Here is a 72,089-nt window from a genome sequence, read left to right on the forward strand (position 1 = left end):
TAAGGAGTGAAACGAAAAATAATTACAATATATTGAGTACATTTATCAAAGGATAATTCAGTAAAAACCCAACACCCCTAAAAACCGGCCCATTACTAACCAATGCAGAAAACCCGGTTTTGGAGAGGTGTATTGCACACCATGTGTCCATTTATCACTACTCTTAAATTAATACCTTTTGTCTGCCAACTTAAAAAATAATCCTTTTACGTCAACAAAAAAAAAAGAAAAAAAAAGAAAAAGAAACACACACACCTTTTATTACGTGACTTTTGCCGGTATTTGTTACTAACATTTTTCTCAAACAAAAAAAAAAGAAAAAGAAAAAGAAAAAGAAAAAAGAACAACTACGTGATTAGTTACGGGCTAAATTTGGCCCAATAGACACTCGGGGTATTCTTCTTTTGAGGCCCAAATTCGATTAGATATATCTTGAAGTTCATTATTCCTTAGATCATAAATCATAAATGCCCTAAAAAATATTTTCTTCTAATAAAAATTGATGAAAAAAAATCAATTTGTTTAATCATAAATTCCCTAAAAATTGATGAAAATAAAAAATCAAAAGTACCATTAGCTAATAGTGTGTCTTCTTAGTATAGAGTGTTGGGTTTGAGTACTTGGGACTTGTTGTATTGGTATTTTTTAAATTTGAAGTTACTAAGGTTAATTATAATAAGGGTAAATATCATATTAAACCTTGAACTATACCCGCTTTATCAAAAATATCCTGAAAATTTCAAAATGTTCTCTAAACCCTCAAAGTATCAGGATTTTATCAAATATATCTCACATCTATTTTTCGATCGCCAGAAATGTGACGTGGGCCGTGGCTCGCCGGATGTCAAAGTGTAATTTATATTTTATTTTTTTTAATCCATGTCATTTTATATTCTATTTTTTTAATCTATGCCATTTTATATTCCTTAATTCTAGAATTTGCTGTCGTGCCCTAAGGATCCCCAATTCAGAATTTAACTCATGACTCCGGCTGAGAAAAGGGAAAATGGGGACTTCATCATCAAGATTACCGGAAAATTCTCCCAAAATTCAATCCATCACCATATCCGATGAAGTCATCAAAATCTAACCTCAAGAAAAAATTTCAAGCGGTGACAGATCCATCAATTCCTCTCTCTACAGCCAACAATAATCTCACCTTATTCTCGCTAATCTTGGTGAAAGAGCAGCTTCACCAGCAATTTCTCGCCAATCTAAATCCACGGCGAAACCCTCTCGCCAATCTAAATTCACGAGCAATTTCTCGTCAATCCCGGCACGGTTCCGCCGCGGGTCACCCACAGTAACACCGATACACACGCACAGACGGGGAAGCCCTATATTTCTTCATAGAATCGTGCCGCCATCTATGTAATTTTCGGCGAGCAGCACAACCCAAAAGTCATCACCGCCACAATCGCTCTGTTCTCGGTTGATGTTGCCTTGTCATTCGGTTGACGGCTCACCGCACATTTATGGCGATCGGAAAATAGATGTGGGATATATTGATAAAACTCTGATACTTTGAGGATTTAGAGAACATTTCGAAACTTTCAGGATATTTTTTATAAAGCGAATATAATTCAAGGTTTAATATGATATTTACCCTTATAATAATTAATATATTTTTATTTTTGGATTTTTACTAATCATTTCTGATTATTTAAAAAAGGTTATCAAAATCATAAATCTATTACCATTATCAGTCCAATATCCAAATATTAAGTATTTGGTAAATCAAAATTGATCTGAATACACCTTGATTTGATAGATACTGATTTATCGAAACCGTTTAGACAACCCAGTATATATATTCTTCATTGAAAGTGTAGTTTTCAAATCACAAATTAATATGAATTTAAAAACCAATTGAGGGTTTCTAATTATTTCTTTCTTTTCCACGTCTATATAGATTTTGGAGCAATTTTTTTGTTTTTCTTATTCCAAACCAAAAACACCCTCTCTAATCATAACATTTTTTGTCCAAAAGTTATGCATCTAAATGTCCCAAATGCACGGGAAGCATACTAATTAGACAAAAAATAATAACCCAACGAATTGTGTAATTATAAATCTAATTAGACAAATAAATTAATATGCGCACACATGTATTATGGCCGTCATAGTATCCTTAAAATTATATGGAAAATATTTATAACTAAGATGCCCTCAAAGTATTTTGGATATATTATTATTTTCTTAATTATCAATTATTCGTCATTTCATAATTGTATTGACATATATAATATTATATGCTAATGAAGATAGGATACAATATTTTATGAGATTAAAATTATGAAACAATCATATTTGGAACCAAAGAGATTTTTCAGGCAAGGGTAAAGAGGTTCTGATCAAGGCGGTCATTCAAGCAGTTCCTACCTGCTATGTTATGCAGTGCTTTAAACTCCCGAAATTCATTTGTGATGATATTCATCGTCTTTGTGCTAACTTTTGGTGGGGAGACAAGGATGATAAGAAGCGACTCACTGAAAAACTTGGGATTTCATGTACCGCCCGAAAGATGCAGGAGGGATGGGTTTCTGAAACTTGAGGCACGATCAGTGGATAAGAAAGTTTGGAGTCGTATGATTTGGAATCCCTCGATGCCGCCGAAAGTTAAGATCTTTATCTGGAGAGCATACAATAATGTGATACCAATTGGTAGGGGTGGGGTTAAGAAAACATAGGCCCTATGCGAATTTTTAAATTTGGGCCCTTTATTTATAGTTGAAAAAATTAAATATTTGATTAAATAGTATATTTTTGTGTCAAATTATTTAATAAATATACAAAAATTTAGTCATGCTCTTAACAATAATTAATGAAAACAAAAAATTGAAAATACAAAATATAATTAAATTTTTTAAAGAAACTACCTTACTCTAAATTTTAAAAATTATTGGAAAAAACTTAGGGTGCGTTCTCTTTGGTAGTAAATTTATCATGGGAAAATGAAGGATAAACAAAATTTCACCATTTAAATACTTCCTTTCTTTTCCCACATTTCCTACTTGACCCTTACTCATTCCTCATTTACACTACAAAAGAGGGATAATATTATCCCTCATTTGTAGTGTAAATGAGGAATGGGTAAGGGTCAAGTAGGAAATGTGGAAAAAAAATGAAGGATTTAAAGGGTGATATTTTGTTTATCCTTCATTTTTCCATGATAAATTTAAAACCAAAGAGAACGCAGCATTAGAAGAAAGAAAATTAAAGTTAGAAATTTTAAAAAAACAGATCAAAATTTAGAAGCTTGTTAAATTTTGTTAATAAGAGAAGCTTGTTAAATGTTAAAATAGAGTACATTTTTGGGGGTACCTTCGAAATTTTAAAAGAGACTAAAAAACGGAGCTTAAACAAAAGCTATCTCTTATGGGCCAAAAATTAAAAAAGAAAAGCTTTAGATAAAAAACCATTGAATTTAAAGAGAAAAAAAATGCATTAGGCCTACAAAAACTTGGCAGAGCATTGGGGGGCCTTCAGAAAATGCTGCAGTGAGGATTCGAGCCTGGGACGAAGCAAAAATTTGAATATGCTCTCTGCCACTGAGCTATACTACACATAGATTTAGTTTCAAGGGTCGCAATTATTATATTTAATACCTGTATGGATTTATATGTTTCGGGGGCCCTATTTTTTCGGGGCCCTATGCGGTCGACCACCCCGCGCATGGCCCAGAACTGCCCCTACCAATTGGGTGTAACCTTCGTATATATCATGTGCCAACGAAGGGCCTTTACGTGAGGTGTTTTGATAGGTGGGATACCACCGAGCATGGGTTACTTTTTTGCCCAACGGCCCGAAAAATTTGGAAGGGATCGCGATTCATCAGTACATATGCATTGTTCATCAGTATATATGTCTTATTCATTACCAATTTTTTAAAATTTATTTTTCAACAGTATATACATCTTGTTCATTAGATATACGTTTTGTTTATTAGTATTATATGTCTTATTCATTGTCCTTATGTTACACGAAAAATAGGAGGTTTCATTGGAGCGCGCCCTTATATGCATATATGCAAATAAATAGTTAAGACTCTATAATTCTTACCTCTCTAGTAATTAAAAAGTATAAATGCTACAAAAATGATTTTTTATATTATTATTGAGGAAAAATTAAATCATGAAATAAGTGGAAAAAAAGATAGAGATGCTTTGATAAACTAAAATTACACAATTATATTTCCACAATAATCATACATAAAAAAAGTTATGCGCAAATGAAGAAATTAAAATAAAATCAAAAAAGAAAAGAAAAGAAAAGGAAATGAATAAAATAAAATAAAAACAAAAAAAAAAGAAATAAAAGATATTAAGAAAATAGAATAAATCAAAAGAAAACAGTTAATTTAAGAAAAATAAATAAAAGAAGAGAGGAGAAAGAAAATAATTTTGCTTAAAACTTTTAACTTGCAATAACTTTCTTATCATAAATCTATTTTTTATTTTTTATATCTCAAATTAAAGCTCTTGTCATGAACTTTAAATTGATATGTATATTAAATATTTTATTATTCATATTTTTTAGAAAAGATAGATAAAAAGAAAAAAAAAGAAGAAAATATTAAGAAAGAAAAGAGAAAGTGAATCAGCGGAAGCGTAGCTTCATTCTCGTCGCATAATCTCTAATATGGCGGCTTTTTTTTTTAAATCGTTGAACTGCCTTATAATATTATACTAGTAGTACATTTGCCTGTGCGATGCACCGCGAACATTGTTTTGCATTAAAATTAAACGATGTAGCGTGTGTATCGGTTAAACGATTAGGGATTAATGTCTAAAACCGAAGGTCTTGGGTTCGAGCCCCTGTGGCACGACCTTTAAATTTCTTTATTTGATCATGTTAATTTATCAAAAATAAATAAATTAAATGATGTATCAAATAAATAAAAAATAAATATTAAATGTAGTTAGAATATAAGTAAATGTAAATTATTTTTTCTTAAAAATAAAATAATCTACATTAATTACTCAGTAAAGATCCTTAATTTTATTTTATAATTTTGAAAAATATCATTTTTAATTTTCCATCTATTTGATGGGAAAACTTTATTTTCTTCCTTAAAATTATAGAATAAACACATCATTCAAATTAAAAGAAACGAAGAAACAATAAAAAAAGAGTTTTTACATCACAATATATAGTTTTAAAACAAAAGCTAATCATGCATAAAATTAATTTTTTCTAAGTTAGCTCATTACCTATGTCATCTTATTAGAAAAGCTTGAATTGATAAGTAGGAAAATAAATTATATTATTAGAATTTATTAGAATACTAATAAAAGAGTTGAATAATTATTTGATACCAAATCAAAGATCTTGCATTCATCTTTAATTTAAGATATATATAGAATATTTTTTATAAATAAAATTTGATTTTTTTAAAAAATCATCAAAATATGAAAAGGAGAATATAAGAGAAAGAGAGAGAGAGAGAGAGAATAGAAAATTGAAGAATGCGTATGATGAAAGAGAGGAGAGAGAAAATATATGGAATATGAGATTTGTTGAGTTTTATAAATATCCCTTGATTGATTCTTTAATTACAATTGGCGGCCACTCGTCTTAGATCTGTGAAATTTTAGGGTTTTCACAGTAACCGACGAACACCAGAAATTGGGGAGCCGACGAACACGGGACAACAGAAATTGACCAAAGCGGAGGCGGCGCCTGTCGATTTCGACCGGCGACTTTGGGATTTTTGGGAGAAACGAGAAGAGGCGGCCAGTGGAGAGAGAGAGTCGACTGTGGTCGACGCCGGTGCCAAATATATGCAATACGTTGCCCAACAATAGCCGACGAGCACCGGCCACCAACAGAGGGGGAAAGTGGTGGCGGCGCCGGTCGAATGGGGCTGACGATTTTAGGGTTTTCTGGAGGATGGAACGAGGCGGCTGAGAGAGAGAGAGAGCCGAGTGTAGTAGGGTGTAGGAAATAAAAGGATTTAATTAACAAAGTTAATTAAAATTGTGTTTAATTAATTTTTAATGAGACCCCTAATCTATATATTATATAAAGAAGCAGTTTAACGGAAAAATATTAAACGTTAAATTTTTAACAGAATCTTTCTAATTATTTAACGGCAGTTTTAACTCACATATAATTAACTACATCCCACTAACCCACAACATTAACCAATTTAAAAGATAACTATCAAAATTAAACACGTATCTATATCTATATCTATTTATTATATATGAAAACACCCTTAAAATTCTCTCTCACACGTTCTCTCCCTTCTGTCTCAGTAACAACATTCTCTCTCTCTCTCTCTCTCTCACGCGATTCTCTCACAAAAAATTTCTGACTCTCTCTCGCACGCTTCTCTCGCAATATCTCCATAGCAACGACAATTTATCATAAATCAATACAATTTCTCCAACTGCTCTCAATCCATTTATAAAGAAGAATGGAGTTGCTCTTCATCTTCCGGCTCTCCGCTCGCCATTGTTACATGTCGTCTGCATCAGGAATGTCACCGCCATTAACACCATTTTTCCATCTAATTTCATCAATGATATTGTCGAGTCGTGACCTCGCCGATGCCCATTGTAGCAGTCCAGCGTTGTTTGACCGCCACCGTCAGAAAGAACAACCACCAGTGTCCCCTCTTTTATCAGCCAATCGATAAAGAAGCTACCATCATCATCTCCTATTTCTTTTATATTTTCTATTTGAGTTTCTTTAAATTCTTGATTAATTTCTTAATTTTGCTGAATACAGGGTTTTGATGTGTGTTTATGGGTGAAGTTTTGAAGTTGGTAGGGAAGCTTATGAACTTTGGTGGAGTTTTAAGGTATCTCACATTTATTTTGAGGTTTTTATTATTTCATTTTTTGAGCTTATGAACAAGATGTTTAGATTTTATGGTTACTGCATCCCCTGAATGTTTGTAAAAATGATGGATATCTATAATGATTTTCATTTGTGTGTCACTTGGTATAGTTTCGAAAGGATTTTGGTAGTTTGAGCCAAACTTCTGCTTTTTACGTACTTAATCCCGAGGTTGGCTCACTACTTCATTTGGGAAATAGTTCATTAGCGATATTGTTATATTTTTATTGACTAATATATATATAATCTTGAACAAATTGTTAGACTTGGCCAATTTTATATTGTCTGGAGATTATTAACTCATGAACACGTTGATGTTGTTCTTAGTTTGGATTATATACGTGTCGCAACCTTTTAGTGCAACAAATGACATTAACCTGACTCCCATCTTTATCTCACTCAAGATTCAATGGAAAAGTATATTGCACTTTGAAAGAGCGATCCGTTAAATGCGGTACTGCATTGGAAGAAGCCAGAGGCAAATTAAAGGAGTGGAACTTGCAACTGATTATATTATTAGCCACACTATGAAAATTGTTCTTGAAGGCTGCTCTTTCAACCGTCTCTGTGCTTTTCTTTGAAACTCTACGGATGGTTTTTTTTAGATTTGCATGGATAGGTCCGGTTTCCATGTAGCTGAAACGGCCAACAAGTCTTTGGCCATACACCTTGAGGATGACCACAACCACTCTCTCATCATAGAGACATTATTCGTTTTGTTTGAGGTATTGCTACTCTTAGAATCACTTATTGTTAATTCGAAGTAATAACCGTCTTGCAGCCAATGGGAGATATATCAAAAAAAGTTCATACAAGTTAAAACAACTAAAAGAGTTCGACATTTAGTGAAAAAAATGCTTACAGTCATTTGATGGAGGTAAGATTTCACACAATTCACTTTTGGGACATGTGATTTTGCTTTGTACTAATAACCTTTCTCCTAAAAAAATTATTACCCATTTTTGCAGGTCATCTTGGCAGTGGACCCTGATACAATTTACAACGAGATATCGATAAAACGTTAATATCTTGATTTTATTTGTTATGTAAGGATATATATATATATATATAGGGAAGGGATCAATAAAGAATGCTAAATGTAGAAGGAAACAACGAAGGCTGAATAACTCAATATATTTACTGAATAAATCACGCGAGCGCATGAACGAAAAATGTATGTGTTTATTCAGTAAAATAACTATTCGTGCGGTCGCGTGATTTATTCGGTAAATTTATTGACTTATTCAGAACGAAATATAGTTACTTCTTCATAGATCACAACCCTATATATATATATATATATATATATATATATATATATATATAGGGTTATCACTTGAGGTAGTTCCTCAAGTTAATTTATACGTTCTTTACAGTTTTGGTTATATATACTCTTATTCTTATATAGTTTTTCCAACAGAAGTAGAACTGCTTTGATTGTAACATAATATATAAAACAATTTTCAGTTTGGTTTTTGTTGAAAGTAGAGGAAGCTTTAGAAAACTACTGGTTTTTTGGTTCACTTTCTTTTTTGTTTTATATTCTGAAAGAGGATCTACTTATCTGCTATTATTTGGCCCTCATATGTTGTTGAAAAAAGAAACAGAAATTACTTCTTTAGTATTTTTTTTTTTTTTTGGAGTTGTTCACTATTTTTTTAAAAAGAACATCACATGTTTTTGATTTTGTGGTACTTTTGGATTCAATTAAGGATACATGTATGTTTGAGAATTTTGCATCGTAATTCTTCCAATTGTAATTATTTCTTCTTTTTAATTTTCGTGAAAATCATTTGTAATTATTTTGTTATTTTAAAGATATATTTTTAAAATTGACATACATAGTAGAATTAATTCTTTAACATCATAAATCCTAATCAGCTCTTTTTTTCGGTCAATTTAATTACAATTTTAATAATTATAATTATCTTTTAGAGCAGTTTATAAAAAAGATGATTCAGAAAAAAAATGAAAGTTACAATTATTGAGAGGAGAGAAAGAGGAGAAAGAGAGAGAGAGAGAGAGATAGAAAACGAGGAAAGAGGAGTGAGAGAAAATATTTATTATGATTTTTTAAATAATTATATTTTAGTTATTTCTAATATATTTTTTATTACTTTTACATCTAATTAAAGATTGTTTTCATAATTTTAAATTTAAGATGAATGTAAATATATTAGTTTATTTTATAACTCCTTTTTAAAATAATTTTTTTGTATTAATATTAATATTAATATTACTTTAAAGATGAATAATTAGTTTTATATATTAAAAATATAATTTCAAATATGACTTTTTATTTATGCTTGTGTATGAAAATATTTATTTATTTATTATGATGCATAATACTCTATAATATGTAATGCTAATTTTTATTATCAAATAATTTTTAGTTGTTTAACAACTATAATTATCAGTATTACATTTTTATAATGTTGAAAATTTATGTTTTCAAATTCAGGTTAGTATTGAGTAATTCATGTGGATTGTTTTATTCTATTTTTAAAATATGTCTTGCATTTGTTTATATTTTAATTCTGTTAAATATTTATATTTATTTATTTAAACATATCGTTTAATTTTTATGCTCGCCGTGCATCGCACGGGAGACCGTACTAGTTTTTACTAAAAAAGGAAATGAGACAAGATTATTGGAACAAACCAAAACGGAAAGTGGGACAAGTTTATTGGGACGGAGGGAGTAACTTTTTAAATGCAAATTTCACTCAATGATGATTTTATAATAAAATTTAACTATAAATTATTATTCAATTAACAAATAAAGCATGTTAACAAAAACAACATGCATGTCAAAATAAACAGATACGTGTATGTTAAAATTGAAAGGGTGTGGTTAATTTTTGTTTGGATTGGTGACTTTATCTTTCAAAAAGCCCCGCCAACTTTGCGTTGGCTCTACACGCATATCTATATATATTTACATTATGCATCAATAAGAAAAGAAAAAAAACAATACTCGACGCTGAGAACACGTTGTGGCAACGGAAATCCGGAGCGTCTCAAGTTCTCTCCGCGCTGCTTCCCGTTGTGGTGGCTCTGACCGCCGTCGCCGCCCTCTCCAAGCCGTCGACGTTCACTTGGTGAGTAGTCTTTTTTTGGTAGGCATTGAATTTTAGGAATTAAGTGTTGGTAATGTGTTTGTGGAGTTTCTCAGGCGAAGTTTTCTATTCTTGGGAATTTGTATCCTCTTTTCTTTGTTTGGAGGTTTCCAGTTGAGGAGTTCTTTGATTTATTTAATGATTTGTCTGCTTATTGTTGTTGTTGTTTGGAGGTTTCCAGTTGAGGAATTCTTTGATTTATTTAAAGAAAGAGGAATTTTGTATCCTCTTTTCTTTGTTTGGAGGTTTCCAGTTGAGGAGTTCTTTGATTTATTTAATGATTAGTCTGCTTATTGTTGTTGTTGTTTGGAGGTTTCCAGTTGAGGAATTCTTTGATTTATTTAAAGAAAGAGGAATTTTGTACCCTCTATCTTTAATGAAGAAAGAGGATATCATTCTATTGCTTGGTGTTTGTTGTTTATAGTTGATACACACACACACACATCTTTCGTCATTCTATTGCTTGGTGTTGAGGATATTATTTAGCAGCAAATCTCATGTTTTTGCTTTTTTGTTTTAATTGCATAGATCTTGGAACAACCTTGCGAGAAACAACAACACATGTAAGATTCTCTACATTCTATGGGCGGCTGCATATTTCTGTTTCTGTTTTTCTCCAAATTAGTTTATTGATGATGCATAAAAATCTGAAATTATTTTTCAGCAAAAAATCATGTTTCATGTCTTTTGATAATCTCTATTTGTTGCCTACTTGTTACAAAATATACTATCTTACAATGCTGTTAAAAACTATGAAGCATTAAATGAATATTTGCTTAAATGATCAGGTCATTGTGGCGTCTTTGATTCTAGAAGTCTTGCTCCACTACATTCAAGCCTCAACTAAGTATCTGCATAGCAAAATTCTGAAATATTAGCAATAGTATCAAGTAAAAAGTAAAATAGATAAATAGTTTGAATTTTATTTTCATAGATTATGTATAAGTAGAAATGAATACTGTAATACTTCTCTAGATAAATCTTTGAATTGTAATTGTAATAGAAAATAGGAAAAGTATATACAAATCGACAATGGAAAACTCAAATAAAATATAACAGACTAATAATGATGAAATTTGAGCACATGAAAAGAGAATTGAGAGAGTTAACATTGAGAATAACTTATTGCAGACTTGAGAGAGAGTTTACATTGAGAGAGTCTCCATGGCAGGTAGCTAGATAGCTTTTTCAATGTTCGGTAAGTCTCTTTAATTTAGATTTTTATTTATATTTCTTGATTTCTTGATTTTATTTATTTATTTTTATTGAATTTTATACAGGTAACAGGTTATATGATTTAGGCCCGTACTAACTGTTTACAATAGTCTTCTTGGATTTACCACAGGTTCTCTTTCTTTCTTCCAGTTCTATTTTTCTTGTGCATTACTAAGCTGCCAGTTCTATTTTTCTTGTGCATGCAATACACTTCTTGGTTCCTAGTTAGTTTTCTTTGCTTCCATTCTTTAATAAGTGGGGATGTCACAGGCTAAGAATAACAAGGTTTTGTTTGAACTATGGGACTCTGTTTCTATTAATATTTGGGCTAATACATCTGTCCTGCTGCTGTTTCTATTAATATTTGGGCTAATATTTGAACTATAGGAATTACTTTAGACATTCTTTAATAAGTTGGGATGTCATAGGTTAGAATCTATTGCATGTGGTATCATAGGTTAGAATCTATTGCATATGGTATGAAATTTTAAGATCAAAGCTTTCCATGAATTTTGCAGTTTATACATGTCAACAAGGCTTCGTTGAACTATGGGACTCTGTTTCTATTAATATTTGGGCTAATACATCTGTCCTTCTGTCCACCTATACACTATGTACTAGGAATTACTACTCAAAGTTTTTATTTGGTGTAAACTGCATCCTAACATTTATGGGAGTTGTAGTTTCGTGCACTAGGGCTCCTTAATCGTGGAATATACTCTAGATGTTATCAAATGTGATGATTTTTCCCTTCAATAACACACTGAAGTGGCAAAAATGCCCTTGAAAGGCATGCCTGCATCATATATGACAACATCTTGGCAGGATACTTTTGCTGCCAGGGAGATCTAGGTGATAAAATACAACTCACTGTTATTATGACATGTTGTATCTCTAGCATACATGTTAAGGGTCATACAGCGCTTCGTTCCTATTTAGCATCTTTTTTTTCAGGATATACAGCGGAAGATCTTGGAGGCAGCATTCTCCGGGCCGATCACCTTGAGGGCACTTTTGCGCCTCTCATTCTGCTTCCAACTTTGTCGAGAGGTAATTATCGACAAACTGAAAGGCCCTCAAGTTCTAATACTTGAGGGCAATGGCCATCGCGTGCCCAGCTCTAGCTGGAATTGGTTTGAAAGAAGGTTGCAGGCGATGGCATGCGGCCCTCAGATGGAAGTACTCTTGGCGAATGAGCCAACTGCAAATCTGTTGCAGCCCACCATCTTGCCGGTCGATGCCACGTATTATTCGTACAGACAGAAGTGTTTCTATCTAGGCAGCAAGGCCAGCACACAGCCCAGTACGTTGCAAATCCGAGATGCATTAGATTTTTTACGGGGCCGAACCGCCGTGTATAACGGCGTGCTGCTTTTTCCCCGGTTAGCTGGAGCAGGAGCAAACACATGGTGGGATGTGTAGCTTTTGTGACCCATTGGGATGTGTAGACATGGTGGGATGTGTAGCTTTTGTGACCCATTCTTTTTCGCAGACATTTTTACTGATTTCTAGATATTGTTCTTTTTCGCATTCGATTGATTTCTATTGTGGGATATGTAGACATTTTTACTGATTTCTAGATATTGTTCTTTTTGGCATTCGATTGATTTCTGTTGTGGGATATTTAGACATTTTTACTGATTTCTAGATATTGTGACCCATTCCTATGTTTTGTCTTTCATAATGAGTATATATCATTGTGCCCTATGTGATTAAATTGCATCTAAATGAAGTTCAGCCTTATCATTCATAAATCATCGTAATCCCATCTAATCAAGAGAAAAACAACCTTGATTCCGACAATTCCAAGATAAGGAAGTAAAGAAACAAAGATAAACACCAGATTAAAATCAAAAGTTGATTTTTCTTTAACATGAAATGGAAAAAAGTTGCGATCTTCAAACTTTGGAGTTCAAGAATTGCAGTTTCAACTTCTACTCGAGAAGGAACCGGCCTACAAAAGGTGTCCTTTTCAGAGCAATAGTATGGTTGAAGTTGGACGCAAACAGCCAGAGTTGGATTGGGAGACGAAGGCGAGGCGGCGGAGAAAGTGGCTGAGTTGGCAGAAAACATGAAACCGCCTCCCATGCTGAGTTGATTTTAAATCTGCATGAGAGAGAACCCAAGATAGCTTGCAACAAGTGCTACTTTCAGTAATGCATATATATTAGCATAATAGAAAAAACAAATAGCCAAATAATCACTAAAGATAAAGAACATCTTCCAAATCAGTCTTAATAATGTGGTATCAGTCTTTCAGTCCTATTGTTTTACAGAGGGATTGCTGAGTCCATTTGTATGCAAGAGCAAGAAAGCAAGAAAAAGATTACACATATTTACTTAGTATATATGACACAGGTAGGTTTTAACACTTGCAAGGACACTATTAAATAATTGATTCAGTTCATATTGAATAACAAACAAACAAAACTATCTGGATTACTTTGTCAATTTTATTAACATTTATGTCATGCACACTATATACATGGCATATAGCTCATTCATGATTTCCATACAATGAATGGCATGCGATACATGATATGAGTACTCAAATGCCAAGAAATGACTGCTAAATACAAGTGAGAACATATGGATAACACATAAGTTGGATATACATATACATGCCCAAAGTCGTATAAAATCTTCCCTTAAATGTTAGGTGCTGTAAAAGAATGTTTTCACACCTACAAGAGGTTGATTAGTTGGCATAGAATCTACAATCATTTCGTGGTGCACCGTTTGCTCAAATGACTTTTGTTGGTTTGAAGACATCACTCTCACCGGTCATTAGCTATCCTATATCAAGTCAAAACCAGCACTCACCTCACGAACTTTAAATTTCATTGATATCATAAAATTGAAATATGTGCACAAATAGATTCATATGCTTCCTTATGACTTCATACTATATCCCATCTAAAAACATAATTGTAAATTTGCTATGCTACCTTCAAACTAAAGCATAAAGCAGCAGATTGTACCTGTAGGCACCCAGCATGTCGTGTATGTTTCTAATCACCTTCTTACGCACGCCCCCACTGGCTGAAATGCTACCACAGGAGGAACTAAAATTAATAGAAAACTGTGAATGACAGATAAACTCAGACAGTAAAGTTTGGGATTCAAGAAAAACCATAAGAAATTGCCCAATGCCAAACTCAGAAAACAGTTTCTCAAATATGCTATGTTTAGGCCTAAAATCCCATTGCTAACAGAAAGATTTCTTCATTATTTTGGTATTTATTTCCCTATATTTATTTCAAGATCATTAGAGACTTTGAAGGACATGAGCTAAACAGCATAACCAGTAAATTTACTCAACAATTAAAATAGGAAAGGAAAAATAGTATACTTGACTTGACACCCAATCATGATTGCTATTTTTTTCTAACAGAGGCGAACTCTTCATGTTGAGAGACCAAAAGTTAGTCAACCAAACTTACACCTTAGACATAAAATCTCTAAAGTTCTTTACTAATCTGGTTCATCAGAAAGAGAGAAACTTTAAGAGCAGAGCACCTTTTCTATATTTTGACAGGTTTTAAATGCTCAAAAAGCTTATTCCAACCCAATTCAAATAATATTAAGATCTCCATAAATCCAAACTTACTAAATCCATCAAATGGAAAATGACGCTATTAATTCCTAGATCTCCAATAACCAATTCTTGGATGTTATCATATCTATCGCAAACTTTAACTTTTAACAAGCTAGTTTTGTGCAGTCTTACCCTCACTTCTCCACTTGCAAGCTTCAAGTCCATAACGACTGAGAAAGAGCAAAATTCTGCAAAGTAAATGTTACTTTTAGAGAAAATTATTTATTAAACGATAAGCTTATAACCAAATACGTCAAAATATAATTATATTCTTATAATCCTTACCAGAAGATGTTTAATGCATGTATTAGTAGCCTGGGGATGCGTCGATATCAGAATCCCATTCAGAGATTAAAAGAGTACACCAATCCCAGATAAAAACTAAAAAAGATTCCTTAGTACTTAATTAGTTAAATGCCATTTCAGCAATAGAAGATAAGCCAACAAGGATGTAGACAGTTCGGTCACAGTCATAATTATTTTCACATATTACCAGTTCTGTACAATCAGCATCAGAACCAATTAATTACAACAGTTGAGCAAAGATACATAGCACAACCACAGGTAGGGCCTTGGTATAGCTTTGAGGAGCTCATTACAAAGACGAGAGATTTCACAAATTAATGTTTCACAATACAAGAAGAGATCTTCTTTCTTGAATATAACTCATTTCCATACAATCAGTCTCAAACTAGAAAACCAACTCACACAACCTCAGCCAGAATGGTTAAGCCAACAGATTAGTGACATTCAAACAATTACAAACATAGCAGAGAAAAACAAGAGTTTTCATGGTTACAAAACCAGGAAGGAACTATAATAATAGAGTGTATAAAGAGATGGCATGGAAAATGAGTTTGGAAAATCAGATACAACTTCATTAAAATCTTTGTGTCTCAAATCTAGCTTGCAGTGTAACCAAGAGCAAAAGGTCATATTATTGAACCAGAAAGCATAAAATCAGCCCATCACACTAGGAAGTACGCTAAGGGTGAAAGCATATCACAAAGGTTGGAGAAATATTTTTTCAATAACAAAAGTAATCAGATATAAAACACAATATGCAATACAAAAAATGGCCATGAGCACCAATTCTATACCCAGAACCTGAGACACATCGCAAACAACAACAAATATGAAATGGTGCAGGGAACTAAAAAATGAAAGAAATATCAACGTAGATAAAAGCATCCCAATCTGGTGCAAAAGAGAGAGTTGGTGCACATATATTTGGCTACTATAAATTCACATAATTACATAATTTAAGGCTCCTACCGAACTACCAGAAGTGTTGTAGTTGCGATTGACACTCAAGCTATTATATCATAAGTATCTACCATGTAAGTAAATACAGGCAATTATGAATGATAATAAACGGCTAACTATAAATACTTAACAATCATTAAGTCCAACTTTCTGGAAAAAGAAGATACGAGGCTATAGCGATACACATGCACACATTTTAACATTATAAGTGCCTCTACTGAATAGCATAAATACCAATTAAAGTTGAATGGCCAACTTCCACTTGCACAAAGCATGGGATTATCAAACCAGGGTTAAAACAATTAGAAATTGTCAGCACAGAGCAGATTAAAGTATATTCAGAGAAGCCAAAATGGCTATACTTTACAAATTACATGCAATACAGACACCTAAAAGGCTGTTACTGTGATTGTGAGAGGCTGAGAGCAATCAAACTGTGTACTTAAATGTACAACCCACTTCCAACAGTGAATTAAGGCGAATAGTACCAAAAAACTCAGTTTAAGTCAGAGTGGGTTCAACAAGATGGATAGTTTCTACACGATCTCCCCATGTCTGAATCCACCATCTTCACAGTCAGCACCCGGGTCCAGTCCACAAGGAGAGTCAAACCATTTAGGATTTTCGGGGTAGAATCCATCTACCTGTATACCAGCAAGACCCACATCTGGATCTATTGCTTCATCATGCCTTAAGGGCTTGGTCAGTTTAGGGTTACTGCACCCAAGAATTCCCTTCTGATCAAAGTCACCACATTTCAACCACTTCTCCTCTTTACAAGTCTCACCAAGCAGATCCTTCTCATTCCTGCACTCCGTCCTCATCCGATCCCAAGAAGCAACCTCACCAAGAGTTCTCCCAAAGCTGTCCTCATCATCTTCTATAACATCTGCATCCTTGCCATCGCCATAGATCCTAGTGTGGTGGTCATCAACCCAATCTGGCAAATCATGCTCCACCACCAACACATCATCCAGATGCTGATGCTGCTTCTCTGACAGCAACCCAACAGACTTGGATCCATCATCTGCAACATTTCTAAGCTTATTCGCGAAATCAAAGAGTTCACGAGACACAGAACCCAACAGTGAAGGTGGGATTTTACCAAGCCTACCCTCAAGCAACCCCAATTCATTCCTCACTTCCTGCAGCTGCTGCAAAACTGAATGTTGCAAGTCTCCAGCATCCTTTCCTAAGAACCCAAAACTCTCATTTTCCCCATCCTCAGCCATCCCGTATACGTTCTCTTGATCCATCAACAGACCCCCTTTATGTCCAACCATTCGATGCATAATCCTAGCATTTCCATCCAAGGGCCCTGGCTCATGTCCTGAATGCACCGCATAAAGCTTAAAGACAGCTGTCCCCTCTTCCTCGTAGACAAATGTCTTATCCTTCTCATTATAATTTGATATTGGAACTATCGCCCTAATACGAAAGCCACACCCACACCGCTTAGACGTATACGGCTCCCTCTTCAGCATACGTGATTTTTTTGAGGACGCTGGCTCCCCTGCCCTATGACACGCGTAGTCCTTGACCTCTGCCATAAATGGTTTATACCTAATATATTTCTGCCGTATGCACAATACAACCTTATGCTTCGCAGCCAATTGTTGCAATTGTGATGGGACTTCCTTGGCGGGCACATCAAAAGATTCCGTGTATTCAAACCTACGCCTCTTTGACCTTGGAGCACACCCAGAAGACTCGTCTGAGCAAATAGGGCAAGCAGCCACGCATGTCCTAATGTAACTCTCAGGAATGCCATAAAATTTTGCCCCTACAGTCCACACCTGCTTAATTCTCTCTATAGTTTCTTTCAAGCCTAAGTGTTTGAAGTCCGCATCACCATGAAATGACATGACTATGTCCTGCCACTGATCAACATGCGATACATATTGACTTGTATTGTTCTTGAAACAAAGAAAATGGCTACTATTACCAGTTATGCCGGAAGCGGATTCCGACACGTGGACATTGAGCTTGTCCTGAATGCGCTTCCACGCCGTCAGATAGGCCGTGTCCTCGTTCCGATCCTTCCACACCGAGCGCCAACTGGAGAGCACGGGCGGCGGAGTCGCGACTCGGATCTCCTCCGGCGTGGCCAATCGGCCCTCAATTAAGCACTGAATCATAAGAGCATGCGATTCCTTGTTGAAAGTGTAGAATTGGGAGGAGATATGCGGCTCGGGGCTAATGCACAACGGAGTCTGGTTCACCGGCCGCTTGCTGTGGTTAATTGAGGGGGGATTTGGCAAATTAGGGTTCTGAAACTGAACGGTGCCGTTGGGCGGTGGGAGAGGGATTTCAGTGTCGGACGACGTGTGGCTGCCGCCGTCGTCGTCTTCGTCGTCGCGGAAGAGGTCGATTTCCGCGAGCGAGAAGGCGTCGTCGTCGATTGAGGGCTGCGATTGCGGGTGGTGGTGAGGGTCCATAAACTGCTCGTGGTGGTGGTGGTGCGGCGATGGGCCGAGGTGGTGGAACAGATCCTCCTCAATTTTGCCTGGATTCATTTGCGGGAACGAATTGAGCTATAGTTACAGTAGTAGATTTATGTCAATGGAAGCTATGAGTCAGTGATTCTGACATACAGAGATGAGGTGTTTTTGAGTTTTTTCCCTCTCTCTATCTCTATCAATATATATATACATTTGATTTTTTATTTATTTTTTTGAATTAATATACATTTATTTTTTTATTTTTTATTATGATGATGACATAGAGGAACTCAAAGTGCAAGTTTTGGATCTTTTTGACTCATGTCTAACAAGCACAAATTTGGCAACTCAATAATTCATTATTACATCACAGCTTTATAACAAATAACTCAAAATCAACAAAATTGATTTTTAATTACTATTTAACGTCTTTAAAGATGAACATCCGTAAATAAGTTATTCTATCCCAACTTATTTTTTAATAATTCTATACAAAACAATTATTTCATAAATATTATTCAACCCGCAATTTGTTATTTCTACATCATATAATCTTTCAAGTTTTTCTCTCTTTGATTTTTTTTTTTCTATAACAAAGATTTGTTCTCTCTAACTAAAAATGATTTTTATAATTTGTAAGCTCAATTATTCAAATACTTTTATGATTTTTATAAACTGTTAATAACTACATTTTATAAACTCGTTGAATTTATAAACTCTTTAAAATAAGCTTAGGCAAACACCGAGTCTCCTTTATTGTATCTAGAGTTGATGCTAATTTTATCCCACTGACTTTATTATTCAAATCTGAGTAAGTGATCAATTACTTTGAATAATTTCATTATCTTAGCATGATGAGTAGCCACACTCTATGATCAATTATTTATTAGTCTCTTGATATTTTTTGTAATGACCAACTAACTAACATAATGCAAACCAATGTTTTAGGAAATCGAACCTGTTCAATGCTGATTAATCTCAAATGAAATGATAATGGAATATATGAATGAAGTAGTACAAAAAATAGTACTGTAAAATAAAATTTACTACCCCTCCGTCCCAATAAATCTTTTAAGCAAATTACAAAAAAAATATAAATTAATTAAAAGTAATAGGACTCACACAGTTTGAAGAATAAATTACTATTACATTTTATGAAAATCAGATAATATTATAATAATGGGACAATTTAAAATGGTAAATAAGACAATAATATTGAAATAGGTCACGGGAAAAATAGTAATTTTTTTTGTGGCTGCCACCAACATATAGTTAATTGATTTATCATTTTAAATTCATTAGACTCTACATGAGATAGACTAGGGTTTATTTACATCATCGACGGCAAAAGGTTTAGCTTTATAGTTTTTCATTATAGAATTTAAAATTCATGTATATGTTTTTTTTTTATCTTCATGGAATGTATTTTCATTGGCTTAGGGTGTAAAATATGTGTTTTTTAATTAAATTTAATTTTCATTGATATTGTGTTTTAACGCGTACATACTAAATATATGTGTGAAAAAATAAAATATTAATAAGCCATTCGATATATATTTGTATTTATGAATTTAGGGTGCTGGGCCTGCTGGTAAATGATCGTGTATTCTTTTCAGGTTCCACCATATGGGCTTATTTTGGGCCCTCTTAGTTAATGGGCTGCACCAAAGATATATGGATACTGGACTAGTATTAATGAGTAAATTGAAATCGAGTATTTTTACATTCATGTGCACCATATAGTTAAATCTTGTTTAATAATGTGACACAATATAAAGGTATTGAAACATACTATATCTTACAAAAACAAGTTAATTTAGTTGAACAAGCAATCAATAACCACTACAAAATTAAAACAATTCAAACTAAAAAGTAAAATAAAATTACTGTAAAAAATAAGAAAAGTGTATCTTGATTTTTATATACTCATTATAATTTATAAATCCACAATAAACCTTAAACTGAAATTCAACTTTACTATAAAAAAAATAAATATATATATCAACTAAAATAAAATACTACTCCCTTCGTTCCGTGAAGCTTGAGCAGTATTTCTTTTCGGGTTATCCCGCGAAACTTATCTTTCCTATATGACAATTTTTTTTCCCTTTATTAACCTTTTCATTTTTTCACCTACGCCGCATTTAACACATAAAATGTTACTTCCTCCGTCCCATTAATGAAGACACACTTTCCTTATTGGGCTGTCCCAATAATAAAGACACACTTCTAAATATGGAAAGAATTAGGGCTTAATTATAACTAATTACTTGAACCTTAATTATGGTATAAATTAGTAGAAAATCCTAATCTAGTTCACCTGCCTCCCTCATTTTTCTTCACCCCCATCGCCCATCTCCTCCCCCTTCTCAGCGGAGTCGCCGCCGGCGAACCACGACCACCGCCGAGCACCCCTCGCCCCTCCGGTGAGCCTCCGATCGCTCGCGCACACACTGACGGGGGCAGAGGGCCGAGCCCTAACCCCGCCGAACAGCAGCGTCGCCTTTCCCACGCCCTTCCTCTGCCACCCAGATCCGCCAAACCACCACCGCCCTGAGCCGCCGAACCACCACCACGCGGCTCCGGTCTCTTTCTTTCAAAAACCCAGATCCGCCAAACCACCACCCTCAATTTCTAAGTTCGATTTGAGAGAGGAAGAGAGTGGTGGATCTGGTTTTGGGGCGGCGGAGGCGTCGCTCGAGATACGTGCGCGTCTGAAACCGCCTCTCGTCCCCCTCTTTTCTCCTTCTCCGGCCGCCGTAGCGGTGAGGCCACCACTCTCCTTCTGAAACCCTCCATCTCCGCCGCCATTCTCATGGTTCAAATTTGGGAATCGGAGAGAACAAAATCGGCAGATTTTCATGGATTCGAAATTTCTGGTTGTGTTGTTTCGATTTTTATGATTCGATTTTTTGGTTGTGTTGTTTCGATTTCTGGATTCGATGTTCATGGTTCAAATTTTTGAATTTCTGAATTGCTGGATTCGATTCAATTTTCATTGTTCTAATTTGGGAATAGGAATGTGAGGAATGAGAATGGCAGATTTCGATTTTGCTTTTGTTGTTTCGACGATGGTCGGCGGTGGTGGTCGCCGGCGATTCCGCCGGAGGAGAAAAGATAGTAAAAGATGAGAGCCCAAATGGTGGTGGTTTGCTGTGGTGGTAGGAGAAGATGAGAGCCACATAATCAAATACACTAATGAATTGGGTCATACCACTTTATTTCCTAATCTACCTTACCTTAATCTCCGTGCCCAAATGAAGTGTGTCTTCATTATTGGTGGTAGGAGTAATTCCTTAAAATTCATGATGAAAAGAAATTGCTCAAATTTCGCGGGACGGATGGAATAATAGAATGAACTCTAATTATTCGTCAATACCAATAGTAAAAAATAAAAAATCTAGGCCCTCGTAATGCATAGTAAACTCTTTAACAAATAGTATATACTTTTTTCTGTCAAATAAGTTAATTTTTATTATTATGTTAAAAACATGATTTTTTGCCTAAATTTTGGGATGGGCTATGAGCTAGATAATGTAGATATTAGCATATATATATATATATATATATATATATATATATATATATATATATATATATATTAAAATTTTGAGTTTGCATTAGGCTGGAGATCAGTGTGTCCCAAGGTAAATATGCCCCTGCACAGAACCCTTAATTATTATAATCATGTTCGATCATAAGATAGGTGGTGAATGTAATTTAAATCGACTTTTATAAGAAACATAATTTTTTTAGTACAATAAATTTGACCAACAAATACAATATTTTATAATCTAAGCATAGTGTTCTCATAATAATGAGCCCCTATGTATATATATTCACATTTTCAATTTTGCAATACTATCCTATACATGAACCGATCATAATCAGATTTTCAATTTGGATTATGTAGCAAAACATATATTTTTATATTTTCAATCTCGAAAAAATGCAAGTCTATATATAGACAGGGACGGAGCCAGGGGGGCTAGAGCCCCCTCCCAAAATTTGAGTTTTTTTTTTTTTTAATTTTAAAATATATATAGATATATGTTTATACCTATTATAAAATAATTTTATTTTATACAAGAGTATTTGGTTATTATATTCTCTCATATATATAATTAATTTAAGGATAATTCCGTTATTTAAAACTATATAATCTATGAAATATTGTTTGTTATTATTACTATTATACTTGTCTTTTAATAAAAAATGCCTAATATGTATGAAATGCTAAAAAAAATTATAATGTATTGAAACTAATTTGTAATATATAGAAAATATATAATCTATGAACATGTTGTTTGTTATTATTATTATTATGCTTGCCTTTTAATAAAAGATGTCTTAAATATACGGAATGTCCAAAAAAAGTTTTGTGATATATTGAAACTATATAATCTATGAAAATATTGTTCGTTATTATTAGTATTATGCTCGTATTATAATAAAAAAAAACACCATAAATATACAGAATGCCCAAAAAAAATTTCTCGGGGGCGAAACCCCGTACAGTTTCAGCCCCCGAAATTAATTAATGGCTCCGTCCTTGTATATAGATGCGTGTATATATATGTAGGTATACAATACACGTATGGACACATGCACGCACTCACGCTATTTGTCGTATATTAACGCACAAATGTAATTTAAATAAATAATTAATAGTAATTACTATAAATAAAAAATTAAAAAATCCCATTCACTTATTCAGTTACGTGAGACATCAGCGAATCTGACGTGGCACCTAAGCTTGAAAAACAAAAATGATAGCTGGCGTCGTGTGCTTTGAACGCCGAACTCTCTTCCAGTTTTGACCTTTGACTGCCTTTAAATACATAATTTTCCACATATTTTTTTAGTTTATACACGATTTAAAATTCTATTTTTAAGTATATGAATTTTTATTTTATTAGATGATTTAACATACGATGAACATTTATAATTAATAATTCATTTATGTATTGTTGTATTTTTATAGTGTAATGTATCTAATACTCCCTCCGTCCCAAACGAAATGTCCTGTTTTTCTTTTTGGGCTGTCCCAAACGAAATGTCATGTTTCCTTTTTTGGCAATACACTCTCTCTCTCTCTACTTAATATTTAAATAATTTCCATCAACTCACTTTATCTACTTTATACACATTTCTTAATCTCCGTGTCGAAAAGAAAGAGGACATTTCGTTTGGGACGGAGGGAGTATATAGTAGTATCTAATTAATTATGTCATTTAGAAAGACATTCGTTTCTACCCAGTAAACAATTCTGACTTTATCTCAACATTCATTCATCGGAAATATTCATTTTGTTCAAAATAAATAAAAAATAAAAATTTATGTATTTAAAGATAATATGTTAAATTTATGTACAAAATCAAAAATATGTGAAAATTCGTGCATTTTGGCGATATTACCCTAATATAATTCTATAATTATATTCGGAAATTGTATTCACGAGTCATGCATATTGGGTTGTAGATAATTTGATAGATGACATGATGTAGTATCTCAATTGTGTTCCTCTGTTTTGTAATGCGGATACATATTATATATTAATATATATCCATAACCATGAAATAAAATGTATAATTAATAAAATATTGCATGAAGTACAGAACCAAAATTGCCAAAACCACTTAACATAATTTTAAATTTAGTAAAAGTAGTAGTATTACTTTATAGCTAGGTTCTTAGTTTATATTTATTCCATTCAAACTTAAATAACACTCTTTAATTACCTAAAGAAATGGTTAAATAACTTTGATAATTTTTCTAATTACAACATAAATTTTTAAGCTGTACGAATTACAAATTAACTTTAAACCTCTTCAAAACAATGTCGTTTATCTTGGTTAAATTAATTGCAACAAAAGCATAATGATAATCATGCATGATCCAGCTAACTTAACACACCATTTAATATAATTATAAGATAGTTAATTATTTTTTGTCACTAAATAATTATTTTCTAGCTAGACAAGTATGTGTTAGTGAACTCTTTTCAATTCCATTACTAAACAATTAAAATTGGGTGGTTAAAACAAATCGACCTAATAGTAATTAAGATATGCAATTTTAGAGTTTGAGCTTCAGTTTATTAGCTTGTTTGTTACGTATATTAAATCAAGCACAATTAAACAAATCCTTAGATAAATATTAATTACTTGAACTGCGAATCTAATACTTTAATTCTCAATACCATTGCGAAATATACTTAATCTAGTTCATGAAAGTGAGTGTTTGAGATTATCACTATCATTTTGTAATCTTCAATTTCCTCATTTATTAAGTTGGTAAAGCAGCGCTCTCAACTTGCCATTAGCAATTGGATAAAAGTAGTTAGGATTATGACAACCAAATATAGTGCTTAAAAATACATTAATATATCTATCATGTCCAAAACCCTACACGGTGCAGTGTAATATTTTATTATGTATCTAAGCTTCAAAGTGAGATTATTAGATGAATTTGACCTGCATACGGATTAACTATAAGAGTATGAATGAAATCTAAGAATAATCTTGATTAGAATAAATAAAAGCTTTTTAATTTTGGATCATTTTCATTAGGTTGTTTTGAGAAAACCGTAAGCTGCAGGATGGATATATATTTGGATTTTTTTAGTAGAAAAAGCAATGTGGCGTATCACAATTTGAAGATAATTGAGATTATTTTGCTCATTTATTATTTTGGTGCATATAGTGAGAAAATTAGCAAACTCACTTCATTATTGTTTTAAGGAAAATAAATAGGAATTGCTAATTATTTCTTAATTAACTTTTTTATGTAATTAGTCCAAAGGGCGAGAGTGAGCTTACGTGCAAGGTAACCTAGGCAATGAATTTCAGCCATTTAACGATATACTATATATTTATCTAGAATGTCTATTTTAATAAGGGAAAATCTATTTATCAAATTGATCTGAATCAACGAGGGCAAAACAGTCATAATTTTAAAAAATAAAAATATGTTTACTTTAAATACCCCTAGTAAAAGTTTAGGATTTTAAAAATAATAAATTTCAAATACATTAATTTTATCCTTTTCAATTAAGGAATGAAAAAATATATAGAGGGTAAGACTGTCTTTTTATGATGAAAATCGAATATTTATTGTATTTGATCTGGATCAAATTATAAATATAAATACAAGAAACAAAAGGAATACATCGAATTCATTACTTGAAAAAAGAAGAAGAAATTAAAACAGAAGACTTTCTCGTGTTTGGTTGGGTGGGGGCACTTGCGTCATTACAATAAATAAATTAATAAATGATGAGTCCCTTTGAGGATCAAAAGGGCGCGTAAGAATAAATAAGGATTACTATTATTTATCATATTTATTTCTAATTTAATTTGTGAGGCCGGGGAAGATAATATAGAACTGACAATTTAATTGAAAGAGAGATAGGTTATTTAAGGATGAAATTTATTGTCCCATAATTTTATTTATGTTATCGTGTTCTACTATTATATATGTTGTTATATTAATAATTTTTATACAAATAAATATTATTATAATATTATGAATTATACTTAATTTTTATTCTTAAAGATTAAAATTTTAATAATTATATACCCTAACTTTAAATTTATCAATCATAATAATGAATTATTAATTAATATAAAAAAATAGTTATATACTCTAATTAGATGAAATATACCCTAATTATAATAATAATAAAATTAGGTTAAAACATACAAAATTGATGTTAGAGAAAAAAGATGAAAGAAAATAAAAAATTGAAAGTAAGACACAAATTGAGATTTAAAATATGGTACGAAACTCTAAAAATAAAAAATTAAACACACGCAACAATTTACATTCTCATTGATACATTCCAGCCCTTCAAATTTCACCTTTTTTTTTTATTCCACAAATATCTATTATTACATCATCAAATAAAAAGCAGGACAATATTCACTGTCCATTTACATATATTAATTAAGGGCTTTTTTGCTATGTACGATAAAAGTGAGATATATACCTAAAACACAAGAATATGTTATTTATTTAAAAACTTAAAGCTTTTTATAAATTAATGTCATATTATCTATTATCCGGCCATATCTTATTCTCAAAAAAAAAAAAAAATCTTCTTTGTATCACATAGGTGTAATAGCATAACCCTTTTTTATATATCTTACTAAAAATATCTAATACATTTAAATTAATAGACCCAGTAAAAGATATAATTATCAACATAGGGTGCTGCTCCAATGAGACCCCCTAATTTTAGTGAGATTTAGAGTACGATCTGGTGCGTTTATTTTATCAATCCTATGACTGATATTGTATCTGGAGGAAGATTTTTTTTTGCAGGGTTCGAATACTGGAGGGAGCAAAATATTTTAAATTTTATTATTCATCAGTATATACTGCATTATTCATCAGTATATACTGCCCTATTCATCAGTATATATGTCTTATTCATTACGAATTTTTTAAATTTTGTTTTTCACCAGTATATACATCTTGTTCGTTAGGTATAAGTTTTGTTTATTAGTATTATATGTCTTATTCATTGTCCTAGTGTTTCACGAAAAATAGGGGGTCTCACTAGCGCGCCCCTATCAACATATATATATATATATATATATACGCGTATGTACATAATATTAATTAAATAAAATATACATAAGCCATATAAAATTTTGTCATAGATTATAGATACGTAGGGTGTAAAGAAAAGGTATATATATATATATATATTTAAGCCAAATTCACAAGATAAATGAAAGCAGGTGGCTTATGGCATGTTTGCTTCACGCAAGTTTTGCTCCATCGCGTGGCTTCAAAGTCTTTTTTTAGTGTTTAAAACCACTCTCTCAACACAATGAATTCCACCAAACCCTAAAGCCAAGCCATTAACTACCAAGGAAACAAACTATACCAAATTACAAAATTCAATTCAAAATAAACAAAAAACACATGTCGATTAGTAGTAAATAGTATTATTAGATGAGTAGTAGCTCGAATTTTGCTTGCAGCAGCATGTCGCCGGCGGGAGGCGGAGGAAGCAGCAGCAGCGGCGGCGGAGGCGGGGCGGGGGGCGGGGGGCCGTGTGGGGCGTGCAAGTTCTTGAGGAGGAAGTGCGTGGCGGGGTGCATATTCGCGCCGTATTTCGACTCGGAGCAAGGCGCGGCGCATTTCGCGGCGGTGCACAAGGTGTTCGGCGCTAGCAACGTGTCGAAGCTCCTCCTCCACATCCCGGTGCAGAAGCGGCCCGACGCCGTCGTCACCATCTGCTACGAGGCTCAGGCGAGGCTCAGGGACCCCGTCTACGGCTGCGTCGCCCACATCTTCGCCCTTCAACAACAGGTATATATATATATACTCTCCCTTTCCCGAGCTCCATCGTTGAGGGTTTTGATTTGAGTCGTCTGCTGCAAAATATACTACTTCGTTCGTCCCATTGATAATGATTCATTATTGTTCGACGCGAGTGATTATATTAGACGATAAAACTGATAGAAAGTGGCGGAACTCACAATTTTTTGTGAGGGAATTGAAGGTGATTTTCTTTTTTAGAACATATCGTTATCAACGGGAGAGACAAAAAGAAAAGTGAGTCATTATCAATGAGAGGAAGGAATTGAAGGGGGTATGTTTCTTCTCATGATAAGACTGAGTAAATGAGACGAAACTCGAAATTAGGGAGTGTTAAATAATTAATTGGCATTATTATTAAGATTGGTTATCTAGTGTATGTGAAGATAGAGATAGCTTATTAATTGTTGGTTTCATCCTTAAAATCTGTCATGTCGGAGTTGGTAAAGCTAAAACACAGCCCCTTGTTCTATTCTTGGATTGCTTTATATGTTGCCTCTATTGTCCATCAATTTCTAAAGTATTATACTATATATATAAGTTTGAGATTGAACGAAAATGAATAAATAAAGTAACGTTGAGTTTCGAATTTTGGAAGGATCGAAAATTTCACTACATTAATTGAATAAGACTATTTTTGCATTACATTAATTTATTTGTGAATTTTATCGATTTTATTTGTTATTTTCGTTTTTCACGAAAAATAGTCATTCTCACTAAATTATAAAAATCTACTATACGAATTCATACATATTTCACATAAAATTCATGAATTCGTAGTTTATATTTTAAAAGGGGTATGTGTCCAACTCTTTCCTATATATACACAAACTAGATTAATTAAATTTACACTTAATTTAGGCTTGAAATCCCTAAGTATATGTTGGATGTTGTCTAAGGGATGTATATATCTATATGTATATATCAAAGTTAATTAATATCTTGAATTTGCAAGATGGATTAAAATTAAGGTTTAAGGTGGTAATATATTTCAATGGTGCACTACTATACTTGTAAAGTATGGCATTATGAGTAACACGGTTTTGTAAAGGATGGAAATCATGTCTGCTTAAGAATTATAGCTTAATTAATTAATAGATTGAGTATGTATTAAGATTTGAGTTGGCATGCATATGGTGGAACATCATAGGTTTGATTTTATAATGTGTAGCTATTTTATACAACATGTTAGATAAGTATAACAAGTGTGGACCTCAGTGTGCTGCATTGGGGGAACAGTTATATGCTTCTCTGAATTCAATAAAACTGCTTATCCCAATTCAAACACATATACATACATAGATATATGCACACATTTACATAAATATAATAGATACAGAGAGAGAAAAAGAGAGAACTTTTTATTGCAAAAATTGTACTAAAACTTGGCTGGTATTAAGGAATTTGTCTGTGATTTGTGTACAACCTTCGAGGGGAAATCATGGGGCATGACCCCGAATTGCAGGTTTTTGGGTCCATTATTTTATTGCATGAAAACTATTGTTTTAGCTCCATTTTCTGTCATTTTTGGTATTCATTGTGACCTCATCATCACCATATGTAGTTCGATATCTCTACTTATATACTGTAAATTGTGTTCATATCGATGCATAATATATATAGAGATCAGTTAAGAAAACAAATATTTTTGCGGAATTGAGAAGATGTGAAGAAATTGATACTTGTTATGAATAAATCAATAATTTTTATAAATAAACATATTGGTTTGGAGTTCGAATTCTAGAAGGTTGAAATTTTCAACATATTAAATAGATAAGTCTGTTCATCAGTTATATATATTGGTTTATTCGTAGAATTTATTGATTTGTTCATATTCTCATTTCTCGCGAAAAATAAATTTTTCAATATAACTTTTTTTGATGTAATCTAACCCTATATATATATATAGAAGGGATCAATAGAAAAGCTAAATATTCGAGAGAAGCAGAGAAGCTGAACAAGTCAATAATTTTACTGAATACGCCAACAATTTTACTGAACGGAATAAATGTGCTTGTTATTCACTGAATATATATATATATATATATATATATATATATAGGGTTATTATTATTATTATTATTATTATTATTATTATTATTATTATTATTATGGGTGTGGTTATATATAATGAAAAATGCATTTTCGAAATAACGTGATGAACTCAGGTGATGTACTATCCAACAAGATAATGTATATATTCACCGTAGATCTTGATAGTAATTAAAAGGATTAAAAATAATTATATGGTCTTATTTTATATAATGCTTGTCATTTAAACCTCTCCCTATTATTATATGCGTATACGTAAGTTTATGTGTTATATATAAAATATACAAAATATATATGAAAATAAATAGATAATCCTGTTTAACTGGAATACAATTAGATATGCCGAGCCAATTTGATTTTGCTTACACGTTAATTTCACTATTTTCATATAGATATATATATATAGAGAAGGGTTCAACAGATAATGCTAAATATTTAGAAAATAGAGAATTCGTGAAACAAAAACGAACAAATCTATAATTTTGATGAACAAATCCAATGTACCGCATGAACAACAATTTGCTCCGGGTTCGAATTCTATTGGTGGCGAGTTTTTCTCTATTTTTACTAAATACGTTTGTTCATTACTTATGTTGATCTGTTTGTAAATTAGAATGTATAAATTTGTTCATGATGAACAAAAAAATAATTCTCTATAAAAAATAATTTTCTATGAAACTCAACCCTATATATATATATATATATATATATATATATATATTATATATATATAGTAGTATATATTATATTAAGTTTCTCTCGTTATATTTGGAGGAAAGTTACCATTTTTTACAAAAAAACTGAATCTCATCACACAAATGTATTAGTATTCATATTGAATTAAATCTAAAACTCTCAAAGTATTCTAATTAATACTCTAAAAATATTAAACTTATATAGAAAATAACCAATTGCAATTTTTGGCTTATTTCTTGGTCTAGATTCCATTATCCTCAAAAGTAGCAGAGTACGTATATTTCGTGACATTACAAAACGAAAACAAATAGTACTATATTTGAAGGGCAAAACGAAAAATGAATGAAGATCTTATTTCAAATTATATTTATTGAAAAAAAAAGATACGAGATAATTTATAATCTATAAGTACTGTAAGTCTGTAATACACCAAGAACCATTTTTTACATTTGTGTATTGATCTAGTGGTACGAGGTTCGAGTTTATCGTCACACGATTTTCATAAATTATTTCCTCAAAAGTTGTAAACATTTTGGTGCTGTACAGGTGGTGAATCTGCAAGCAGAACTCTCCTACTTACAAGCGCATCTCGCCACTCTCGAGCTCCCAACTCCCCCGCCAGCGCCGCCGCAGCCGCCGTCGCTACTGACGCCGCCGCCCTTATCCATAGCCGATCTTCCCACATTCTCAGCAATCCCATCAACGCATGACTTGTCATCTCTATTTGATCCAACGGCATGGATCCCTCATCATCAGCGCCACGATATCGACACAGCATCACATTTTCCGACAGCCGCCCATCGAGGCGGCGGCGATCTTCAAGAACTGGCTCGTGAGTTTCTGTCTAGGCGCGCAACTCCGGCGGAGCCATGTAGGAATCAAGCTTCAGCTTTGCCACCTCACTCTAGCGCCTAGAAATAAAATAAAATAAAATATTAATGGAAGAAATAATGAAAATGAAATTTGACATGATGAGAAACTGATTAACTAGTATAGCTGCCATAATTTGGAGGAAATTAACTTCTTTTTTTGTCTTTTTTTTTTTTTTTCCTTCTTCCTCTTTTGTTTTTTGGGGAATTGATTTGATCTGATTTTGATTATTTTTTTATAGTGAACTCTTTTTTTTGGCAAATAGAATTGAGTTCGATTCAGAGATGGTTTTTTCCACGCACTTTTGTAATTAAAATGTATCCAGCTCCAATTTTATGTTTCATTCTATTGATTTACATTATAAATATAAGTGTAATATCATAGATTATGGAGTAAATATGTGAACTTTATGGGCCCCATGTATCGTTGATCTATGATGTATTTTGAGTTAATTTTAAAAATAACTCTCAATTTTTTCATTAAAGTATGCACCAACTTTAGGGATAGTCTGGTTTTGCACATGAGCTTAAATTTATAGCTAACTTGACAAGTTAAAATATCGACGTGTAGTCATCAGACGTTTTAAAATACTAACATTGTATAGGACATATCTAAAAGATATCGTATTATAAGACATCTCTAAACATGTAAATCGTAAGGTTTTTATAAAGTTTGAATATCTAGAAATTGATTTTTTTGTTAATATTGCTACAACATAAAAAATCGTAGTATTTTTTTTACTCATTCAAAGTTTATATGCAAAATCAAACTACCCTCAAAATTGTTGTATTTATGCACTCACTTCTAAAATATTGTTGGACTATTTCTTACTATTTGGCCCAAATTAAATAATGGGCTAGCATTTGTTTTAAGTAGCCCATTTAGCAACCACTTTTATAAGTTGGCGCCGCCGCAGCTGTCGGCGCTACCGCCGCCGCCGTCCCTTATCCATAGCCGACCTTCCCAAGCTCGTGAGTTTCTGTCTAGGCGCGCAGCTTCGGCGGAGCCATGTAGGAATCAAGCTTCAGCTTTGACACCTCACTCTAGCGCCTAGAAATAAAATAAATAATTAAAAAATTAATGGAAGAAATAATGAAAATGAAATTTGATTAACTAGTACAGCTTCCATAATTTGGAGGAAATTAACTTTTTTTTTTCATTTTTTTTTTGTCTCTTTGTTTTTTTTTTTTTTCCTTCTTATTTTATTTTTTGGGGAATTGACTTGATCGTTCATAACTCGATCTGATTTTGATAATTTTTTATAGTGAACTCTTTTTTTTATTAAAGTCCGTTGCCTAAAAAAAATAAAATAATTACAATTACTATTTTATTCTATTGGTTTCATTTTAAATTCAACCTTTATTTTGCGGGGCTTCTAAAACATTGTTGGGCCATTTCTTACTATCTGGGCGAAATGAAAATAATGGACTTGCAAATTTTTTAATTAGCCCATTAGCAACCAATGGGCTCATTTGCTGGGATGAAATCTACGATATACATGGGCCCACACTTATATCTATTATTTTTAAAATATTTTATGTGTATCACTTTGTCCCATACTTATATCTATTATTTTTAAAATAATTTTTTATAAAAATAAAATTTGTTATAATACTATAAATTATATTTATTTTTTATTTCAAAAAGTCATTTTTAAAAATGTATATACTATGACTTTGAATTTATCAACATATTATTAACTAATAAAGTGAAATTAAATGATAAAAAATAATTATATACCCTAAATTGATGGAATAAACCCTAGTTATTAATCATAAAATTAAACTAAAACATATAAAGTTGAAATTGAAGAAAAAATATATAAAAAATTAAAAGTGAGACACAACGTGGGACATAAAGTGTGGTACACTGAATCTCATTTCCTCATTTGCTATACATTATAAAGGTAAGGTAAATACTTATAATATTCTAATATGTTGTTTGCTTTAAAAATTAAAGTCGCTTATAAATTAATAGTTCGTTATCTATTATTTATATCTTTTTAATTTAGTATCACAACTTAAAAATGTGATAGTATAACATTTTTTTATGTATATTTTTTTTTTAAAAAAAAATTTGTTACAACCAAAGAAAGGAAAAAATCCACTCACACTCTAGCAACAGACTGCGCTTCATATTGGCATATAAATACACCAACTTTGGACATATTTTAGTTTTTAATATGAACTTAAAAAAATGTAAAAAAATATACCAACTTATTGATTGTAGTAATTTTAGCACGAATTATATTTTCGGGCAAATTAAAGCTTACTTAGCATACAGAAATATTGATATGGACAAATCGGATTATAGTAATTTTAACACAAATTCGAATTGTCAAATTATATTGAATTATAAGACATTTATTTTGGTTCGTCTCGAATTGTATTTTTGAAAGTAAATAGAATTCATGTTAAAATTACTACAATCAATAAGTTGATGTATTTTTTTATACTTTTTAAAAATCATGTTAAAATCAAAATTTATCCAAAAAATTGATGTATTATATGCCAATAACTCTTAATAAATTATTAGATATCTCAGCCAAATATATCACCCATCATCCCATGCCAGTATGTTACTTAGAATATAAGACAAACTCTTGAATTAAAACATAAATTTTGAATTTTTCAGATCTCAATCATCTGGGAATTGGTGAAGTCGTTGATAAAATCGGGGCAATAGACGACTTAGGTATCAGATCTTGAAATATTGTTTTAAATGCATATTTCTAATTTAGATTTTCTTCTCGAGTTGTTAATGAACATTGATATAGTTACCAATTTCATTAATTTCACTTAAATGATGAAGCTGCCGAGTTGTTATATGATAGGTGCTAATTTATTATTGGATATTAATCATCAGAATTATTATTCGAGGCTAGAAAAAAGAAAATACCGTAATTTCCTGTCTAAACAAATACGTTCAATTTTTTTTTTTACTCTTTCATTTTTGAATTACAACAAATAATCTCGCTGGTAAATCTCGAGGGCTTTTTCGTCATTACGCACTAGCGTATATTTTAGACTTCCGTTCCACTTCAAATCACCGCCGATCAAAATGGCACCACCACCACCACCACCACCGCCATCTCCGCCGCGCTACTGAATAGAATCAAAATTCCGCCGCCACCTCCACCACCACCACAACCACCGCCATCGCCAATCCCAATCCACCCACTCCTCACCTTGAATCTCCGGGAATGGCTTCTGCGGGAGCCGATTCCCGCCTATCTAAAGTCCTACTCCCCGCGCTCGACAAAATCATCAAAAACGCCTCATGGAGAAAGCACTCCAAACTCGCCGCCGAGTGCAAATCCGTTGTCGAGCGCCTTACCACACCCAATCAGCCCTCCTCCCCCTCCGCTGAATCCAAATCCGACTCGCCACGACCTCCACACCCCGGAGTTCTCATCGACCTCTCGCTATCCGATTCCGAGCTCATTCTCAGCCCCCTGATCAATGCGCTCGCGTCCGATCACCTCAAGCTCGTGGAGCCCGCGCTAGATGCGGTGCAGAAATTGATCGCTCACGGCTACCTACACGGCGAGGCAGACACGACCGGCGGCGACGATGCGAAATTGCTTTCGAAATTGATCGACTCCGCGTGTAAATGTCATGATACAGGGGATGAGACTGTGGAGCTGCTGGTGATCAAGGCGCTTCTGTCCGCTGTTACGTCGGTCGCGCTGCGAATCCACGGCGACTGTTTGTTGCAGGTGGTGAGGACCTGTTACGACGTTTATTTAGGCAGTAAGAATGTGGTGAATCAGACGACTGCGAAGGCGTCGCTGGTTCAGATGCTGGTTATTGTGTTTAGGAGAATGGAGGCTGATTCGTCGACTGTGCCGGTGCATCCGATTGTGGTCGCGGAGCTGACGGAACCAATGGAGAAAGCTGATGCTGACGGTTCGATGACTGTGTTTGTACAGGGTTTTATTACTAAGATAATGCAGGATATTGATGGCGTTTTCAGTCCTAGTACGCCGAGGAGCATTATGGGATCCGGGGGCGGGGTGCATGATGGGGCATTTGAGACGAAGACCTCGACGGTGGAAGGCACTAATCCGACGGATTTGTTGGATTCAACAGATAAGGATATGCTAGATGCCAAGTACTGGGAGATCAGTATGTATAAGACGGCATTGGAGGGAAGGAAAGGAGAGTTGGCTGATGGTGAAGGGGATGACAATTTGGAGGTTCAGATTGGTAATAAGCTGAGGCGGGATGCTTTTCTGGTATTCCGAGCTTTGTGTAAGCTCTCGATGAAGACTCCACCCAAAGATGCCCTGGTGGATCCTCGGGCAATGAAGGGGAAGATTCTGGCTTTGGAGTTGCTCAAGATTTTGTTGGAGAATGCCGGGGCAATATTTAGGACAAACGAAAGGTATTGGGTGCTCAACTTCACTTCTATTGTTTGCATCAGTACTTCATCTCGTTTTCTTTTCTTGAGTTGGGGAACTTCCTCAGGTTTCCTTTGCTATCTATGAAACTTAAATAGTAGCATGTATCTAATGACCATGGGGTTTGTGCTTTTATAACTTGTAATCCAGTGGAATCAACTCTGATTGTACAACTTTTTCGTGTATAAATTGTTAAGTAGCAGCCGCAGGCATATAACTTTGGCACTTTGCTAGTAAATTTCCTTCATTATCCGTTTAGAGAGTGCAATTCACTTAGGATAGTTGAACTGCAATTAGTTGTCCCCTTCATAGTCCTGAGTAGATGTTGGTTTGAGGCAGTGGAACATAACGAATTTTGAGCTTTTTTGGTGGGGAAGGGTCGGTGGGATTTGAATATATACATACTCACTATTATTGTATTTTCAAACTTTAAGATAACACCTAAGGTTTGATATGCTAACTATTCGTTTAAATCACATACATATGCACATGTGCATATACAAATGTATACATGTGAAAAAAATTGTCTAAAATCTTGTCAGGGAGGCCCCTGGTGGTTTGAGGTCTTGAGTTGGATAGGAATGCTGCAGCTTTAATATGCTTATTATAAGTGCTCTTTGTTCATGCTAATTTAGTTATCCATACTTAAGTTTTCATTCTCTAATTTTGACCTGTGGGATTGCCTCTAGCGTTTTGACTTTAGAGTCCCATTGTTTACCTGATGTATTGTTATTCCATCTTTCTTTACCATTATGTTCTTTCTTTTCTGTTCTTTTTCTTCGATATTAATCTATGTATTGTATTCTTGCTTTTCCACAGATTTTTAGATGCTATAAAGCAGTATTTATGCTTGTCACTTTTGAAGAATACTGCCTCGACCCTTATGATCATTTTCCAGCTTTCGTGCTCGATATTTGTAAGTTTGGTCTCACGATTCCGAGCTGGACTGAAGGCAGAAATTGGAGTATTTTTCCCTATGATTATCCTGAGAGTATTAGAAAATGTTGCACAGCCTAATTTTCACCAAAAGGTAACGGTGCTTCGGTGTCTTGAGAAGCTCTGTGGTGTTTCACAGATCATGATCGACATATTCCTCAACTATGACTGCGATGTTAATGCTTCAAATATTTTTGAGAGGTATAATTTTCTCATTTCTCTCTTTATTTGATATTGTTTGAGTTGCTTAGTATTATTTGCAGTTATGCTTTTGAGTGCACCTATTGATTGATTCCTGTGATTCTATTCCTGGTGCTACTCACTCGTTAGCTGGCCCTTAGGTCAATCGACGCCTAACGGCTACTTGCCTTTCACTCCTGTTCTTATTTTTTTGACGTTAATTAAAGGAAGGGCTTTTTGTGTATATACGATGTCTTATAGTTGTCCATAGCACCCTCAATGTACTTTTGGAAGATACTCCAAAATCAGATTTGTTTTTAATTTCACTGTTGCCTTTAATTGTTGGAAATGGCATAGTAGGGTAAGAGGTTATTTGATTGGGTTACTGATTGATAGACGATTTGAAGAAAAAACCATATTCCCTTAATATTTAGTTACCTAATGCATTTTTTTTCTTTCTGAGAAGATAAATATTTTGGTGGAAACAACACAAAGCACATTGTGAAGTTTTTGATTTGCTCTCTTCATTTTGTTCTGGTTCCAGGACAGTCAATGGACTACTTAAAACTGCTCAAGGTGTTCCACCTGGTGTGGCAACTACACTTCAACCTCCACAAGATGTTTCCATGAAGCTAGAAGCTATGAGATGCTTGGTTGGTATTTTGAAGTGCATGGGTGACTGGATGAACAAACAATTGCGGATTCCTGACACTCACTCTCCAAATAAACTTGAAGTTTTGGATAGCAGTTCTGATCCTGGAAGTGCTCCTCTGGCAAACGGCAATGCAGATGAATCTTCTGAAGCATCAGATAGTCACTCTGAAGCAAGTGAAGTTTCTGATGTCTTAACAATTGAGCAGCGTCGTGCATATAAACTTGAACTTCAGGTCCAATTCCATAAATAAGTTTGTTTACTGGAGTAACAACTTGTGATTTCCAAGTATAACAGTGTCTCCTAAATTAATTATATTGCAGGAAGGCATCTCTCTATTTAATCGTAGTCCCAAGAAAGGTATTCAGTTCCTGATAAATGCTAATAAGTTGCGGGACTCTCCAGAAGAGATAGCAGTGTTCCTTAAGAATGCATCTGGCTTAAATAAAAGTCTGATTGGTGACTATTTGGGTGAAAGGGAAGATTTATCACTGAAAGTGATGCATGCATATGTTGATTCCTTTGATTTTCAAGATGTGGAGTTCGACGAGGCAATAAGACTCTTCCTACAAGGCTTTAGACTTCCAGGTGAAGCACAGAAGATCGATCGTATTATGGAAAAGTTTGCTGAGCGGTACTGCAAATGTAATCCAAAAGCCTTTATAAGTGCTGACACAGCTTATGTGCTTGCCTACTCTGTTATAATGCTGAACACTGATGCACATAATCCTATGGTTAAGATTAAGGTACGGTGATGCTTGAATGATGGGCTTTTTTAGTGTGGTTTCGTCTTTTTCTTATAGCTTCTTACAGTTTTATTCTGTTTATAAAGATGTCAGCTGAGGATTTCATAAGGAACAATCGTGGAATAGATGATGGGAAAGATTTACCTGAGGAGCAATTGAGATCATTGTTTGAGCGCATATCAAGGAATGAGATCAAAATGAAAGAAGATAAACTGTCCATCCAACAGCCACAGTCTGTGAACTCAAATAGACTGTTAGGGTTAGATGCCATACTGAATGTTGTAGTCGGCAAGCGAGGTGGTGACAGCATGGGGACTGGTGATAACCTTATGAAAAACATGCAGGAGCAATTCAAAGAAAAGGCTAGCAAATCCGAGTAAGATCTATTATAAAATTTTTATCATTGGCTTGGGACTTGATGTGCAGCTGACGACTAGAGGAGGCTCTATCACTATTTCCTTGCTTCTTTTTCTTCTCATTGGCCCATCATCTTTACTTGAGACATAGCCTTTGTAAATATCATCCCATTTTATACTCACACGACACATAAGTTACTCCTGATAGTTCAGCAAATGATGGTTAGGATTTGATAAATTCAATAATACCTGAATAACAAGATTGAAAACATTTAATGAATGATTTTGCTAGCTTTCTAGGATGTATAGACCTTTTGACGTTCTACTTGAATTTTGGTAAATGCAGGTCAGTTTATTATCCTGCAACAGATGTTGTGATTCTCCGATTTATGATAGAGGCATGTTGGGCTCCCATGCTGGCTGCCTTCAGTGTTCCCCTTGACCAAAGTAATGATGAAGTTGTAATTGCTCTATGCTTGGAAGGCTTTCGCAGTGCAATCCACGTTACTGCAGCAATGGCTATGAAAACTCATAGAGATGCTTTTGTGACATCGCTAGCCAAATTTACCTCCCTCCATTCACCAGCAGATATTAGACAAAAAAACATTGATGCAATCAAGGTAGGTAATCCTTATCTGTTTATCATTATTTCTATCATTAAGCTAGTCTAAATGAATCTAGTGGTACAAATAAAAGCTAACTGGAAACTTCAAAGAACCAAGATGCATGATGAGGATCGACTTGAATATTAGATGATAGACAATAACTGTAGATATTAAAATCTCCTTTTTATGTTGTGAAGTTACTGGAACACCACCTTTATAGAATTAGTCCTTAGAGACTGTTCTCAGCTTTATGTATAAAAATTACAAAATCATAATGTTTTCTGCTTTTGACTGTTTATTCCTCACAGATACCGGCAACCTCCTAGTATGTCTGCATGTAAAAAAAAGAAATACAACTTGACCAGATGGTCCCCTTCTTTTGTTGACTCCTCTGCATGATTCTACTCATGGTTGTTATGTATATTGCCTGTGCTTATAAAGATTTCTCTGTAAACATTGTCATCTTCCCAGCTATTTCTCTCTCTAACTTACCAGTATCTGTTTATCAATGTGAACCATTTTATCCTTGGTGACACTATGCTTATCCTTTAGCTACTTACATCTGTGACCTTTTTCTCTCTATTTAATAGGATCAATAATGGTTGGTAGATGTAATCTGCTATTTTACTCGAGTCTACCAGGCCTCAATCTGCAGTCTACCAGTGCCTTGTCCTTTTTACCACACTAGCATGCGGAGCATATTCCTCTTAACTTAATGCGAGCAATAGTTGGTAGATGTAATCTGCTATTTTACTCGAGTTTAAGAGAAAACATGCCTCAAATACATTGTTATTTGAGTTTCTGCAAATTAAACTATGTCTTATGAAATTGTGTTTAACTCTGGGCTTGCTTAATATTTGAGATATGATTAAGATTTGTTATAATTTTATTGGAACTTTAAAGCAAATCTGATCAATCTCTTACTTCCATCAACAGGCTATAGTGACAATAGCAGATGAGGATGGGAATCACTTGCAGGAGGCTTGGGAGCATATCTTGACATGTGTTTCAAGGTTTGAACACTTGCATCTATTGGGTGAAGGTGGTCCCCCTGATGCTACCTTTTTTGCAATTCCTGAGAATGAACTGGACAAATCTAAACAAGCCAAATCAAATATTCTTCCGGTTCTACGAAAGAAAGGACCTGGAAAGATTCAGAATGCAGCCTCAGCTGTGAGGAGGGGATCATATGATAGTGCTGGTATTGCTGGTAATGTGGCTTCTGGAATTACATCTGAACAGATTAACAACTTGGTCTCTCACTTGAACATTTTAGAACAAGTTGGTGATATGAACCGCATATTCATACGGAGCCAAAAGCTAAACAGCGAGGCTATAATCGATTTTGTCAAGGCTCTTTGCAAGGTATCTATGGATGAATTGCGGTCCACATCTGATCCACGTGTTTTCAGTATCACAAAGATAGTTGAGATTGCGTATGTTACTCAACTTTGGTTTTTTTTCTTCCATAATATTTTTTCCCGGCAGAAGTCTGTTCTTACCTCATTTTGTCTTTCTTGTTTTGGCTACATAAGTTTATGTAAATATGTTTTTCTCCCCTCCTTCACAGGCACTATAACATGAATCGCATCAGGCTTGTTTGGTCAAAGATTTGGCAAGTGCTCTCTGATTTTTTTGTAACCATTGGCTGTTCCGAAAACCTTTCAATTGCAATATTTGCAATGGATTCTTTGCGCCAATTATCAATGAAATTCTTGGAGAGGGAGGAGTTGGCTAACTATAACTTTCAGAATGAGTTTATGAAGCCTTTTGTAATTGTGATGCGCAAGAGTAATGCTGTCGAAATCAGGGAATTGATAATCAGATGCGTTTCTCAGATGGTGTTGTCCCGTGTAAACAATGTGAAGTCAGGATGGAAGAGCATGTTCATGGTAGTAGTCTGCTGCAATTGTTTGGCTTTGGTTTAGTTTATGGAAATTCATTAATCCATATTCCATACAAGTGGATTCATTCAGCATTAACTGTTACTTCTCTTGTTTGCATACTTTCAGGTCTTTACGACAGCAGCTTATGATGAACATAAAAACATTGTACTCCTTGCGTTTGAAATAACTGAGAAGATTTTGCGTGACTATTTCCCTTATATCACTGAAACTGAGACCACTACTTTCACAGATTGCGTAAATTGCCTTATTGCATTTACCAATAGTAGATTCAATGAAGACATTAGTCTTAATGCCATTGGCTTCCTCCGTTTCTGTGCTGCAAAACTTGCTGAAGGAGACCTAGGCAAGGAAATTTCTGGAAAGGTTGCTCCATCTTCACCGAAGATTGACAATGGGGAAGGTGCCAATAAGTTGGATCATCTTTATTTATGGTTTCCTTTGCTGGCAGGTAAAGGATTTTTATTGTTATTTTTTTATATTTAGTAATTGATCAAGATTTCAAGCTTGTTTCGCCCTGATATTCTCCTTCATTTGAGATTTTAATTTGACCCCTAACCCCAAACCAGGCCTATCTGAGCTCAGCTTTGACCCAAGGCCTGAAATCAGGAAAAGTTCCCTACAAATACTCTTTGATACTCTACGCAACTATGGTCAGCATTTTTCATTGGCATTATGGGAAAAGGTGTTTGAATCTGTCTTATTTAGAATCTTCGATGATGCTCGGCGTGCTATTGATCCATCCCTTGCTAATTCCCCAAGTCACATGACTGATGGCAATGTGGAGGAACTTGATCAAAATTCATGGCTCTATGAGACATGCACATTGGCTCTTCAACTGGTTGTTGATCTTTTTGTTAATTTTTACGATACTGTCAGCCCCCTTCTGAAAAAAGTATTGTCGTTATTAGTTAGTTTTATCAAACGTCCTCATCAAAGCCTTGCTGGAATTGGTATTGGTGCTTTTGTTCGTTTAATGAGTAATGCTGGGGAACTGTTTTCCGAAGAGAAGTGGTTTGAGGTGGTTTTGTCTCTCGAAGAAGTTGCCATGGAAACACTCCCCGACTTTTCTGTTGTGCTCAATGAAGATGATAAAATCAGGGAGCATGAAGAAATGAATGGAGAGAGTCATGATGAATCTACTGGAGCAACTAATGATATGGGTAACTTGAGCACGCGTCATTTATATGCAGCTATATCTGATGTCAAGTGCCGAGCTGCCATTCAGCTATTATTAATACAGGTGCATTTACATTACTTTTAAGCTTATATGATGCATCTTTGCTGCAGTCTTTTACCTTTTCTGGCTCGTAATTATATACTGTTCTTGTAAAGAAGTCATGTTATGGCATAAAATTGCTACTTACGGGTAACTTTCTGTGATTGTTGCAGGCTGTCGCGGAGATTTATAATATGTACAGAGCTCAACTATCAGTTAAAAACACTCTTATCCTCTATGACGCCATTCATTCTGTTGCCTTTCATGCTCACAAGATAAACAGTGACGCGTCTCTACGGCCAAAGCTGCAAGAACTCGGGCCTATGACGCAATTGCAGGATCCTCCTCTACTTCGCCTTGAGAATGAATCTTATCAGATTAGCCTCACATTTCTACAGAATCTTGTTCTTGATAAGCCTGCTAGTTACGAAGAGTCAGAAGCGGAGTCTCACCTTGTGAACCTCTGCAAGGAGGTCCTGCAATTCTACATCGAAGTTGCCTGCACAGTGCAGACACCCGATTCATCGCTTGATAGGAGGCCCCTGTGGATGATACCCTTAAGTTCTGGAAGGCGAAAAGAACTGGCCGCACGGGCACCTCTTATCGTTGCAACACTGCAGGCCATGAGTAGCTTAGGACATTCCTCGTTCGAGAAGAACTTGGCTTCCTTCTTCCCCCTGCTCGCAAGCTTGATAAGCTGCGAGCATGGATCCAATGAGGTTCAACTGGCACTTAGTGATATGCTTAGCTCAACAGTGGGTCCAGTTTTGCTCCGATCATGTTGATCTGCTTACATGTATGATTATTTTATCTAGAATTATGCATATTTTTTCAACAGCAATAGTTTAGGGAATACAGCAATATAATGTATTTAGAGTTAGCATGAAATAGTGCTTTGGACAAGTGCAGCAGTTGAGCAGGGATAGATGTATGTTTATAATGTTTCGGATAAAAAATAATTTGCATACTTTTAAGTTGTTAATTTGTTGCTATGCAGTAATTAATCCTCAACAGATTTGGCAATAAAGGGCATTATTGATAATGTTGGCATGTTTTTTGCTGGATTTTTCTTTACCCTTAGGGGCCGTTTGATTTGCAGTTTATGATTGATTATGATTAAAATTGTCTTGAGAAATTAGTGTGGATTAGTGTGGATTTATATTATTTCATGGGTGTTTGATATCATGGCTACTTAATCCTATATTATGTTTGATATCCATAGGATTATGTTTGATTATATTATCTAATACCAAAACTATCCTCACATAATTTTAAAAATATCATGTGTGTCCACCATTACTTGGGCATTTGCATCGATATGCGTGAGGAAGGGTAGTAGAATTTTTATCCAACTTCTCAGTATTAAATTTATCCGAGGGGGTGGGCGGATTATTAGTATGGGTTAATCCCACAAAATAGCATGGAGAAGTAGGATTAAGTAGGAGTTGACCATATTAACTGCACATGATATCAAACATCACACTAATATGTATTAATTTAATTTATCCTACCTATAAACCCATATCAAACAGGCCCTTAGAGTGACTTTATGTGGGTTCATTTTTTTCTAAAAAATAACGTTCTATGTTTAGATGTTTAGAATCAAGCTAAATAAAATTGAAATTAATGTGTAATTCAAAAAAAAAAATGAAATTAATGTGCATGTCAGTCTAAAATGAGGATTTCTTGGTTGCACGTGCCATGGGCTCCTATCATAAATAAGGTGATGATCGGATAAGCGAAATTTGATATAGGAATAAATACACGCATTCATGGTAGCGTAGCCTATTGAACCAACACTTGATTTATATAGTTTAGTGTGTATTTGCATAATATCGGATTCCCCCATCGCTATCCGATATTATATGATAAAATTGGAATGATAGTATATGATAAAATAAATAAATAAATTATATTAAGTTATTTTTGTAAAAAAAATGTTGCTTATAGGATAATGAGAAAATAAGCTGGGATAGAGAAACTTATTTTTGGGGGAGCTTTGATTATAAGCTCTTAGAATTAGAGTTTAATTTTATAACTTATAAGCTCTTTAAAAATTTATTTTGTAAAATAGTCGAGAAGGAGTTTATAAGCTTCTAAACAATTTATAAATTATTTTACAAAATCTTATTGAATTAAAAGGAGGAGTCGACAATAAATGGTTAATGGACGTTTAACTAATTTATTTGTTAAAATAAAGTGCAACTTTCGATCCAGGTGAGCCGCAAGTCTAACCCAAAATAGGGGATAACCTAGCTAGGCCCGCCCAAATCAATTGATTTACTTTTTTTTTTTTTCTGGATATTATATAAAACAAAGCTCCTTTGCGGCCGTAATTATAACTAATTAAGTATTAAATTAAAGTTAATTTGTATTTTTATTAATTGTTTATTAATCAAGTTAGAATTATTTAGGATTGATATAATTACATAAATAGTAGAGATACTATGTATGTATACAATTTTTCTTTTCAAAGATATAAAAAGCTATTGAGATGTAGTATTTCTAAACATTTTACTATATTGTAATCTCAATAACTTTAAATTTAAAGTTGAATAAATACACAACGCTTTGGTACACCGATGAATTGGTCAGTGCTATATTTAGGTTAGTTTGAGTTTTGACGCATTTTGTAATTAAAAGTGCCACAATCTTCAAAATATACAAAATAAATATAAAAATTTAACTTTATAATATATTATTAATTACTTTAAGTTTTAAAAAATACAAAAAATGTACGTACGAATATATCCTACCCATTAATTAATTTGTGATTTTATTTCTTTTAGAGTTCACATACGTCCATATAGGTGATTCGAATCTTCGGCATGCAAATTAGAAGAGAAACATGTTACCAATTAATCTACATTTCGTTGTTAATTAGTGATTTTATTAAAAAAATATATATATAATTAATACCTACTAGTCCAGATATATTGCTTGGGCAGGGTTTTGTCCCATACTAATTCTAAATAAAGTTTTTAGTTATTTTATTCTATTCTATTTGTATATACGATATTCTAATATGTCATAAGCAGTTTAAAGATTTCCAAAATATCCCCTTTACTATATATGATAATGGATCTGCTATTGCATGCTGATCTGCAACATATAGTATCATGTAAACTGAAAAAAAAAATAGAAAAAAATTAGAGAATTCAGTAGATAATATTCCATAATATATAAGCAAGTACGATTTAAGTATGAGAATCAAGATTTATTAAGATTGATAGTTTTGTATTATAAAGATCTATGAATGTACGGCATTAATCTCATGTAAATTTTTGTATGTGTATATAGTATTTATTTTTCTCAACCTTACCTAAAGTTGCCTATATATATATATATTACATATAGCCATTAACTTGTTAACTCTAATTAATAATAATTATGTCCAAAGCAATCATTTTGCTTTAGTTGGTGTAATTAAATATTGCAAACTATGGAGTTTGGTTTACTTTATGATTTGGCATGTTCTTCGAACTGTCAAATGCACAACTTTTAGTTGTTCAGAAAACATCCTTTTAAGAATACTTTAAATTAATTAAATTAATTAATTAATATTAGTATACAGATAAACCATCGCCACTATGTTGGAAAAGTCTAGTGAATATTTCGAGATTTAAAACTATAATGTATATATAACAAAATAAATAATTCTTGCCTGTGGTCAAATTAGCAATGAACTGATTAATTTTAATGGAAGTAGCATAATTAATTTATATAATGAAGGATGTTTATTCAATCACAATATATAAGTTTAACATGGATATCATGATATTATTATAAGCTGTGATTTACTATAAAATGATGATTCCATGTTATATATTGAAGACATGTAACGACATTTCATTTGCACTGTTTTAGTAGATGTTTCCTTTTTATAATATAGAACACAATATAGAAAGACAAAATATGCAAATTTAATTGAAGGAATGTTTAACAATATGCAACTATCGATGCACACATTATATTAACACACTACACCGATTTTATCGGACACCGACGAAAAAATTCGCAGGCAAAGCTCAAAATTCCGTTGGTAACGAGGGACATCGACAAAATTAAGACGATGAGATACACGATTTTTATTATTCGTCCATATATTATCGTACAAACATATTGAAAATTTATAGTAAAATAAATCGATATAAATGTATCCTAAAAAAAGAAGGATTACCATACGCTTCAAACATAATCAATAACTTATAAAGTGCATTATATTATAATATCGTACGCATAAGTCTCAAGATTAGGATGTACCCAATTTTCACCACTGAATTTCCTACGTCAACGAGTAATCGTGATTCAACTTTTTTAAACAACGTGAGTAACTCGTATTCATGCGCTATTTAAAATGCGCACCGAATAAATCTCAGTCACTGTATACTGATATATATCCAAACCACATAAAAGATGACTCTCTATTTTATATATGCAAGTAATTTTTTTTGGGTTTGATGTTAATAAACTAGTTTAAATTATGTCTTTGTTAAAGCGTTGACATTTAAGTAGTGGTTGATGAAGTTAGCAGGTGGAAAGATGACTAATTAAAAGAGATTCCAAAACAGATCACTATCTTATCACGTGCTGACCTCAACTTCGGTCGGCTCTTAATTATTTAAACCCTCCCATTACAGATGCAATTAACATTAATTAATCTCAACTTGTTTGAAAAACCCTAGGGGCATCTTCGTCATTCCACTCACAGAATAACCCCACCCCTTTGGCGTTTAGTGCCCACGCCATAAATTAATAAAAATTTAATATTTTGTCTCGTGAGAGTCACAGTTTCGAGATTAAATTAAAGATATTCGGATCTGATGATTTAATAAATAATCAAATCAAATGAATAAAATTTGTGGTTTCGATTGACTTAACTTGTGTTCTTGTATTGGAAATTTAGATTAATATAATGAGTTGATAAGTAAATAAAAAATTGAATAGATTCCAAATGGTATGTGCACATCACATGAAATTGATAGTGTTGTTTCGAGTGGTCCAATTCCACCGAGGATTAGCTAGCTTAAGCCAATTGTTTAATGTGGGGAAGGTAATGGAATCCATCAAATTAAAAGAGTTGATTAAGATAAGCATAGGAATCAATTAATTAAGATAGGTTATTGCACAAACTCCAAAGTTGCTTTATTAATCAACTAATAATTATTTATTTCCTTCTAAAAAAGTAATATGTCTCATTTGGGGTGCGTTCACTTTGATGGATGGGAAAATGAGAGATAACAAAAATTTAAGCCTTTAAATGTCTCTGTTACCGCTCATAAAAATTGTTGATTACTTTTATTCATAATATATAAAATAATTATCACTTTTATTTTGAACAACTGTAATGTAGGGGGAGCTATATATATGCAAGTTTTTGTTACCTCATGCGAAATATTATTAGTTGGATCTTTGATATTAATTTGTGTAAGTCAAAACGAGTTGGAAATGGAAAATGTATAAATTAATGGAGAAGATAAAAAAAGAATCGAAGTTAGTATTGTCTTTATAAGATAATATTACTCATTTATATTGTGCATGCGGATTGCAACAAATAATCTCTAATGGTGAATTCGAGGCATTGCACACTATGGCTAAAATTTTTGGTGAACTATTAGATACTCAAGACTGAATATAGATCCTAAGATCGAACTATATGATATAAAATGAAATTATTTGAATTCTATTGAACCAGTGTTCAAATTAATCAATGTTTGAATGAATGATTTCTTCCTCAGGAGGGTCTATTTATAAACCTAATGGTGGATGTTTGTAAATGGGTTATAGGCGCGAGCCTTAACTATTAGTTGGAACAAGTGAGTTCATCCAACTTGAATGGATGTGTTGGTTCACGCACTGGCCCACAACCCGAACCACTGCGTTGGTTCGGTACGTCATGAGCCCCGCACACGATAACTCGTGCATGTCATGCGTCGAGCCATTACACGAGCTACACACGGCTGAACCACCTAATTGTCTTTACGAGTTAGATTGTCAAAATTTAAATTTTTTCAAAGCTTCTCGCAACAATTTGTCAAAATGCGCCGTCAAAATATCCATTACGATAAATACAACGTGCACATGTTCATATTCGAATTCGGACTTGTTCATGTGTGCATAATTAATTAAATATGGTTTTAATAGCTATTTGTTACAAAATTTCCAACAATTTGCGGATAAAGAATAATAAACAAAATGTTACTTTTGGTAAAAGAAAGGATAAAACGACTCAATAATATTTTTCTTGGCAGTGTGTTCTATTTTGTTAATATATTTAATTCATTATATATATACTACAATAAGGCTTATAAGAAAGTCGATGACCATGGTTCCTAACCTCACAAAAATGAAATAAGAGATTATATATTATTATTATTATTATTATTATTATTATTATTATTATTATTATTATTATTATTATTATTATTATGGTATGGTTGAGTTTGTGGTAAAAGCAATATTGATGTCGACATGAGATACAGTTCGGGCACAAGCCAATCATTTGGAAAACAATTGCAACCATGAATTCCGTATCACAAAAATTTATTAAAATCTATAATAAAAAAAAACTTTCTTTTATGCAAGAAAAATACCTGCCTTAGAAAATGATGTTTTGTTAATTACTACACATGCATTATTAATTGTCCATTATTTTAGGGCTTCTTTAAAGTTTTGTCTCGAGAAGAATACACACACACATTATTACCCTCATATATCGATATTTTATAAAAGAGTTTAAAACATTTTACTTTCTTATAAAAATGGGTTTTGTAGATTTAATTATATATGTGTTTGGTTGCAAAATTTGTATACCATATTAGAGATCACTCGCATTCATGTTTATTTTAACATCTTTATTAAATCTTAATTAATGAAAAAAACATAAAAATTTCCAAGTTAGTCTATATACGGATTTTCAGATATATACAACATAAAATGCAAAATATATAAATTAAATATCCATGCTATTAATTAAAAATATCGCGTAGGGACGGGAAAAATAATAAAATTAAGGATAGAAATTTAAATTACTGACTTTCATGCTATTTTAAGACGATGTAACGATCTACCAACTTGCTTCATAGTTAGAGCACTAAATGGATATGAATTAAAACTAGTAAATATCTTGTATCCACGTTGGCAACTTTCTTGTAAGAAAACACTAGTAGTTTATATAAATTTAAAAATTATTATTTGAGGGCGAATCAGAAGAGTTTAGCTCCATACACATTTATTAATAGCTAGCTTGCACATTAGCTCCACACTTATACAAAAAATTACAATATAATAATAATGTAAAATTTATACCATCGTCTGCATATAAGGCCCAGCTTTGTGACAATTAGTATGATGGAATTTGAAAAGTCACGTGTAATCCCACATAAAATTTGCATCACTTAGACTTAAATTTAAAGGAAAGCGAAAATTTATTTGATAGTAAATATTTATTAATTTTATAGAAAAATGTATTGTTCTCAAGTTATCATGAAAAATATATTTTTCATGCACGTTAACTGCATCAAATGAGAATAGAGATTTAAAATAAGAACAAAGAATCATTCTCAACCCTTGAATCATGAAAATCTATGGTAGCTGCATCATCTTGATGAATGAATGCATTACTTGAGTTCGAAATTCAGAAGGAGCGAAAATTTTACTTTCTTTTATTTTTTTTTTCGAGTACAATTAATTGCACAACGATTGCGACAATTTACACATTAGTGCAGTGTTCTCAATTTTCATTTTAAATTGTGGTTTTATTATTATGAATTTATGACAAACAATATTATACTCGAATTAAATTTACTTAATGCATACCTATCTAATTTCAAATGATAGGTGCAAGTCTCATTTAACCAGGGGGCTTAGCTCACCTGGCCACCGGGTCCTCACTTTAGTGATGAGACTCGGGTTCAATTCCTATTGGGAGCGAATTTGGTGATTGGAGAGATAAGGTGGGCTTGATGATTTCTTGGAGTGTTTGGGGTACTAACTGTTAACTTCTAACATTACTTTGTCCGATCAAAAAAAAAAGTGCAAGTCTCATTTAGAAATAGAGAATCATGCAAAAGTTGAAAAAGGAATTAAACATGACATGTGGGCTCAAAAGTGGTATGAATGAACTGATAAAAAGTCGCAGTAGTTTATGAGTTTCTACTTTGAAGCTGTGACTAAAATGATACACCATTATTGAGCCGCCGGTGGAGACGACAACGGTAGGAGCTCCCCCACCCACCCACCCACCCCCACATCACTATTTTCTCAATTCTATAATGAACTATTAAATTTAATTAATTATATTTTAAAAAAAAATATATGCAAATGCATCACTAAGGTACTTAGTTTAGTGTGGGATCATCGAGAATTTGACATGAAAATAATAATTAATGTACAAATATATTTTCTTTTACATCAATCAATGCCCAAAATCCGACAATGGTCCTTCTTAACTTTAAAGTATATATAATAGTAATTTTTATATGAGAATAATTTTACATAGTTTTAGATAGATTTAGTCAAAATTAATAGGTCCTGATATAATTAAAAGGCGAAGGTGATATAGTTTAATTTGGCTATTTAATTAACTCATATGCAATAAATCTTTATACACTATTAATAACCTTAGGACCATGTATGTCTAATTAATCACATATAGTTTAACGTGTGTTTTTCTTGATATATCAAGTATATTAATCACATATATATTTATATATTTGAATATATATTTAATTAAAGTATATAATAAACAAGTAAATCTTTAAACCCCCAATCCCCAATATACTTAGATTATTATGTAGTAATTTTTTTTTTGTAATAAATTTGAATTATTGTGTAGTAGTAAACTTTTTTAACGTATATTATACTCCATATATTTATAATTATTTTGTGCATCATAATATTTTTTTTTTGGATCCATCACTAGTCACTACTATTAACACAATTTTTTATGCACAGAATGAGTATAATTTTTACTATATCAACCTGTATATAAAATTCCTCAAAAAAAAAAAAAAAAAAAACCTGTATATAAAAGAGGGATGATAGAGTATAACTGAAGCCACGCGTGCTATCATTCTCCGCGCTTCTCATTCCAATGTCACTCTTTTGACCAAATTAAATTATGGTAAAAAAAAAAAACAATTTAATTTACAACTTCAGATTAATTCCGAGTTTTTGATATTTATCTTGAAGATAAATATAATTTTTTTATATCCATCTTTTTCCCCCTCATATCACGTGTACTAATTAAATTGAACCGTGTGGCTGGCGCCACCAGAGTCTTTTTTTTTTTTTTTTTTGGGTTTTGACTTAGAAAATTATAATACTAGATTTTTATTAACGTAAACTATGAAAGAAAAACGAGAACTTAATTAGTTGTGCTCATTGATTAGCAAATGTTTTATTTGGAGATATCAAAAAGTAACTTTGATTAATCCGACAAAACGGACTCTGTTGTCCAAAAAAAAAAAACCGACATTTGGAAAGACTTTTAATTTGGAAGCAATATTGGTCGCCAAAATTACTTGACCTATTGATGTGATTTGTCTAGTAATTTTTATTTGAGGGAATCTAAATTTTTGAGTCGATATTCATGTGAGTGTACGTCTTCAATTTGATTTTGGACTGAAGTGTAACGCATAATTTACTACTGATTCAAGATTAAATAATGCGAAATTAATCATATTTTAGGTCAATAAAGTTTGTAATCATTAAAAATTTAAAATCACGAGTCGACATGTTTGTTGACAAGTTAATTTGACTTCTTACATATATGAATTTAAGAAGAAAAATGATAATTAAAGAAAAATAAAAGAAACACTAGAATTGGCGGGACTTTCTAGAGTTAGACAAAAAAAATTGATTTTTTGAAATATGATGATAAAAAAGTAGTCGTTAAAATATATTTTAATAAATATTCTAAACTAAGCATCGTGTGCAAATGGGGATATCTTTTATTATAAGTATAATAAGTTTCTTTCTTTTCAATTAAAATATATTCAAGCACCTTTTTATAAGACATCATTTCTATCCTTAGTTGAGCATATTATAAGGATGTAAATCTATAGATTTCTTTAAGTCGAAAATCATAGTAATTAAATCACTAGATTTCATTAGACTTCCGCATGACTCTATTAAACTTGCAATAAATTGAGCTATAACTCACGAAAAAATTAAGTGTGTTACTAAATCAAACATTAAATATATTTCGACCAATAATTTTTTTTGTTTTATCAAGACAAATATTTTCATTAATAGAGAGGTACCCAAAAATCATCTTACAGCACAGTTTTGAGCAACTCGTTTGAGCACCAAGATGTAAGATCCATCTCCATTCCAACTATCCCGAAAATCTTAATTTTGATCTTCATGACTATGTTCTTGGACTCTCATTCCTTACGTTCAAACCGTTTCTCATTCCTTTTTGACCAATAAATTGTGAATGGTGGATATATTGATAACTCTCTTTTACTAATAAACAAATATATGCATCAAGTCTATTATTTATAATGGAGATAGTAGATAATGAACATGTGCTTGAAAATGAAACCCCATTACCCATAAATCATAAATCATAGTAAATCATAAACAGTGGCGGATCCAGGGGGGGCTAGGGGGGGCTTCAGCCCCCTCCCAATTTTTGAGTTTTTTTTTTTAAATTATAGATATATATATTTATTATTTTGTTTTATATCTATATATATGTGTATATAAATAAAAAAATACAAGAAAAAATATAGTAATACATTATTTATAGGAAACAATCCACCCAAATGGCCATAATGAAGAATGAAAATCAAATTTTGTCCACCATTTGAAAAAACATAAATTTTGGCCATTTTTATTGATTTGGACGCTTTTGCCCTTAATGAGGCGGACTGGGTAGGATCAGACACGCGGGTCGCGTGCCGGGTCGGGTTAGGCACTTATGGCACTATTAGTGCCATAAGTGCCAAGATGGCACTTATGGCACTAATAGTGCCATAAGTGCCATAAGTGCACACTTCCCCCTAGGGTTTAGATATTCCATTTAGGGTTTAGATTATTCATTTGGGTTTAGATGTTCCATTTAGGGTTTAGATTATCCATTTAGGGTTTAGATGTTCCATTTAGGGTTTAAATGATGTTGTTGTTTCTGTATTTGTGCTGATGACCATTTTACTTAGTTTTATTTTGAATTTCGTTGGCACTTATGGCACTAATAGTGCCATAAGTGCCAAAATGACTATTTTACTTGATTTTATTTTGGATTTTCGATGACACTTATGGCACTATTAGTGCCATAAGTGCCATCTTGGCACTTATGGCACTAATAGTGCCATAAGTGCCTAACCCGACCCGGCACGCGACCCGCGTGTCTGACCCTACCCAGTCCGCCCAATTAAGGGCAAAAGCGTCCCAAAGCTATAAAAATGGCCAAAATTTGTGTTTTTTCAATGTGTGGCCATAAATTGTGTTTTATGCTTCATTTTGGCTACTTCAAAATTTTACTCTTATTTATAGTATCCAACTATCCATATTAATTGCTCAACACATTGAGTTGTTACATTTATAGTATTATTTTTATCATTTTTTCTTTCTTAGTTAATTTTTAATGTTAAATTTGAGTCAATTCTAAAGGTAAAAGTAAAATTACTAATTACTAACAATGAAAATTAGTTTATTTGTTTAGAAGATGAAACAATTTTTTTTTAAGAAAAATGAATAAAAGTACGTTTTTATATGCTTTCAATCTACTTGATGTTGAATTAATTGAATTGCGAACAATTATCTTATTATATTAAGTGATTGTTGAAAAAATGTATGAAATGAAGTATACGGAATGCTCAAAAAAATTTGCTTCGGGGGCTCCCGCCCCCGAACCCCCATGTAAATATTTTCAAGCACTGTAGTCCAATAGATTCAGTCCCCCCTAACATTGAATCCTGGATCCGCCCCTGATCATAAATATGAAGTAGAGATTGGCGGTTTTTCACACAGTATAATCAAGGGGAAGAAGGTGAAAACTGGAATTTTAGTGATAATAAAAACAAAAGAGAATATACAAAATATAGATCGAGATTGGAGAGGTCGCCCTTTAGACACGGTCTGCAATGAACAGAACCAATTTGTTTTGTTCCAATTCCCCATAACATGTGCTCTCTCTCTCTCTCTCGTCTTTCTTCTTGTTCTTGGCTGCATTCTACTATAAAACGGCACCGTTTTTGGGTTCCTTAGCATGCATAGTGAGATATAGTAATGCATCTTTTGATGATAAAAGTAGATCATATGTCATTGTTGGCTTGATAATACTCCCTCCGTCCCACAAAGCATGATCCAGTTATTTTCGGCACGAGAATTAAGAAATTAATATTTTGTGTATTAAATGTAGTAGGTGAAAAAGTGAAAAGGTGAATAAATGGTAAATTTTTTGCCATTTTTATAAACAGGTCAAGCTTCGTGGGACAACCCAAAAAAGAAACTAGGTCATGCTTCGTGGGACGGAGGAAGTATTTTTCTTTTTTGTAAGGATGTACGAATCTCAATTTCTCTCCCCCAATATAAAAATAAAGATTTATAAAGATCAATTATTCGATTAGTTTTTATTTGATCCTTACAAATTATTTTGTTTCGGGAGGGAACAAATTTGTAAATGTTGAATATGAAATCAGTTAATTATTTTGTTATGTAGACTTCAATGGTGACGTAGTATCACAATGTTCTTGGCCCATTTGGTGTGATTAATTATATTACTATATGCACATCAATGCGTGCATATATATAAGCTATATATAAGAATTATTTTGAAAAATGAAATATACGGACTGGCTTTATGCTGTTCTTTTAAATATATATATATATGTAAATTTTTAAAAAACTTTTCTAGATGCACCACAAAATGTAAAATATAAGATGTTTGGTAAAAAAAATGAAACAATATAAGCCATATTTTACTTTTAATCAGAAAGAGGCATATTTTTTTATATAGAAGAAGAAAGAGACAATTAAACCTACTATCATAACATCACATAGTAATATCTAAAAGAAAACTCTCACTTTGAAATGTCTATTTTGTATTAAACATCACGAATATTTTAATGTATTTCATTTAACATATTCATCACTCGATTATGTAATATATAAAGATGATGGGTCCTCTATAAAGTAATTAAATATATATGAATACAAGTGTTTGAGTAAAATTGACGAGGACGGCATTGTGAAAAACGACGAATAATTTGCGAAGAATCATGATTTAATTATTTATGGTATTTCAACATCATCTGTTACACCCAAAAATTTGGCCTGTCTTTTGTTTAGTGCTTCACTGCAAGATGACCCAATTCAAATCAATGATTAATTTACACCTCGATTTCCTTGATTTGATGGAATGACATATATATGTATTTTATATACAAACCCCTTCAATAATTAGAGGGAGTTGTTTGATCACGTTCATCTACCATTTCCTTTCAATCTTCGGACATGCCATATATCATGATATACTACAGTCCAAATTCATAAAGAGACAAAATAGGGGGGTGGGAGGGGGTGGGGGTGCAGTCTTGTGATATACTATAATCTTTGGAAAAAAAGAAAAAAAAAACAAATGTTATAAATACTAGTTTTGATCTTTATTACTCTCTCCGTCCGTGATATCGTTTCCACGTTGTGGACGGTGCGAATTTTAAGAAAAATGGTGAATAGTAGTGAATATTGTGGTGAGTGGAGTTTGAGTCCCATTATTATTGTGAGTGAAAGTTTGTGGATCCTACTTCTATAAATGAAAGTGGAAACGATATCGTGGACAGATCGAAATGGTAAATGTAGAAATGATATCGTGAACGGAGGGAGGATAATATGTTTTGAGTGAGAGTATGCATGCTACAGTATATCACCACATCATGCTTATTTTTGTGATAAGAATTCATGCCTAAGCATCATGAATCACGCCCTTCAACTAATTCAATCGAAGATTCGACTCCTACAAGGATTTAGACAATTTCACGGTTATAAGGAAATTAATAGTTTAAAATCAGCAATGAACCCCTAATAAATTACATGTAAAAACTAGTTTTTAAAATATATTTAATTTTACTCTTATTATTATAATAATTCACAATTATGAAGAAGCTTTTTAGTTCGTTAAATTAATCATATTTTACATACAATTCACAACCACAATGTATATTAATCGTGAATTGACCATATTTTGCCGATAATTTACAACCACTAGGGACATGAAGTCTATTCGTTGTAAATTAAGATTAATTTACGTGAATATATCAATAGTAAAATAATACTTAAAGCCGAAAATAACTAATTTTTTAATCTTTATCACTATTTTATATCTTCATAATAATAAAATGGATATTTTTATATATTAAGTTGATAATTTGTGTATAAGTATAGTATGCTGGTAATAAGTAATATATACGATGGGAAAGCAAAGCATTATCTTATTGAGTTATTGTTAGCTAGAAATAGAATGAAGAGTATTAGTAAGTGTAGTAGTTCAAAGTGTAAATGCAGAGGTAAAAATAAAAACATGAAAACCTGATCCCCAAATTGTGCCAAAATGAAGAGGGTTTTAGAGACAAAGGAGAGAGAAATGTGGGCCCCATCGCCACCGCCCATGGGCACCCCCTCACCGCACCACCACCATCATTCCCAATCCTTTGACCTAACCCTAACCCCAACCCCAACCCCAACCCCAACCCCCAAATACCAATACTTACCTAGCTAGCCCCCCCCCCCAACACATAAACATAATCCCCCCTCTCTCTCTCTCTCTCTTGCTCTCTCTCTCTAAATTAAGGAAACTGATTGATGTTAGAAGCTAGCTAGCTCAAGAAGAAGAAGAAGAAGAAGAAGAAGAAAAGAGAGAAGAGGATCATATTAATTCATACGAGGATATATATATATGGTTGAATCAGCCGAATTAATCTTGGTCTTTGTTGGTGAAGGTTGAATACAAATTTCTCAAGCAAAGGAAAGAAAGAAAAAAGCTTAGGTCAAATTATAGTTGTTGTAGGTAGAGAGAGAGAGAGAAGCGAGATATGGATCAACTAGCTCACGGCCGCCCTCTGCCGCCGCCGTTCCACGCGAGAGATCTCCAGCTCCACCACCACCACCACCAGTTCCAGCAGCACCCCAACCCCGACGACGAGCAGAGCGGCAACAACAACAACAACAACAACCACTCATCCCTCAGCCTAAAGCGCGACCGCGACGAGAGCTACGGCATGAACGCGGCCAACTCGGACGGCAAGGACGACGCGGCGGCGCCCGCGACGAGCGACCAGGGCGAGGTGTCGCGGCGGCCGCGGGGGCGGCCGGCCGGGTCGAAGAACAAGCCGAAGCCGCCCATCATCATCACCCGCGACAGCGCCAACGCGCTCAGATCCCACGTGATGGAGATCGCCGGCGGCTGCGACATCCAGGAGAGCATCTCCACCTTCGCCACGCGGCGGCAGCGCGGCGTCTGCATCCTCAGCGGCAGCGGCACCGTCACCAACGTCACGCTCCGCCAGCCCGCCGCCCCCACCTCCGTCCTCACCTTGCACGGCCGCTTCGAGATCCTCTCCCTCTCGGGCTCCTTCCTGCCCCCGCCCGCGCCCCCCGCCGCCTCCGGCCTCGCCATATACCTCGCCGGATCGCAGGGCCAGGTCGTCGGCGGCACCGTGGTGGGGCCCCTCCTCGCCTCCGGCCCCGTCGTCATCATGGCCGCCTCCTTCGGCAACGCCGCCTACGAGCGCCTCCCGCTCGAGGACGAGGAATCCGCCGCCGCCCCCGTCGGCAGCGGCGGCGGCGGGGGGCAGCTCGGCTCGCCCGGAATCTCCGGGCAGCAGATGATGGGTGATCCCAACGCCGCGGCGGCGAATCTCTTCCAACAGAATCCTCAGAATCTGCTGCAAATGCCGGCGGAGGCTTATTGGGCCACAGGTCGCCCTCCATTTTGAAAATCCTAATCAAAACATGATGAATTTTCTTGCAAATTCATTTTGCATTAATCAATCTCCTTTTTTTCTTTTTTCTTTTTGGGTTAATTAATTTCTGCTAAGAGTAGTGTTTCTTTTCTTGAATTCATGGTTGGTTTCATCTGCTTAAATTAGTTACGAAGCATGCAGCTTTCAAAATCCAGCAAGGGATGTATAAATTCATGAATTCTTTTGTGCTACATTTTCATATCAAATTACCATCCTTTTCTATCATTTCATTTCATACTTGCTTTATCAGGATCAATTCCGAAACCAAATAAAAACCCCAAAATTTCCAAATCCTCAACCTAATAGATGAAATTAATTAAGGGCCAACCAGCTAGTTTCAAGAATCTGAGGTGCATGGTTCAATTTGGTTGGTGTTTATACATGACTTATGCACTACATAAAATACTGAGCATATACGTCTTAATATATTGATATTTGGATGCATGATGTATGTGTGTAATTGAGTGTATCCATACAGATATAATGCATAAATGTATAGTATAATTGATGGAAGTGGTGAAGAACAGAGAGGTATGGGCTTAACATTGTTCCTTGATTTCTTGTTTGACTGAAATTATAAATAATTTAAATTGAAATTTATGTTGGTGAGTATATAGTGAGAGACATGAATATTGGGTTCTGGGTTACACGTGCACTGCCGCGAAGCAGCTCCTTTCCAAGGCACAACTAACTCTAGCTGCAGCCAGCAACAAACAGCAGGGATTAATGCAGATGCAGATAAAGTTTCCACTCTCTCTCTCTCTCTCTCTCTCTCCATTAAACACTCTGTGAATGGAAGTGGACAGTTGATGAGGTGAGTAATCTGTCTCCAGTCTTCATTCAGGGAACTAAGGTTCACTGCATTAAGACTACTGACATGTTACTCCCCAAACAGTAACATTTAAGTTCATCTTCGGATATATATGAGGTAGATTATATTTATTAAATATTTTTTTAAAAGTATGTAGGTATATATACACATATATCGGTTTAATTAATTTTCTAGGTTTTTGTTATAACCTAGAATGTTGATGTGCTGTATATATCGTTAGATTATAGTTTTTGTTTTGTTTTTTGAGGGGACGTTAGATTATAGTTATACTCCATGTTATTTTTTGTGGGAATTGAGAATATTGAATAAGTCGGTATAAATTTATAAACACATTGCTTATGATTATGCATGAATAACGTATTCGAATAATATAGTAAAATTTTCACCCCCTTCGGGATTTGAACTGATGTTTGAATGACTATTCGTATATTACAAAAAGTTTATTCATATCAATTCTCATTCTCAAGAAAGATAGCATTAATTCTCATTTTTATTACTCCATATTTTATTTTTCTTTACATATGAGATGTATTAATTCTAAGTAGAGATATCAATTCAATCCGAAATTTATAGGTTGGCTCTAATAAAACGATACTCTCCAGAAAAAAAAAAAATTACAATTCAAATAACCCGTAACTGAGTAATTCGCAATTGATTAAGGTTGACTCGAAAATAGCCCGAGCCCCCATAGAACTTACCCAAAAACGAGTGAGTTGGCTTGGTTGATTGAAATTTTTCTCGTTATTTGATTTTCAAACTTATTACTTTCGAAAGTTTGTTTGTTTGTTTTTTTTAGATATCCGCGAAATGTATATTTTATTCAATAATCGATAATTATAATAATCATGTAAATTCTCTATGATTTTATTATAATGCTTAACATAAAATATTTAAATGTAAAAACTAGAAAAATAACAATCATTTAGGAAAAATATGTGAATCCTTTCTCTGTAAGAGTTACATACATTTAACTTGGCTTGTATTCATTTTCTGGGTGTCCCATTTGTTTGGTTTGTTTTCATTTATTGAGTAATCATTTTACATTACTTTAATATGAGTCCACTTATCTTTACACTACAATCTCTCTCCTAAACAACTGTGGGCATCTAAGTTGTGTTGAAATGATATTCATTTAATGTGATATTCGTTAGTTACAAATATAGAATTATTAAGACGAATATATTAATTAATTTTTTATAATAAAGTTTTGACTCCGGTGAATTAGCCCGAATCGAAAATATTTAGTTCGAAAAAATTACAAAGGCGAATAACCTGTAATCAAATAGTTCGACAATTCGATAAAATTGGTCTAAGCATTGGTATTGGTCCTAATTTACTATATATAAATATTTTATAATATTTAAATGTTATATATAGAATTTTGGTTATCATTGGCTCTTAGACCTTTTTAAATTACTCTACATCTTTTGAGAAATTAATCAACAAAAAAAAAAACTTTACATATAAAATGTATAGAATCTCAACTCTGATTCAAGAATATCAGCCATCGCCTGCGGCTAATCCAAGTTCTCCATTTTAGTTTCAATGATGTCAATTTTCTCTTGTTATTTTATGTGCAAAGATTATCAACAAAAATTAAGTTTCATCTTTTTCACTAAGATTGACAATTCGTGGGCTTCATGGTGTTATTGTATAAAGAAGAATACGATAAGATCAAATACACACACGATCAATTAAGGATTAACTCGACTCGAATATGAAGATAACATGATTCCTTTATGCACTATTTAAATTTGATAGATTCAATCTCAAAGTGGGGTGTGAGTGAAATTAAAGTCTCAATCTCAAGTGTTAGACCCAAGCTATGAAATAAATTTATAATAATAGCAATAACATAAGTATAATATACAAATATTATTGTATATTACTAAAATGATATGTATTCAACACAAACAAGACAGGAAAATTATATCGTAATCAATGAAAAAGAGCCCGACACTGATCTATTAGCACCCACATTCGACGATTTTTATAATGTGTCCTATTGTGTTTCATAGTACTCCCTCCGTCCCACCTCACTTGGTCTATTTTTTTTCGGCACAATTATTGAGGAAAGTAAAATTGTAGTGTAAAGTATGTGGACCTTATCATATCTATTATAGTGAAAATTTGTTACTTATAAAGAAAACAAGTCAAGTCGAGCGGGACAATCCAAAAAGAAAAGTAAGTCAAGTGAAATGGGGCGGAGAGAGTAGATCTTTTAGAGGGGTGTCCCATAGTAGTAGTTAATTAGTGTGGGTTGGAAACCGGACAAAGTGAATAAGTGATTAATTAAACAATAGGATATGCTAAATTTGACTTCCAAATCAAGAAAACAAAGGATGATAACTAAATTCCAAAATTTATATTGTCAAATGATCAATATATTCAAATTTTCCTTTCACTATATAAGATAAGACTATTTATATAGGTTACAAAGCAAAGATGAGTAAATAAAAGAAACTCTTGAAAGGAAATTAGTATGGCGCAGACATTTTTATTGGGCCCCCAATTTAGATTAGTGCGTGCAAACTATGCTTTGAATCAAGTGGGCTTACACCGTCGTAAGGCCCATAAAACTACCTTGAAAATAAATTTGACATCAACATTTTGGGTTTGAGATATATATATATATATAGGGGCGCGCTCCAGTGAGACCCCCTATTTTTCGTGTAACATGAGTACAATGAATAAGACATATAATACTAATGAACAAAACGTATATCTAATGAACAAGATGTATATACTGATGAAAAATAAAATTTAAAAAATTCGTAATGAATAAGACATATATACTGATGAACATGGCCGTATATACTAATGAACAATGCAGTATATACTGATGAATAACAAAATTTAAAATATTCTGCTCCCTCCAGGATTCGAACCCTGTGAAAAAAAATCACCCTCCAGATACAATATCAGCCATAGGATTGATAAAATAAATACACCAGATCGTGCCCTAAATCTCACTAAAATTAGGGGGTCTCATTGGAGCGGCCCTATATATATATATATATATATATATATATATATAGGGTGCGGTTATAGTGAGAACCACACTTATCGTGAGAACATAAGAACCATTAAAACAATGCATCTACTATATAAATTAATGCATTCGCTATTAAATTTAATGCATCCGAAAATAATAAATTTTTTGCTCCCTTCAGGATTCGAACCCAGGATCTGCATTCATCCACCAAGATGATGCATCCACCGTAGATCTTGATGATCGAATGGTTTAAAATGGTTCTCTGTTCTAATTTTATTTAGTGGTTCTTATTTGAACCTCTCCCTATATATATATATATATATATATATATATATATATAAGAATAATGCTAAATTAACGTACACCTTTGAAATTTGAACTAGTCCAAATTTTTTTTTATAACCCAGTTCAAATTATTATCATGACTAAATTGTTCTTAATTTACATTTGGAAGTTCCTAAAGATATTTTTGTCCTTTTTTTTACTTCAATAATTTTGGGAAGTTATTGATTTATTTTCTAAAATATGGCCACTTTATTTGGAAATGATAAGTATCAATTTTATTAATTCTCTTTATTTTATTTAACCTACAATCTTACGAATTGTATCACAAGTTTTTAGCTCGTGAGTTTACAACTACTGATATCAAAAGACTTGATTCCTTTTCAGAATTTGATGCCAAATTAAACACATGCACTAGAATATATTCTTCCAAAGCCACTAGAATATTACTATTGTACTTTCTTTTAAAAAAGCTACTAGAATCCAAGAGGAGATATATATATATATATATATATATATATATATATATATATATATATATATGTAGTTCTAACTTAGTTTATCTTGTATATACTATTTTAGTTAATGAGTATTTTATGCTAAATGTGATCATATACTTAATAGTTTACTCTATCGTTACTTTATATAAATAGGTTCATTTATTGATTCACTAGGCGAAGACATCTATAACACTATTTTTTGAAGGGAATTCCTATAAATGTTTTCGTTCTTTGCTTATATTAATTTGTTTGTTTGTTTTGGGCATACATACCCCACTCTATGTTTGATATATAAAGGATGGGTATAGTTAGAGTGATATAGTATAATTTAATTTAATTTAATATTTAATGTATATAATTCGATTTGCGATGGATAATTCGACGCTTACTCTAATCATCATATTGAATAATTAGTTATTATTTCAAAATCAAATTTATTATTTAATCATCTTTCAATACTACTCTATCTTATCAATTTTATCTGTTTCATATATTCACCCCTAATACAATAATATTGTTCCTTAGTTCTTTCTTTCTCAGGTGGGATAATGTATCCCACTTTTTGATTTTCGGGTTGTGTTTGACTTACTACTAGATTTTGAATTTTTTATTCAATTTTAATTTCTTATATCTTAATTTAAACTTAACAATTTAATTCAAATTTTTAATTATTAATTTTGAGAATCACACTCACAGACACCCCACACACTCACACTAATTGATCATTACTCCATTCGTCCACAAAAAATATGCTCAGTTTATCATTTTCGTCCGTTCACAATATACCCATGTCTATTTTTGATAAGTTTTTCACTCGTAATAAAGTGGGAACATTACGCCATCACAACAATTAAACTATTTTATTAAAACTCATGTCATTAGAAGTGGGTACATAAATTATGGACAAAGGTAGTAGAATTTATTATTCTATAATTATGGCATATATAATTTTTGTAGCAACACATATTTATCAGTACGTGTTCATTATATTATCATACATTTTCTTATTGAACAATAGATTTATTAATTGTGGGAGACAATCATCCTAGTAAATACTGAATTAATCTTACTATTTTTATCTCAAATCTAAATCTTCAAAAGTAAACAATCTGAAAAATTAATTTTACAAAATTGAAATATGACTAAAATATAGAATCCAAAGCCAAAAGCATTCCTCACTTCCGCAACACGCATACGAACTAAAAATGGCAACAATAAATTGACAAATGGTGAGTTGATGACTTCACATCGCTGCTTATAAAGAAACAAGTAACAAAACACTCCACCTCCAAACTCTCTCAATCTTAGCAAAATATTCTTCACTTTCTAAAAGGATATGAACTTGAAGGCTTTGGCCTTATCGATCGTCGCCGCGATCTCCTCGATCGCGGCGGCCGGGTTGATTATAGTTGCTCGAAAATACGACAAGAGAAGATATCATCCGATCGCCGGCAGCATCTTGGACCAGCTGCTCAACTTCGGCAGACTTCACGACTACATGACCCAACTCGCCGCCCGCCACAAGACTTACCGGCTCATCGCCCCGTCGCGAAGCGAGGTTTACACGTCGGATCCGGCCAACGTCGAGTACATACTCAAAACCAACTTCCAAAACTATGCCAAGGTTGGTTACTAGTTTACTACTATCAATCATGCATTTTTGTGATTATATATGAGTTGAATGTCTAATTGTCGGGGCAGTAATGATACTCCATCCGTCCCATTACAAATGTCCCACTTTCTATAATGGGATGTCCTATTACAAATGTCTCATTCATTTTTTTGGCAATCTATTATCTCTCTAAACCTAATATTTAAATAATTTACATCAACTAACTTTATCTATTTTCTACACATTTCTTAATTTACGTGCCAAAAGTAAAGAGACATTTGTAATGGGACGGAGGGAGTAGTATCTTGTACCTGAACCGATAGCTCACTTTTTCTAAGTAACGGGGAAAAGGGCCGAAACATGCCACTGAAAAACTCTACCGAGACAAAGATGGGTTGTCGAGAACGTAGTTGTAGTTGTTATATATGGTTTAGGGTTGTGGTAACTGGTAAGAGCATGCTTAATGGGAGGAAGTTAAAAGGAAGTTGATGACGTGGGAAAGTTAGAGTGGAAAAGAAAGTGAGGAGAGAGGAGATGTGTGGGTCTCATTGAAGGAAAAACCAAATAATGTGAGAAAGCACTATTATGGATGCCCTCTAGCATCATGCATGCTTCACCTTTTTTACCTAACGAGTTTTCAGCTGAAATTTAGCCATCCGACCAACTTTTTGAAACTCAAAATTAATTGACGTATTTTGAAGCTCATTGTCTGGGTTGTTCGTCCTATTGTCAATTTTGTCGTCGGACGTCTGATTGTTCGAGTGACAGTTTTGGATGTCCGACGATGAAATTGACAATAGGTAACAACGACCCAAACAATGGGCTTTAAAAATCCTAACTCAATTTTGAGTTTCGCCGTTGGATGGACATCTCAATCTCAGCTCTAAATTAAAAAATGGAAAATTGAGACATTGTTAAGTTTAGTTTTAAAAAAGTGCCAAAGTTTAGGATTTAAACTGCAATTATGTCTTCAACAATATCGTATCATAGCATTTTAATTTACCTCTACCTTGTTCTTTATGTTAATTCCAAATTCTTGAGGCTACATATGCATGCGCATGTTCTAGAGTTGAGTTTTCTTGTAAATATGATCTATCATATATACATCTTGCTATTATTCTACGGTTAAAAACTGTGACAAAATCATTTTTTTTTTTTTTTGCGAATTAATTAAGTCTTCCATAATTATACTACATCTAGATTTTAGTAGAGCGTAATCTAGGAATGTATATATATATGTGCAGGGATGGCACAACCACAGCATTCTAAAGGATTTATTAGGCGATGGGATTTTCACAGTTGATGGCGAAAAATGGAGGCAGCAGAGAAAAGTTTCCAGCCATGAATTCTCTGCGAGGGCTCTAAGGGATGCGAGCGCCCTAGTTTTCAAGGAGAATGCCGTAAAGCTCGCCGCCGTCGTGTCGGAATCTGCAGTTTCCGGCCAACCCATCGACATCCAAGTCGACATCCTCAACCTTACCTCACCCAAACAAATTAAATCCTACAACTCTTATTAATTTTATCGTATGTTTGTGTGCAGGACCTTTTCATGAGATCCACTCTCGACTCCATATTTAGAGTCGCGTTTGGATCCGACCTCGACTGCACGTCCGGTACGAACGAGGAAGGCGCGAGATTCGGCCGCGCCTTTGACGCCGCCAGTGAGATCACCGCGTGGAGATACGTCGACGTGCTGTGGAGGATCAAGAAGGCTCTCAATCTCGGCTTGGAGGCTAGATTGAAGGATCATGTTAGGGCTGTTGATGAGTTCGTGTACAAGCTGATCGACACTAAGATCGCTCATTCGGAACATTACTGTGTAAGAAGTGTGCGTATGTTGGTCTAACAATAGAGTAATTAATGCCTAAAACCATTCAGAACATCACTGCGTAAGAAGTGTTTGTGTGTGTTGGTCTAACACTAGAGTAATTAATGCCTAAAACTATTCAGAACATCATTGTGTAAGAAGTGTGCGTGTGTTGGTCTAACAGTAGAGTAATTAATGTCTAAAACCAAAAGTCTTGTGTTTTCATGTTAGAAAGAAGACATCTTGTCGCGATTCCTCAGCTTGTCTGGGGGCGATCCCAAGTACTTGAGGGATGTGGTGCTCAACTTTGTAATGGCTGGCAAAGACACCACAGCCACAACTCTATCGTGGTTCTTCTACATGATGTGCAAGCACCCTCCGTCGCAGGAGATGGCGGCGGAGGAGGTTAGACGAGTTGCGCTGGCCGCGGACGAGATCTCGGAGTTCGCATCCGATTTGAGCGAGGAGTCTCTCGACAAGATGCACTACCTTCATGCTGCCCTATCCGAGACGCTCAGGCTCTACCCTCCGGTTCCTGTGGTAAGTAAGACGAGTAGTACTACGAGGGTGTTTGGCTAAGCTTATTTTAAAGAGCTTATAAGCTCTATAAGCTCTTGGAGCTTATTAGTTTCTTTAGGAGCTTATTTTTAACAAACACTTTGAAGGAGCTTTTATAAGCTGTTTTAAAGAGCTTATAAGCTCGGTCAAACACCCTCTACGTCTCGTGTTTTCAATGCAACGGTTTACCTGTATTTGCGCCCACGTGCAGAACCCGAAGATGTGCTTGTCGGATGACACGCTGCCCGATGGCTTCCACGTGAGGAAAGGCGATGTGGTGGCGTACCAACCGTATGCGATGGGGAGGATGTCATTCATATGGGGTGATGATGCAAGAGAGTTCAAACCAGAACGGTGGCTCGACGAGGGTGGCTGCTTCCGACAGGAGAACCCTTTCAAGTTCACTGCTTTCCAGGCCGGGCCAAGAATCTGTTTGGGGAAGGAGTTTGCTTACAAGCAGATGAAGATACTCTCAGCAGTTTTGCTCAGATTCTTTACCTTGAGATTGAGCGATGAGGCCAAAGCAGTCAACTACAGGACCATGATCAATCTCCACGTCGACGGGGGGCTCCTTCTCCGCGCCCTTCCTAGATCGGATCATTAGCACTCAATCTACTGGTGATACATGATAGAAAGAGTTAATCGACATGAATCACGTCCTCTCACAATCATCCGTGTATTAGAGAAAACGACGAACGTTACAACTATCATGCTAAGATAATAAAATTAAAGCCTTGATCTAAACATTATGATTTAAACTATAGAATTGCTCTTACATCAACTCTCGGACTAGTTCAGAACATCAACAGTTACAGGTCATTTGGAAATCATGGAAAATAAACCTCTTCCTACGATTCCATTTTCCAGTATAGGTATATTGACTGTATTGTGTGGACGTAGATGACAATAAGAACAAGTAATCTCATGCCTGTGCCTGAGCAGTTAGAAGAATGTTGATGTAGTCGCAGCTGGTGGTGGAAGCTTAACCCCTGGCCTTGATTCCCATCCTTTGCGTTTCCTGTAGGCTTCGACTGCCTGTAAACGAAGCCTTTCATGTGAAGCATCCTGGGCGCTGACTGCCTTGAACGACTTCATTACAAATAGATAATTGGTTAGTAAATAGTAATACTAGCCAGGAGAAAATCTCCAAACAATTCCATTTTATGATAAACAATGAAGTTGAAAACCTTGGGAACAGCAGTTAACTTTGGAGGTGCCTCAACGATATCTCCAAATTTAATCTCTTCACGGCCACGAAAGTCCAAATCCTCTTCTGTCTGGACCTTCTGCTGTTTCTTCTTTTTCGCTTCCAACAGCCTACAAATGTTAACCAAAATCACACCTCATCTCCAGTCTGAAATAAACACCACTACATGGAGACATGTTGTACACAATCATTTTATACTTTTGGAATAGACAATCCTCAGCATAGATAAAGAAGTTGCCATTTTCCAGTGTGTGAGAGAGAGTGAGAGAGAGTGAGAGAGAGGCACATGGACGTTAAAACAGAAATTAGAGAGCTTACTTCTTTTTGCGCTCTTTTCTCCGCGAACCAGCAGCTGGTGTATCCAATGCCTTAAACCGGAGGTCATCAGCTATTTTACCTTTCCTCTTCTTTTTCTTCTTCTCATTCTTGCTAATTTCAGGGCCTTCATCTCCTTGCTCCTTTTGTTGTGCCATCAAACCCTGACCATCTCTTTTTCTTTTCATCCCTGTAGTACTAGATTCTGCTCCTTCTGCCAAACGAGCAGCCTTGAAAAAAAATAGCATAATTTTTTTTAACAAAAACCATAAATAGCCTTTAGGCAGTCAGCAATCACAGTTTCTAATTAGCATTTCCTTATACTTGATCCACTAATTCAGTAGCAAGAAGGGTAAAAGTAGGTTTCAGCACAAACATTGCAGGGACAGACAATGGTGCATCGACTGATTTTGATATACCCTATAAACTATGTACAGCTCCTGAATCAGCATAGAAGATTAACTGAGTGATCACGGACGTTTTATGGCAGGTTATCTTTTGAACCACAACAGCGGGATACGGGAAAATGAACAGCTGAGAATCATGTTGCTGCAATAACATGTGCCATCTAAATCAGCTATCATCACCAGCACGAAAGATGAATTGCCGGCCTTAGTACTCAGCAAAGACTTCACACTAATTATAAGCTGTGAAGATTATTTCTAGATGAAGTCTTATTCAACCAAACACAAACATATCAAATAATTTCAACCAAAAAGAAACCATATGCGACCAATTTGAAAATGAAAAAGATGAGAAAATCAAAAATATCTTAATCAGTTGCTATCACAATCTGAATTTTCCTATAGCACAACCACCAGCAGTGGAATTGTCACCATTGAAGCATTGAAAAAAGGATACAAAGATAGCACCTGAACATTCGAATGAGATTGGGGCAAACACTGAAATTCACAAGACTACAATTTATGCTTCACATCTGCAAATGGCTCGTTTAATTCTCAAATAGGACAAGCCACAAACACTATCATTTAAATCTGCCTTACTACCTTATCAGCTCCATCTCCTGTGTTTTTCTTCCCAAAATTCAGTGATTGCTTTCCAGCTCCTGAAAGCAGCATTTAAAAACTTCATTGTGTGAGCGCTCAAACAAAGGCAATCAATAAATCATATATGGATGAATAGCAATCCCTAGCAAAGCTTCCAAACTAACACGAAAGACAAAAAAATCCGAAAGGAAGAGGAAAACCTGCGAAGGACATCAATTTACGAAGTTTTGACGGGAGAGCATCAATGGAGGAAGCAACAGGTGGTGGCGGAAGACGGGTGCTGTTGCCGCCGTCATGAGCCGCTTTGTAGTTCTTCTCTCTTCTCCTTATCGCCTTTCCGCCCATTTCTTTCACCTGCTACTGCGTGTAATGTGTGTACGTTGCCTCTCTTCGACTCAGAGAGAGCGAGAGAGATTTTGTTAATTATTCAAAAACCCTAACCAGAAGGCGAGCCCGGGACCCAACCCGACCCGGACCCTCTTACCATGAAGTAGTTGTAATTAATTTTTAGCTTTTTTGCTGAACCAATTATTTTCTTATAAATTTTATCAAAACAACTATTTTTCTTATTAATTCACTCTTTCAGTGATTAAGAAAGAAACAAAACTATGATTATCAATTCCAGATATTTTATGTATAGAATAGACCAATCCATTGATGACATATCCACGTATAATATGTGGACAAATCACAAATGGCCCTTCGATATGATACTATAATAATAGCAAAGATTGTCATTTATGTCGACAGTATACTCCCCCAGTTCACATAAAATAGTCTTAGAATTAAATCGTATGAATTTTAATAAAAATAATAGAATGTATTATGAGTAAAAAAAATATCCACTTAAAAAATATTCTCTCCATCCATAAAAGAATTTTTTAGAAGAGAGTGATACAAATTTTAAAAAAATGTTGTTGAGTGTGTTGAAAGTGAAGAAAAATTGTAATGAAAAGATATTAAAATTAGTATAGAGAGTGGTGAAAAAGTAAATTATATGGATAAATGAAGTTTTATAAATGATGATATATAGTCCAAAAATAGGTAAAAAAAAAAAAAACTTTATGCACATCCCAAAAAAGAAAAGTGATAAATTATTTTATGGATGGATGAAGTAATATTAATAATCATAATTAATTATAGTATTAAAAATGAACTATTTTTTTTTTTTTTTTGTAGATGAATGTGATATATAATTAGATAAATTCGTTTTTTTTTTGAGCGAATATATAAATTCGTTATTTACAACAAAAGTAATGACTTATTCTTCGGAGGAGGACTAGCTTTTGATAGCTAAGAAAAACATACTAATAATTCATCATGTATTCTCACTAAATATTTAGCTAATCCAGTTACTTATAGTCTGATACAGTTCGTTATATATTGTGCTCGACAAATAGTTAAATTGATATTTTCCATTAAATTGAAGGATACTTTAATAAATGATGTTCAAGAATAAGTATATATTAATTCACCTCTAATTATATAAAACCATAATACCTGTCTCACACACCTCTTGACTATTGCAATTTCACACACACACACACACAATTAAATCTCTGGTTTCTAGATTTGGAAACCGATCAGCATTCATCCGCAAGTCTCAGTGATGGCAGCGACCAAAGCCGCGCCGCTCCGGCTGATTGCGGCGGCTCTGCTCGTCACCGCAGCTGCGGCGGCGGACGCTTACACCAACCACACTGTGGGCGGCGACGCCGGCTGGTTCTTCGACTCCACCGCCAATAAGACCTCCGCTGACTACGCTGCTTGGGCTGCTAATACCACGTTCAATCTCGGAGACTATCTGAGTAAGTGCTCGGTGCTGATTTTGAAGTTTGAGCTGAATTCATTCTGTTCTTCAATGCTGGATTTGATTTTATTGATGCTAGGTTTTATGATTTTCCATTATTTGGATGATTTTATATGTGCATTGTTTAAGGCAGAAACTATGTTCCATTATTCGGCATTAGGGCTTTGTTGATCAAGTTGTTTAAATTTTGGGGAGGAATTAAGGAATGAATGTTGCTACTTAAGCTGGGGAAGTGAGAATTGAATAGTGGAAATCTTCAATTTAAAGTGGCTTTAACCGCTCTCGATGTCTCGTTTTGTGTCTCACTTTTAATTTTTATATTTTTTTCTTCAATTTTAATTTTGTATGCTTTAATTTATTACTGGCATTCAAAGGGGGTCATGGGGGACTTTTGCATTTATTATGCTTCTTATGTGGAACTTCGGCGTCAAATAGATGTCGGATCGAGAAATCGGCTTGGGGGTTTTGTAGCTAAAGTCGAGGAGATTCCGGTCGTCGTCTCAATTTGAGCGATCGATGATCGTATCGATCGGAATTGACTCCGGCAAGTGAAGGGAAGTTAGCCTGTTTTACTGGTTGGGTAGAATTGTTAACAACGATGATAGTATAGGTATTAATTTGTAATTAGCATATACTTTGGGGTACAATTGTGAAAAAAGTTCAGACGTTCGCAGATGACGTTTACTTTGCATGACTGATTATTTTTATCATCAGACATCAAAAGTAGGATTCCTTTAATCACACCCTTTCCATGGCGGAT

At 33.9% G+C, this 72,089-nt stretch overlaps 7 protein-coding genes and 2 long non-coding RNA genes across 9 annotated transcripts in view; 6 read left to right on the forward strand and 3 right to left on the reverse strand.

The window, feature by feature from the left end:
* The first annotated feature begins 9,697 nt into the window (after positions 1-9,697).
* Positions 9,698-12,725, forward strand: LOC131020755 (uncharacterized). Its single transcript, XR_009100756.1, has 5 exons — positions 9,698-9,947; positions 10,494-10,528; positions 11,097-11,163; positions 11,246-11,310; positions 12,135-12,725. It is a non-coding gene; the product is annotated as an uncharacterized LOC131020755 (long non-coding RNA).
* A 179-nt stretch (positions 12,726-12,904) lies between these two features.
* LOC131020754 (uncharacterized) lies at positions 12,905-14,904 on the reverse strand. Its single transcript, XR_009100755.1, has 2 exons — positions 14,162-14,904; positions 12,905-13,976 (listed from the first exon to the last, which is right to left on the reverse strand). It is a non-coding gene; the product is annotated as an uncharacterized LOC131020754 (long non-coding RNA).
* Positions 14,905-16,353: 1,449 nt separating this feature from the next.
* On the reverse strand, positions 16,354-18,673 carry LOC131020656 (uncharacterized). Its single transcript, XM_057949622.1, has one exon. The coding sequence runs from the start codon at positions 18,558-18,560 to the stop codon at positions 16,581-16,583; it is 1,980 nt and encodes a 659-aa protein (XP_057805605.1). The 5' UTR covers positions 18,561-18,673; the 3' UTR covers positions 16,354-16,580.
* An 8,542-nt stretch (positions 18,674-27,215) lies between these two features.
* On the forward strand, positions 27,216-31,729 carry LOC131020714 (LOB domain-containing protein 30-like). The gene is made up of 2 exons (XM_057949710.1): positions 27,216-27,809; positions 31,113-31,729. Exons 1-2 carry the CDS (start codon positions 27,450-27,452, stop codon positions 31,479-31,481), a joined length of 729 nt encoding a protein of 242 aa, XP_057805693.1. The 5' UTR covers positions 27,216-27,449; the 3' UTR covers positions 31,482-31,729.
* A 2,582-nt stretch (positions 31,730-34,311) lies between these two features.
* Positions 34,312-43,418, forward strand: LOC131020643 (brefeldin A-inhibited guanine nucleotide-exchange protein 2-like). Its single transcript, XM_057949588.1, has 11 exons — positions 34,312-35,822; positions 36,658-36,975; positions 37,499-37,841; positions 37,930-38,352; positions 38,439-38,728; positions 39,055-39,328; positions 40,250-40,749; positions 40,884-41,205; positions 41,326-41,668; positions 41,787-42,460; positions 42,610-43,418. The coding sequence occupies exons 1-11, from the start codon at positions 34,639-34,641 to the stop codon at positions 43,219-43,221; spliced, it is 5,283 nt and encodes a 1,760-aa protein (XP_057805571.1). The 5' UTR covers positions 34,312-34,638; the 3' UTR covers positions 43,222-43,418.
* A 13,572-nt stretch (positions 43,419-56,990) lies between these two features.
* On the forward strand, positions 56,991-58,629 carry LOC131020702 (AT-hook motif nuclear-localized protein 24-like). The gene has a single exon (XM_057949689.1). It carries the CDS (start codon positions 57,475-57,477, stop codon positions 58,375-58,377), a length of 903 nt encoding a protein of 300 aa, XP_057805672.1. The 5' UTR covers positions 56,991-57,474; the 3' UTR covers positions 58,378-58,629.
* Positions 58,630-64,211: 5,582 nt separating this feature from the next.
* On the forward strand, positions 64,212-67,734 carry LOC131020669 (cytochrome P450 704C1-like). The gene is made up of 5 exons (XM_057949641.1): positions 64,212-64,637; positions 65,870-66,085; positions 66,166-66,444; positions 66,664-66,972; positions 67,202-67,734. The coding sequence occupies exons 1-5, from the start codon at positions 64,350-64,352 to the stop codon at positions 67,592-67,594; spliced, it is 1,485 nt and encodes a 494-aa protein (XP_057805624.1). The 5' UTR covers positions 64,212-64,349; the 3' UTR covers positions 67,595-67,734.
* Positions 67,712-70,151, reverse strand: LOC131020719 (uncharacterized). The gene is made up of 5 exons (XM_057949722.1): positions 69,720-70,151; positions 69,520-69,578; positions 68,516-68,742; positions 68,178-68,307; positions 67,712-68,079 (listed from the first exon to the last, which is right to left on the reverse strand). Exons 1-5 carry the CDS (start codon positions 69,862-69,864, stop codon positions 67,933-67,935), a joined length of 708 nt encoding a protein of 235 aa, XP_057805705.1. The 5' UTR covers positions 69,865-70,151; the 3' UTR covers positions 67,712-67,932.
* Positions 70,152-70,863: 712 nt separating this feature from the next.
* LOC131020723 (early nodulin-like protein 18) overlaps positions 70,864-72,089 on the forward strand; it is a 2,244-nt gene continuing 1,018 nt past the window's right edge. Inside the window, exon 1 of the mRNA XM_057949727.1 lies at positions 70,864-71,327. Coding sequence (XP_057805710.1) covers positions 71,129-71,327 — 199 coding nt within the window. The 5' untranslated portion in view covers positions 70,864-71,128. The remainder of the gene's footprint in view (positions 71,328-72,089) is intronic.

The sequence above is a fragment of the Salvia miltiorrhiza genome, chromosome 4 (genome assembly GCF_028751815.1).
Source record: "Salvia miltiorrhiza cultivar Shanhuang (shh) chromosome 4, IMPLAD_Smil_shh, whole genome shotgun sequence".
Lineage (NCBI taxonomy): Eukaryota > Viridiplantae > Streptophyta > Magnoliopsida > Lamiales > Lamiaceae > Salvia > Salvia miltiorrhiza.

Coding starts and splice junctions, on each gene's coding strand:
- LOC131020714 (XM_057949710.1), top strand. CDS start 27,450: ATGAGTAGTAGCTCGAATTTTGCTTGCAGCAGCATGTCGCCGGCGGGA. Junction 27,810..31,112: donor TCTTCGCCCTTCAACAACAG/GTATATATATAT, acceptor GGTGCTGTACAG/GTGGTGAATCTGCAAGCAGA.
- LOC131020643 (XM_057949588.1), top strand. CDS start 34,639: ATGGCTTCTGCGGGAGCCGATTCCCGCCTATCTAAAGTCCTACTCCCC. Junction 39,329..40,249: donor AAAACATTGATGCAATCAAG/GTAGGTAATCCT, acceptor TTCCATCAACAG/GCTATAGTGACAATAGCAGA. Junction 42,461..42,609: donor TTCAGCTATTATTAATACAG/GTGCATTTACAT, acceptor TGATTGTTGCAG/GCTGTCGCGGAGATTTATAA.
- LOC131020719 (XM_057949722.1), bottom strand. CDS start 69,864: ATGGGCGGAAAGGCGATAAGGAGAAGAGAGAAGAACTACAAAGCGGCT. Junction 68,743..69,519: donor CAGGAGATGGAGCTGATAAG/GTAGTAAGGCAG, acceptor TTTTTTTTCAAG/GCTGCTCGTTTGGCAGAAGG. Junction 68,308..68,515: donor AGAAAAGAGCGCAAAAAGAA/GTAAGCTCTCTA, acceptor TAACATTTGTAG/GCTGTTGGAAGCGAAAAAGA.
- LOC131020669 (XM_057949641.1), top strand. CDS start 64,350: ATGAACTTGAAGGCTTTGGCCTTATCGATCGTCGCCGCGATCTCCTCG. Junction 64,638..65,869: donor ACTTCCAAAACTATGCCAAG/GTTGGTTACTAG, acceptor ATATATGTGCAG/GGATGGCACAACCACAGCAT. Junction 66,973..67,201: donor TCTACCCTCCGGTTCCTGTG/GTAAGTAAGACG, acceptor GCCCACGTGCAG/AACCCGAAGATGTGCTTGTC.
- LOC131020656 (XM_057949622.1), bottom strand. CDS start 18,560: ATGAATCCAGGCAAAATTGAGGAGGATCTGTTCCACCACCTCGGCCCA.
- LOC131020702 (XM_057949689.1), top strand. CDS start 57,475: ATGGATCAACTAGCTCACGGCCGCCCTCTGCCGCCGCCGTTCCACGCG.